The following is a 72,089-nucleotide window of genomic DNA, read 5'->3' as shown; positions in this document are numbered from 1 at the left end:
GTTAGGTAAATGCTCGTTAATTAATCTAGAGACCATTATGGAAGTGATGCACAATTTTCACAATAGTTTTAGTGGCATTTGTGGATCATCCGTATGGATTTCAAAGACAAAACGTTTGTAAGTTTCACTTCCATGTTTCAAGGGCAGAACATATGCAAACCAAGGTGCCTTGCTTTAATCCTGCAATTCTCGACAACTTGGGTAAATGATCCCGAGTGATGCTAAATGTTCTCAAATTATGCCTTTCTCTTAACAATAAATCCTTGCTTATCCTTTTCATTTTGATGTTTCTTTCCACAGTGACACAATTTATCTTTCATTCCTCGGACAACTTGCATAAATGAGCCTAGAGATGCTACATTCTCAAAATACACTTTTATTCTCGTTGTTTCTTTACTCGATAACATGCACAAAGCAACTATGCAGTGATGCATACCGTTCTCTAATTATGCTTCTATCCTTACCCTTTCGTTCCATTATTATTATTCTATCATTACCTTTTTCTTGTAACTCACACAAATAAACCTACAGTGATGTACGTTGTATACCATTATCTAATTTTTCTTCTATGCTTAGATTTCCCTTTTGTACATTTCGTTTACTTTTATCTTTCTGTTGGTGTTGAATCTTGATACTTTTATTTACTTCTAGAATATCCTTATTTCTTTTCTAGTTTCACTTGAAAGTTGGCAATATCCACTTCCTTTTCCTAACCATACATGTCATCACGTCATGACTATGGTGGCCTCAACATAATGATCTAACATGTATTCTTAGAATGATACTCGAACATGCAAAGAACTTAATTGTTAGTGTAAACATGATAGGTAACACACCACATTAATGTTGCAATTAAAAAACAAGGGATTTTGTTTGACTCCGAAGTTTTTATTGCAAAGTAGTAATCCCTTTTCTTAGGAAGAACTCACATACAAAGTGATATGTGGATTTGGTCTCATGGGCTAAATTTGGCCTCCCTCATGGATGGTTAAAAAATCTAATCTTCCTCTAATAATTGATAGCGTTCCTCTCGGCTCCACGTGTCATCTACCTAGCTTCTCCTATTGTCACATAAATAGTGTGGATACGTGCATGCCAAAGTAGAGCCACTAGGGTTTTGAACTTGGGAGGGGGAGGGGGGTAGATTGTAGAGCATGGATGGAGTGATTAGCGAAATAGAGATTAATGGAGAACTAATTAGAGGAGCACAAAACTTAACAATAAGTATTGCTTGACTATATTGTAGAAAATTGATAGTTGAGATATCACTCCCTTAGAAAGTTTGTCTCTCACTTCTTTTCGTAATCCCCTTCAAACAACCTAGTAACCACTCCTTTAGAAAGTCTAAAAAATGGAACCTTAGGGGTACTTTAGAGGCAAAGGACTCTTATAAGTGGAACTTGGCGCACATAGAAGATTGAAAGTATTTGGAAGAAGTGTAGTTGTATTTGAAAAAGAAGGATGCTTCAATACATTAATGGTAATAGAATCACTTTTATCTATGATGAATTGGGACGATGAAAAGGAGGGCCTAAATATCATAGATGATTGAACACAAAACCTATATTCCCAAAGTCTAGGGGGTGGATAGAGAAGTGAGTCCTCCTAACCCTAGGTTGTGGAGCTTTTCTACGAGTGCTAGAAATTTGATGATTTGAAAATTGATTACTAGGGGAAAATTTTTATATTACCCTTGGAGTCTAAAGATACAAAGGGGTATTTTTTATATCATTATTTGTCTACTATTGTCTCTTAACAACTACCTTGCAAAATCCAGGATTTATTCTAAGTCAACATCTTTTGTCCTATCCTTCTTCACACTCATTTTGGGTCACCACACTGTTTGGATCGCGCACACACACACACGCACTTGCATATACATAAGTATTCTATTTTGCATATTTGTTCTCATCAGAGTATATATATGTATGCATGTATTTTCTAATATATACTACGTTTTGAATATAATCTACATTACATAGGGCGTTTTTCTAAGTTCTATGAATTGTTTGATGTGTACTTAGGTTGAACGTCATATGCATTATTTAGGGTGGTTGTTTTTCTAGATGATATGGTTTTCTAGGGCTTACGATTGAATAGAACATGTGTTCTAGGGTATTTGAGTTTTATTAAAAAGTTTCTCTATGTTTTCTATAGGTGGTTGGTGGTTTTCTAGGTTGTGTGATTTCTAGGGCTCAATTCTTCTAATCATATGAATGAATTCTAGCACATGTCTTTTGATATTTTATTTCTCATTTCCTTTGTACATTACGATATCGATTTCCATCTGACAACAAAAAAGGTTACTTCCCCCTACCTTTTACTTGTTTGGGGGGAGGGGGGGCGAGGAACCAATGCTATTTGGGCAAGTAATGACATATTAGTGCATTTGCATAAATAAAGAAAATAAGCGAGAGGCATTTCACACGTTTTCCCTAACTTGAACTTTTTTGAATTCCCACATGGTATTTGTTATGTGGTCAATTCATGAGAGAAAAACAATATCTTTCAAGGTCAGTGAAGGACATTGAGTGAAGTAATGAAAACTTGGGAAGCTAGAGTCTTCCACTATTCTAAAGTATTTTATGCATTTAAAATTATTTCTCAAGCAGGACTTGTGAAATTCTCATATGGTTGCTTTCTTTCTCGGGTGACAACTAACCCATCTTCTTTTTCAATATAAATGCTAGTAGAAATTTTCCTTCCTCTAAATAATCTTATATGAACTCGTCTCTTGTTGAGTGATACCATCATGCATTAGAAGATATTCAAGTGCTTCTAGAGATGGTTTATTGGGTTCACATTTTCTTTATTTGATGGTTTTTTATGAAAAATTGTTTTTATAATGTTTTACAAAAAACTAGAGTGTCTTTATTGAAAGCAAAAGGGAAGAGTTCATTTTTATTTATAGCCTATCGGTTATTTTACTTATTGTTTGGGTTATTTACAAATGTGGCCTATGGTTCTTAGTACTAAGGAGGAAAATGCTATATACATATGACGAGGGAATCCTTGGGCATGACCAACCAATTTGGTTCATGTGAGAGAACAAGGGTGTTGTTGGGTGGTAGGACAATGGATTCAACATTAATAAATGTTTCATGAAGGTTGGGTGCCCATAATCAGTTACTTGGTGTAAAGTGTTGCTCGTGATGAGGTCGAGGGCCAAAACTTGGTATCAAACCATCCTTGACATTCGGTGACATTTTTGGATACTTGCCACAATGTGTGTGTAGGCACTCCGAGGGATAGGATTGACAATTTTTTGCCTCAGTTGGGTTTGTGTGTTCTTACAAAGCCAAGTTTTCATATTGCCCTCATGCCATCCTTGGGTAGTTGTCAATTTTTTAAGATATGGCCATGTGACTAGTCTTCATGTGTGTGGGTCTTGTTAACCATTTTGGAGGAAACACCTTCGATGAGCCCACAGGCTATCAGTATCAAGGGGTCGTGTTACGTGAAGGCTTCTTCTACACCGAGAAGACGTTAGGGGAACGGGGAGCGTACACTGGCTACAACCCGGTAGACGTAGACGTAGCTAGGTTTACGAGTACGGGGAGAACACACAAATGAAGGAACAATAAGAGCAAGATTTATATTAAATGAGAAAGCTCACAATGAATACAATACATGGCTCTCGGCCGAAAACATTCTGGTGTAGAGCTGAGCGCTACTATACTAATCCTGATAATAATCTGGTGCCCACAGGCTATCGGTATCAAGGGGTCGTGTTACGTGAAGGCTTCTTCTACACCGAGAAGACGTTAGGGGAACGGGGAGCGTACACTGGCTACAACTCGGTAGACATAGACGTAGCTAGGATTACGAGTACGGGGAGAACACATAGATGAAGGAACAATAAGAGCAAGATTTATATTAAATGAGAAAGCTCACAATGAATACAGTACATGGCTCTCAGCTGGAAACAGTCTTGTGCAGAGCTAAGCGCTACTATACTAATCCTGCTAATAATCTAGGAATATCTCCCTCTCTGTCGAGGTATGTAGGTCTCAACTTATATAGTTTTCTTCTTTACACAGAGTCGAGCCGTCGGCTGATTGTGAGGGGCTCAAAACTCGACTATTTTAGTTCTACCTATTTCCTCACCTACTTTTCTACCTACCGGCGAGTTTACATATTTTGTAATTACATTTCTGGCCTATGGACAACAGGTCTTTGGTCACAAACCACTGTACTTTGATCCATGTGTGACAAGGAGATATTTTAGGAGTTATACTTGGACCTTGTCTACATTGCAATGTTACATTTGATGGACTGAGACTTACCACGGTAACTAATGTAACTGTGACATCGAGGGGTCAAGAAAGAGACGTTTGAACTAAGAGGTGTACTATTTGGCATGTCTTGAGGGTGATCACCGAATGAAGTGGATGGCTTGAGGTCACACCCACTCTAAGAGTTTTGTTTGAAGACCAAACATTGGTCAACAAATAACAAATCCTCTAAACCAACCATGACCATGCATGTGTTAGAGTCTGACAACAATGATCCACCCCCAAGTGATAACAAAACATTGTTGGACATTGTCTTCACCGCCTCACTTGGCAACTTATGTGAATACCCACATTGAGGTAAAAAAGATTCATACGTTTGCGCACATTATCCGAATGGAGAAAGAGACACATGAATGGGTGCAAAAAAGCAAATTACTATGACCACGATTGCAATAAGAGCTAGGAATAATGCCATGTCTAAACCTTCACTGAATTCAGCAAATACAAGCGCATGGCCAATGTTACGGGCATGACCATTTAATATCCCGTGGTGAGAATTTACCGTAGTATTCTATACACGTGGATAAGTGTGAGGATTGTCTCAATCCCGAGGATTAAAAGTAATCCTCCCCTTCTTTACACTCTCGTTTAACCCTCACACTTATCCACGTGTATAGAATACTACGGTAAATTCTCACCACGGGATATTAAATGGTCATGCCCGTAACAGCCAACAAGTAGACAAGGAAGAGAAACAAAAATAAAAACATCTATTAGGGACTAAAGTTGTAATATAAGACAAATCATGGTTACAACTTTACAAGTATGGGTGGATTCATGCTATCCAAATGTGTGTGACAGAAAGGGAGATTTTTTTTTGTCCTGAAAGGTCAAATATGACCTATGGAACCAAATCTAAAACGTTTTTACATAATATGTGTGGATTTGAGTAATGCCTCTCCATATTCAAGAATTTTATTGATGAACACATGGTGATTGTGAGAAGTATGTGTGTAGGCAATCAACCAGATCGATGATGTGTGGAAAGCAAACTCAAATGTGGTAGAATGTAATGCATTACGTCAAAGTATGATACTTTGACTCTCATGCTTGTTTGTGATAAAATATGCATTGTGAAATGTTAAGAATCAAGCTCAACATGGTGCAATGTGTGAACACACCTTTTGAGAATCTATGATTACTCAAAGGTCAAGAGTCAACCCACTACTCTCTACACATTAACTATGTGTCATAGAATCATTTTCTATGACACATAACTAATGAGTTACATATTCCCCATGATAATGAGTCTTCACGTTCCCCAAGAGGGAGTGGTTGTTGTAGTTAGTTAATGAATAGAGAGGGTGACTATATATAAAGCACCCTCCTTATACCTCATACCAAGTCGATTGTGACTCCTTGTAATGCTACATTTTTGTATCTCTTACTTTACTTGTGAATATACATCTTCTTCTTGAGTACTTCATTGTGTTCCCATTCTATCTAATCTATCTTGTGTTTCTCTTCTCTTCTCTCTTTCCTCTCACACATACGCATAACACACATATCTTCCGCTACACAAGAATCATACCCGATTCTTTACATGAAAAAATCTTCTCCCCTTTGGCCCAACAACCCTTCTTACATAGAGAGAATGTGAGTTGAGTCGTATTGAAGCTATGATGTGAATCGGAGACCAAGGAATGGGGGATCTAGCATGTATCGATGAGTGCAGTTTCCTCGTTCCTAAAAGAGATGGTTTTGTAGTTTGGTGAAACATATGATCTTCCCCGTATTTCCCAAGTTGTGATGATATATTGGCATCGCAAAAAAAGCCTCATTCACAAAGGAATCTATAGATCATCGTGATGCAAATGCGGTGCATCCGACTTTTCAAGCCATCGCATCAAATGTCTTCGATACATCTAGAACTCAAAAATTACTTTCATCTATATTGAATCTTTTGACTTGCTTCCCATGCCATCCTCACAAGTCGATGTGACGAGTTTTTAACCTTTTTCTTTAAATCATCAAATCAAAGTTAGAAATTAGACAGTGAGAAGTTAGAAGTTAGAATTAGGAAGTTGAGAGAGAGACTGATAGGAAGCCATAGGCTATAGACTGTTGAGTGACGAGAGAGGGAGGGACAAAGATGAAGAGGGAGCTTGCATAGTGTACCTCTTCCTTGCTATTATATACATTCTTTCTATACATATAGGTGAAATTTTAGTTCCAAATTCTCTCTCCAGTTTGACCTAGGACCTAGGACGCGGCGAGCTCGACTGGAAGGTGGTCGAGGGATGGGCAATAGCAATCGAGAATGGACATATTGAGATCCGGAAAGGGTCGGCCGGTAGCAAGCTACAAAGGAAGATGAGGAGGATGGGGGTGGGGGCGCATGTCAAATTTGGAGAAGGATGGGGATGGGAGATATGCCAAGGGGATGGGAGTTACGAGGAGAAGAAGAAGAGTAGAAGTGTTGGTGATGTTTTTTGGGTTTCTTCACACCTCTAAAGCTTTTTCGTCCCAAACCGGTTCCTAAGGATGGGAATGGGGGATATGCCAAGGGGGTGGGTGTTACGAGGAGAAGAAGAAGAGTAGAAGTGTTAATGGTGTTTTTTGGGTTTCTTCACACCTCTAAAGCTTTTTCGTCCCAAACCGGTTCCTAAGGATGGGAATGGGGGACATGCCAAGGGGGTAGGAGTTATGAGGAGGAGAAGAAGAGTAGAAGTGGTATTGGTGTTTTTGGGTTTCTTCACACCTCTGAAGCTTTTTTGTCCCAAACCAGTTCTTAATTAGGCCAAACCGGTTTTAGCCTAAACCAATTTAGGGATTGGTTTGGTTTGGTTTGGTTCAGGTTTGAGAACCCCAAAATGGTTTAGGCTTAACTGGTTTGGCTTGGATAAGGCCAAACTAGTTAAACCTAAACCGAACCGTTGCCGATTCCTATTGTCCCCTATGGCATGAAACTCTAATCGTTGGCGTTGTGTATGACCTTTTAAGTTTTATGTTATCCAAAGAACCTTCGAGATTATGCACAACCTTGGTTCAAATCCCAAGAAGTATCTTGCAAGGTATTTCAATCACATTTTAGAATATCTTCAAATATCTAGCCTTCCAAATATATCAAATTATGATACTACTTACCAATTGCCATATTTCAAATTTATCAATTTCTATTTGTGGATTCACATATATAATTGTTTTTTTCATCAGACCATGTTTCATAGTAAGTGCATTTGCAATATCCTCTTTTTCATATCCATTGATTTATCTTGTACCACCGCCCTTAATACCGACCCCCATGTATACATCACTTGAGGATATATTGGTATCAACAATGTTACGATTCCTTTCCATATTTCCATAGCAAAGTCACAGCTCCACAGACAATATCAATAGTCTCCACTAAATTTGTACATAAAGGGCACACATTGGTTGCATCACCCCTTTTTGCTAAATATGAATTGGTGTAGCTATATGAACCAAGAACCATCGAAAGCAAACAATTTTCCTACTCATTTTTATATTGCACAACCATTGTTAAAATTGCTTGAGTTGTTGTGGAGAAAGTCTATTCCGTCTCCAAAAAACATGTGTGGCCGTTTCCTTCCATGATCTATCACCTAATATTTTCTCATCAATCTTCATAGAATACTGAAAAAAAGGCACTTGTTTTATATGAGCATGAACCGACACTTTTTAATACGATTATCCAAGATCCCAAGTTAATTGAGATATTTTTCTCATTTCCATAATCCAACTCCAAAAAATATTCATCTTTTGTGGATCCGTATCTAAGTCCCAATTTGGTCCATCATTTGCTTTCACCCTCGCTTCTTTATGCAAACAAAAACTAAACAAATTTGTTTTTGTATGTATGAAAGTTACCCTACCATCATTATGTACATCAAATATCATAAAAGCATTCCCCAATACAAGCCTTTACTCCAATCAAAACATCCAATGGAGTAAATAAACCTATCAACTTATTTGTAGAAAGTCCAAATTGCATTTGAATATTAGAAAGGTGAATTTTATTGCAAAATACATTATCTTTGCGCCCATTATATTATTATGCATTAACATTCTTTGGTATTCTTGATAGTTCAAGCATTTAACCTTTCTATGTAGAGTAGACAACGCCTTTTAAGTATGTATGTGAATTGTGTCCTGTGCAACAAATAACTAAATGCTTTGATGTTGTAAAACTAAAATTGCTTTGTTGGATAAAAGTTATGATTCAATTTTGGACTCGTATTCATGGCCTCGAACCCCTCTCTTTTAAATAAAACAATGTGACATGGCTTGGAACTTCTTGTTATAAAAATGTGATAGTTTTACATGTGCGCTAATTGGAAATGGCTTTAAAATGTTGAGGCCAACACATTTTCACCTTGGCAATGAGTATAAATGGCAACAATGCCTCAAAGGCAATATTTAAATATAAAAACATACATGTGTGATAAAAATAACATAAGATCAATCACATCTCACTATAGTGGGCAACTCTCAAATAGTTATAGTCTCCTAGACCAACCTTCACTGGCAAAATTTGTACCGGAGGGAATGCAACCAAGAATTTCAGAGGTTGCACAAGTTAAGTTGTCAAGGCCACTCTTGGAAGAGGTGTCAGACGATCTAGCAAGTATATGTAATACGTCTTGCCCAAGCGTCGATGGATTATCAAAAGATTTTTTTGAAAATTTTTGGGAAGTAATTAAGGTTGACCTAGTTGCTGGACTAAATGAGGCATGGGATGATGGGTACCTTCCTGAGCATTTTAAAGAGGGACTAATATTTCTAATTCCTAAGGTAAAGGGTATAGTAACGGATGTGAGGCAATGGAGACCGATTACGTTGCTCAACACAATCTATAAGATTTTTGCTAATATTCTAGCAAAGAGGGTCAAACCCCACCTGCATGCGCTAATTAATGTTGGACGAACAAGATTCATGGAAAATAGATGTATAATTGATAATGTATTGACCTTTTGGGAGGTGATTGCCCTGGCAAAGAAAACCAATCAACATATTGCATGTCTCATGCTTGACTTCGAGAAGGCATATGACAGAGTATAGTGGCCTTTTTTAGACAAAGTCATGGAGCGGCTGGAACTACCCTCAAAATGGATATCAACTGTGTTGGCCCTTTACAAAGGAAGTTGGAGTAGGGTGTTGGTATTAGGGCAACGGAGCCCATCAATTCCATTATGCAAGTCTATCAGGTAGGGGTGCCCGTTGGCCCCCTATCTTTATTTATTTATTTCAGAGGCATTCTCTTTCTTTTTAAATAGACCGGATGCAGGAATTCGGGGATTGGTTGTCCCACATGCTTGCAAGGACTTGTTGGACTCCATGTATGCAGATGACACTATGCTCTATCTACAAGGCAATGATGTTAATTTACAACAGGCTGAAAAACAGATTGAGTTGTTTTGTAAAGCATCAGGTGGGAAAATTAATTGGAACAAAAGTAGAGGGTTTTGGGTAAGTCCAAACTCATGGCCGCTGTGGCAACCTAATGTTGATTTTCAATGGGTCCCTAATGGAAGGATTGTTAAATATTTGGGCTTTTTGGTGGGAGTAGAGATTTAGAAAAATCAGCAGCTTGAGCAAGTGAAAGACAAAATCAGAAAAAAGCTTTGGTTATGGGCATCAATAAAGCTTTCCCTTGCAGGTAGAGTGGTTGTGGTAAACCACATTTTGTTGGCCACCATGTGGCACTCGTTGGCATGTTGGATGTTAGATAAAGATTGCATCAAAAATATTACGACAATGGTGAGAGGGTTCCTTTGGTTGGGTAGAGACCATGAGACAGCGTCAGCTAAAGTGGCATGGAGTTGTTTGATCAAGGCAAAAAATCAAGGTGGACTAGGGATGGTGGATTCGGTTCACCAAAGGCTTTACTCGGTAAGCTCCTGGTGTGAAGTCTCCAACTTGGACTAGAATTGTGGAAATAGCTTCTTAGAGACAGAACTGAACTCTAGTGTCCGAGGAATGGCGGCCCTTGGAAGGCAAAGAAGTGGTGGTTGTTCAAGCCAGGCCTAAAGTTAAAAGAACCTACTAGCATGGAGGATAGGGTGGCCCGCACCATAAGAGGGCCTGGTCAAGTTTAAGAGAGGGGTTGGTCTTAATGCAACCAAAAACGATGGAGGAACAACTCCGTCAACCATTGTATTGGAACCCCAGGATTAGAAATGATGACAGTATGATGCTTGGCCAGAAAAAATACTTGCCATGGGGGCAAATGGTAGGGTACAATGTTACTTCAGTAAGAGACTGTGAGGATTTCAAAAGGAAAAGAAGGGAGGTCTGGTTGGTAGTCCTAGGTTTACTAGCAGGCTGGAAAAGGTGACCTGTTTGATAGATAAGGCTATTGATGGTCTAGCTAGGTTGAATGGAGAAGAGGGGGTCTGGTTTGGGTGGTTTGTAGGTGAGGGCGATGCACAAATTATCCGAGGCAGGTGCCCATCTAATGAGTATCGTTTGTGGGGCAACCTAAGCGCTGTGGTAGACAATGGCCAGTGGTTGGCAGTGCAAGTGGTAGTGTTGGAAGGTAAGAAGTGGCAAGTAAACCCGGACCCAGGGAAGCTGGAACCTTATTGTAAGCTTTGGATAGTTGACAACAAGTCCATATGTGATTTGGATTGGGATCCACTAGAGGTGTGGTGGCAAAAACCAGGAACGGACAAACTGGAATGGTTTTTCGAGTACACTACTAATCTAGGAAGGCAAATCATTGGCTCCAAATCGATGGGTGCTGCTCTAACTCGCAATAGTTGGAAGGATAAAGGCATTTATGATGACTTGTTGAAGTCGTTTTGGAGGAGGCTATGGGCGTTCGATATGCTAGAAAAAATAAAGCTTTGGTTGTGGCTTCTTAGTCACAAAGCGGTATCGGTGGGGGAGTGGCTTAGGTGTCGTGGTGGTTAGGTTGGTTGCAAGATTTGTGGACACCCTTTGGAATCAATTCCTCATTGTTTTTGGAATTGCAAAGAGGCTATTAACATTTGGGGTAGAAGTCTTAGGATAGTGGCAGCATGTGGCATGAATGGGAGAGTTGTATGGGGGTCCATACAGGGGCTGAAGTTGTAACAGGGGAAGGTTGGGCTAAACAGTTAAACCCCCACGATCATGGATTTATAGTGCAAGGTGGCAAGGTGTTTCAACGGGTTGGAGTTCGACCTGGCACTAACTCAGAATTTTTTGAAGAGATATGGATGATGGTGGCTTGTTTATTGGTCTGGCACATTTGGACCAGGCGTTGTAAGTTTGTTTTTCAACAACAAAAGATCCCTAGTGGTGAGGTGTTATTAAATATCTGGTTTGAGTTGGTATCTTGCCTGCGGGTACGATACGACTCGATTAAGGGGGAATCCGATGCAACTGAAAGAACTCGATCAAAGTTCTTGCTGAAATGGGGTAGTTCTCCTATGGTGGGTAGATCATCATCAGGGCCTCAATGGAACTACCAAGCACCCCGATGGTTGTTTCCCCCAATGGTTTCCATCAGTGACTAGGTGTTGTAAATATGTATAGATATGGTACAAATTACTAGGTTATAGGAGTTAAAATGAGGTGGGGACTATGTCCACTTTGGTGGGAAGGCCAGAGTGAGGGTTGATGAGAGGAATTTTTGGTGATCTATGATGTGATTTGTTTGCTAACTAATGCGAAGTAGTGTTTTTTTGGGAAAAAAAACATAAGATGGAACTATTGAGTCCCTTCTGAGATTTGTATATAAAATTCTCAACAGTAAAAAATTTATAACTAATGGAAGGAGTTTTGTTATTGGAAAAAAAAAAAAACTTAGGAGACACCATTGATGCCATTTGGAGTATTTCTCATTTACAACATGTGAAATATTCTACATAACTTTGGAATTTACTTTATTGAGCTAACTTAAACAAAACCTTAGGTTTACAACTTTTTGTCCCATAGGCCATCATGATTCAATATAAGGATTGGTTTCTATGAGTCCATGCTTATGTGGCACACAAACTACAAGTCATAAATAAATTTGGCACAAGTTTACAAAATTATTAGTAAACAATGTCAAACAAGTTATATCCAGAAAATCAGGCCCAACCAATAGCAAAAAATGTCTTAAATTTGGCACTAGCAAGTATGCCTTAAAATTGAAGCCAATAGATAGATTTGGATTCCACCAAACATTCTCAATGCTGACTTTTCTACTTTGAATCCAAGTCTTAAATATTTTCTATGGTATTGCCATCAAATTTATAGACCGAACTACTAATTATAGTGTTTACATAACATTGGGAATTTTATACTAACCTCACATTTTTGCAACCGTCACAAAAAACATGAGCAATGTATTTCGAATTTAAGCATTGTTGCACAAAAACAAGTTACATAAAGCGCAAAAAAAGCGGAAACCACACTTATATATTTTAAACTTGAAGCTAAATAGGTGTGAGCAAATGAGAAATTGTCGGAAGGAAACCTCAAGGATGGGAATGCATTAGAAGCTTGACAACATAAAAAGGATGGGTACCAACTATATATGTAAATAGTTTCTGAGGCGACATCCAAGGATTTGGAGGCGGCCATGTCTTAAAGAAAAGGTGCAAAGTGGGCTGTACTCTTTCTCTGGGATAACCTCTTGAAAGAGTGTTTTGTCTTATACTATCCATTGTCCCATCATGAATCCATTCCTCCTGTTTCCCAACTTAATACCCTTTCCCACTCTTATTTTCCTTCATTCTTGAGAGACACTTTGGCTTTTGGTTTCCGCCCCATGGAAAAGGCCATCCATGTGCTGGCGTGAAGCATGGCCTAAACCTAGGCATCCGAAAAAGCTTGCTCATGTGCAAACGAGTGCATTGGCCTATTTGAAGTGCATGCGTGCTTTGGCAAAAAGCTAATCTCGCACATCATTTCATGAGATTTGCGGGTGATGTGGAAGGCTCCCGGGGGGCGATGCGTGTGCCGTGGCTGACATGGCAACATTTCATTGGTCCAAGGAAATGCAAGCAGCCTCATCCGAATCAATAAATTTTTCATACGTTTCTGACGTGGCAAGGCAACCCCCAAAGTCATGTTTGGGTGGGGCGATTTTAATGCCACGTCAGGTGGGGCCCGCTGTGCTCCACAAATTGGGGGGTCGATGAGCTTGACGTGGCAAGCATTCATTGGCAGGGCCCCGCTCCGACGGGGCCACGTCAGCGCTACGTCGCAAGACAAATCTATATTTTGTCCGACCCGCATATTTCTCTTCGGCTCTTTCTCTCTCTCGCCTTCGAAAAAGTCACCTACTTCTTTTTCTTCTTCTTCTTCTTCTTCTTCTTCTTGAACATCGAAGCTCGCCATTGCTTTCTCTCCATCTACATCTTCTTCTCCTGTCAGTAACAAACCTCGCCATTGCTTCCTCTCCTTGAATTAGATTTACTTCTCTCTGATAATCTTCTTCTGTCAACAACAAAGCTCGCCATTGTTCCCTTTCCTGGATCAGATTTATTCCTGTGATCGTCTTCTTCTTCTTCTTCTTCTTCTTCTTCTTCTTCTTCTGTCAACAACAGAACACGCCATTGCTCTCTTTTCTGGATCAGAATTACTTCTCTCGGACTCTCAAATCAGATCTGTTAACGCATGGCGCCAAGATATGGATCTGAACATATACATCTGAGACACCCTCCAAAAGTAAGATATCTAACAACTTTCTTCAATACTATCCTCTTTCTTTCAAATATTCTTTCTTGAGATTTTCTTTCGTATTAGCTTGATGAAGGCCCGGAATATGAAGTGAAATCCATTTTGAACTCCAAAGTTGTGAAGAACAAATTGTATTATTTCGTTCAAATTTTCTTTCTTTATTATTAGCTTCCTTGTAATTTCTTTTCCTATATCATTAACTTTCTTCTCGTTCTTCTGTTGTGGACTTTCTTGCAATTTCTTTCTCCCATTCTTGGTTTGTTTGCAAATTATCTTTCTTAAGAAATATACCTTTCTTCATTGAATTTATCTTCCTTGCAAATTCCTCTCTTCAGTATTATAGTCTTTCTATTTTATTTCTTCAGTATTAACCTTCTTTGCATTATTCTTCTTCATCTATTAGATTTCTTCCAAATTTCTTTCTTCTATATTAGCATTCCTTTTCCATTTCTATTTCTTACGCATTAGCCTTCTTGCAATTTTCTTTTTTCACTCATTAGCTTCTTGCAAAATCCTTTGTTACTTCTCTACATGTATTTGCTCTAGTACCTTTCACTCCTGTTGCGTTATAATAAACACCTTTTCATTAAACGTTTCTGACAGGTTGTGCTGCTGGAGACGAAGAAGGTTCTTGAAAAGCATGCTGCTAGAATGGTGAAGCAAGCAGATGAACATGAACAATTCATTAACAAGGTAAATACTCTGAATTTCTCTAGTATTCGTATTCTGTGTGTTGTCTGCATTGTTTAAGATGGTCTAAAAGTTTAGTGCTTTTTAATCTATTATCTAGATAAACTTGCCAGTTTGGCTGGATTTCTGCACAATTTCTTAAGAACATTATTCGTTTGCTCATGATGCACCTGTTGGTTTTAGATAATCTTAGAGTGTCAAGCTCTGGATATTTTCTTTTCAAAGCTCTAAAATAAACTGAAACGTATGCTTATTGTAATTGTCTTTTAGTTATACTTCTTGAAAAACTATTCTCGTCAGCTCACTAGTTTTGCCTGATGATTTTTAGATGATGTATTCTCTTGGAGTGTTGAGCTTTGGAATGTTCTGTTTCCTGCTTGGATCTAGTAAGCAATTATCTAGTCTGTTATAGTATGTATTTATTCCTTGGAAAATTTCAGTATTCTAACACAGCCTCCACCTACAGGGCCTCAAGACATTCCCTCTCTCTATTGCCTTTTTTTCATAGTCATGGTTCCTTTGCGATGGATCTATTACAGATCCAAGAAATGGCACTATTACCTACTGGTATGTAAACTTTAATTAATAAATGATTCATCTCTATTCTTCTACATAATGTCGATGTACGTAATGCAGAACAAAATTTTCATCTTATTTCTAAAGGATTTCATTAAAAGCTGAAATAACTTGTCACGCAATTTCTACGTGCATCTGATCTTTAGATCCAAACCGAATTCAATACAGGAAGCATTTAGTAAGGCTAATATCGAAGGTCTTTAAGGATTTTCATATTACGAGATTAGTGCACTATGAGCATGTTCATGTCATGTCACTTAATTATCCTGGACTATTTATATAAAATGCTAAATTATTGTGAACAACAAAAACAGGATAAGCAAAAAACCACATATGTACATGGTATCATGTCACGAAATTATCCTGTACTGTGCCAGGATGTTGCAGAATGGGACAAATAGTTAGAACTATTTAAGTAAAACAAAAATTTTAAGAAAAATTGAAACACAAACTGAAACGGGAAAAAAGGGACAGGAAATTTGTACAAGGTTTGAACTTTGAACTATATTGAAATTGATGCAACAATTTCTCTCTAAAAAGCAGAAAACACAGGATGTGTTCCCTCTCTCTTCATGATGAGATGATCAAAACAAGAGATTATCCTAAAGGAGGATGTAGAAGCCTCTATTTAGAGTCCTAGTTTTTTTTAAATTTTATATAGCTGGTTTTTTCGTTTTCGAAAACAGTACTTAATCAAGAAGCAATTTTGCTTCTTAGCCAAAAAGCTGCTTTATAATCTATATTTGCATTTTGGAGAGACATTTTGGCAAAACTTCTTTTCATTTAGTTTTTTGAATGTATCTGATAATGGGCTGCAGTATGTACATATGTTTTTTTTTTCAATAAAAGACACTACATTAGTATCAGAAAACGTCATAAGGCTATACATACAAGATATACCACAGATCCCCGTTTTTTCCTAAATTCTAACCATCGGCTTAAATAATTACTTTGGTGCAGAGTAAAACCACTCCAACTTATCAGAAAGCTGTCTATAAAATATACCTATGTCCCAAATAGCATGAAACTCCAATTTCTTAAGCTCCACTTGGTGCGTATTACCATTTATATGATCCAACAAACCTCTGAGATTATGGTCAATCTCTGTCCAAATCCTAGAAATTATTTGGACATGTCTTTTGGTCACATTTGAAATACCTTCAAACATCGGGCCTCCCAAATATACCAAATTCTAATATTACTTACCAATTGCCATATCAGTCTCTATTTGTGGATTCAAAGGTATGAATTTTTTTTCCATCAAACCATGTGTCATCACTATAGCATCTACAACCTCCTCTTGTTCATATACCATAGGTTTATCTTGTACCATTGCCCATAATACCACTCCTCATGTATACACTGCTTGAGGATATACTGGTATTAATAATGTTATGATTCGTTTCCATATGGCAATAGCAAAACCCCAACTCCACAAACAATGTTTAGCAATCTCTACTAGATCCGTAAAGAAAGGACACATCTTGTCTACATTCCCTTTTTGCCACCCATTAACTGGTATAGATAGCTTTATGAACCAACAATTTTTCTACTTATTTTTATACCCCACAACCATTTCCAAAATTGTTTGAGGTGTTGTGGAGAAAGTCCATTTCGTCTCCAAAAGAGTTGGTTCTTTCCATGATCTAGCACCTAATTTTTCTTACCAATCTTTATAGAATATTGAAAAAAAGGCACTTATTTTATCTAATCTTGAACCCACACCTTCAATACAGTTCTCCAAGATCCCAAGATAATCTAGATATTGGTCTCCTTTCTATAATCCAAATCCTCCAAAAAGAATTCACACTTTGTGGATTCGGATCTAAGACCCAATTTGATCCAATTCATTTGCAGTCACCCTCACTTCTTTATGCACACAAAAACTAAACAAATTAGTTTCCTCAGGTGTGAAGATTAACCTGCCATCATCCTGTACATAAAAAATCATACACTCTTGTTCCCAATATAAGCGTTTACTCCAATCAAAACATCCAATAGAGTAAATAAACCCATCCACTTCTGTGTGGCAGATCCAATTTGTATCTGAATATTAGAAAGTGCATTAAATATGGCAGAATACATTATCTTTCCACCCCTTATATTACTAATCAGTAACATTCGTACATATGTTTGTTTGTGGTGCCACATTTTATGATTTAATCCTATATATCAAGTCTACAAATGTACATATGTCTTTAGGTTTAGAAATGTAGATCTACAGCTCTGATTTAGACACATCAATATGATTGAATCAAGTTCACAATGTAAATCTACCCATCTCACAAGACACTTCACCTTTAATTACTTCTCGTGGACTTCCATTATATTTTGAGTGATCTGCTTTAGAAATTGAAATGGTAGTATCTACAATGCAACAATTATAGATGTTTAAAATAGAGATTACATGCTAAAGCATTGTAAGAACATTATCCGTATACACCATATAAACCACAAGCAAATTATTGTTTATAAATTCATAACATTGCCTCGTTAAAGTCCAGATTATTGAACGCATAACATCTAGATCATCAGTGTGCAATGTAACAACAGTAAACCAATAAATTACATATTAAAGCTCAATGTAAAAGCATTATCTCTCTACATCATGTAAGCATTATTACATTAGAAACTTAAACCAAGAAATTACATATTAAAGCTCAATGTAAAAGCATTATCTTTCTGCATCATGTAAACCACAGACAAATTATTCTTTATGGATAAAAATGCTTAAACTTACATTCATAAACATAATTGTGAAGTGGTGAAGCTTGTCCTGTGCAGCCCCGATGTTGAGACTTAAATGTTGATCAATGGGGGTTTGACGTTAGCTCAATTTCTTTTAATTTTACTTCAAGAATTTTATGCTAGGTTTCTTAATAACATTTGCATATTTTTAGTTTGTATTACAAGACAAAATGCATGCGGATAATTGAAGAGAGGACTCCAATATGATTGATACTTTGTTCTCAGTATTATTAGGTTATTCTCTCACTCAGTAGACAGAGTACCCAATATGTTTAACCTATTCCAGAATGTATCTCATTATTAATACAACTCAAGCAGGGTGACATGTGGAGGCCGTGCCCATAGTAATTGTATATGCTTCTTTTTCAGGATTTTTGCTACTACGCAAATGCAATATTTATGGTGATGCTGCTGTACTTTCCAAATAATGAGAAATTGTTCATGGTTTGCTTTTCATTTGCTGAGGTAAGATTCTAATAATGTTTAGAACTGGAAAAAACATATTGAGACGTTTTGCCAAATAAGCTTAGAACTTGTTTTACAGGGTCCTCTTGCATGGGCATTAATAATTTGGAGATGCAGCCTTGTTTTCAGCTCCATTGACAAAATAGTAAGCGTGTTGATCCACCTGCTTCCAGGTATTTTTAAGGATGCGTTATCAATTGTTCTGCTAATGATCTAGCATGAAACTGAATCCAAATATCTGTTTTCTTAATCAATGTTCCAGTGTTATTTATTAGTTTATTTGTACATCTACGAGTAATAAATATTTTTAATTAGGTATATCCAATCATTGCATCATAACCCAGTTCTCAGATTCTGCCATTTTGTTAGTTGGCACATCTGAGTAAGTTTGCAAGTTTGTGTTTCAATAGAAGAATCTACATCAAAACGTGATACACAAGACCTGTTCCCCTTACCAAAAAAATTTATTTGCTGGCATTCCGCATCAATATTTTATTAGAGTATGTGAAAACACCTCTAGAAGCCATAACACGCCAGATCAAAACACTTCTAGAAGCCTAAAATGTTTTCCAAGTGTCAACGAGTGAAATGAAATATTGCATGAGCAGAATGTAGTTCATTTGGAAATTGCTAGTTTCATTGTATGGCTATACCAGTTTATGTGAAGTCTTCACCCCTCCGTTAAGTTTTGCAAGTTTATGTATCACCATTCAATTCTTAGCCAAGGGAAAAAATACTGAAATTATGCATCATATATTTCCTTTATGCTTCCAGGGATCGTCTTCTTTATCATTCGTTGGTGGGATCCTGCCACATTTGCACATCATGTGATAGATGACACTGGGCCTTGGCCTGCGTGGCCCTCAGTGAATGATACTGTTGCGGAATGGACATGGCTATTTTTTGTACCATTGCTAGCATACTGTGTATGGCAAGCACTATATTTCCTCATTGTTGAAGGTTTGCGAAGACAAAGGCTGCTTAATGATCCTGAAGTCATGACATCATACAGGTAAAGTTTTCTCTAGCATTCAATGAAAATCCTCGGAGGGGGTTTTTGCGTTTATATAAATATCTCATGATACATATATATAGATAAATTACAATAGGGTTTTAAATAATTTGGTAGAATTCACTGATTGGGAAATAGGAATTGATGTTATTGCCTCTTATATACATTGACTTTTACGTTCTCCAAATTAGGTAATCTATGGGTAAAAAACTTTCTAATGACGTGTATAATTGGATAGAGTTCCAAACTAATTTATGTCATGCATTTTTTTCACAAGCAGAAAATTGGGAAGGATTCCCGAATCAATATCTAAAACAATGTAATTTATGAGTGGCAGGGAACTGAAAAGGAAAGCAGAGAGAGCGAACAATATATGGTGGCGTTTGAGTGGTTTACTGGGCGCCGAGCGGCGTGTGATAATGTATGCGGTAATTCAAGCTGCTTTCACTGTGGCGACAATGGCATTGACGTTTGTGTTGTTCAAATCATATCATTTACATGCATTCTTTGAAGTCTTCAAGCTGATGGCAACAGTATGGAATGGAGGGAACTACATATTTGAAGTGATGCCTAGGCAAGTGGCCAACAAGACGAAGAAGAAGAAACTCGCAGTAGATAATGATACACGTGGGAATGGAGATGTGGTTATAACACATTCCAAGGGTGATGCCGAAGAAGAAGAGAATGTGAATGTCCGTGCTTCTCTGGCAGTAGAAGAAGACCAGAAACAAACCTGAGGATATACGTAGGTCCAACCAAATTTTGTAAAGTGGTTGAAGAAATCTATACTTCAAACCAAAAAGATCTATATTTTGAAGACCTCTAAGTTAGATCTTTTTTACATTCATCATGACAAACCCCATTATAAATGTCGCCATTGTTTTGACATTTACTCTAGTTATTCACGGGATCACTCAATCAAAATACTTGCCCAAATTGAGATCTTCCGCCACTATTATTTAACATGAAGACCCGGTATTTTTTATTATTGGCAACCGGTTTTTATGTATGTAAAAAATCCACAAATATCTAGTTCTCTGTAACAGACAAAACATATAAAGTTAGCATGAAATGATGGGAAAACTTAAGAAATTTTGGCGACAATATGCTCAGCACAAGCTTTGCCCAATCATAAGTTTAAACAAAGTGGCAACTTTTAGGGGCTGTCATCTCAAGTTTCATATGTTTTGCTCGTGCTTTACAGTTTGAGATCTAGATTATTATGGCTTCTTATATAATTTAGTATGAAGTTTGAGGTTTCTTACAGTTCAAGGGTTATGAAGTTCTGGATCTAAGGTTTTTCAGGTATGACTTCAATGTAACTTTAGTAGTATTTAGCATGCCAAACCCATGTAGACGTGAAGTATGGAATGGTAAAGGGATATTAGTAGCTTCAAAGAAGGCAAATTATAGACATTGCAAGGCATTCCTGACACAACTCAAATCATCAAGTTATCACATTTTATCCCTTCCTGAGTTCCGTGAATTGAATTTTTCAACCACTAATCTTGATGTCATAACATACAATGCAACTCTTCCCCGTCCACAATTATCATGTTGCTTTCATCTTAAACATGGTTCCCCTCCCACATTAACGTGGTTTAGTGAATCTGCTTTGCAATTCTATTTATGGCTGATACCCTTAAAAGGAAATAATAAACTGCATTCCTTCATATTCTGCAATATAGTTTGGCTTAGATCTAGAAAAAAGGAAAACTGAAGCACCTGCTTCATTTACCTATCTTATACATCATACACCTTGTCTGTAAAAAACTTCTTCATTACTTCTCCCAAGTTTCCTTTTCATGGGTTTGAAATAACAGGAACTTATGAGAAAATGCCGACATGACTTACATATTTCCTAACCGGCAATAGGAGAAACTTTGGACGGCCTTCTCATGGACAAGGGCTGCGCATCTTTCCCAAAAAGTACTAGAAGTAGAGTTGGGTTCAGTTTTCATCACTTTCACTTTCACTAGGATCATCATCGACCATTTCTTTGTTGCTAAGTTTAGCTGTGACTAGACTCTCACTTTTATCATTGACACCATGACTCACGAGTTGTATACCCATGGATTGATTAACTGGATTAGCTTGCATGTCCAATCCTACTTGCTCGTGCCCACTACCATCTAAATTCTTTGATGAGTATCTTGCACTTGTATTAGAAATGGATGTTGCCAAAGATATGGGCATCAAGCAAAGGCCTTTGCTTTGAAGGTATTGCATGGCAGCACTCATGTCTTCATCCATAAGCTGAGCCACTTGGCGCTCGGCAAATGCTAAGCCATCATGCGACATGCCCACATTGCCTTGGGCAAGAGTAGCTGTAATGAAATTAGCACCGCCCTACAAGAATAACAATTGAAACTTTTAGTTGCTAAAAGTAGATCAAAGCTAGAAGTTTGATAGTACATTTTTTTCCTTTTACTTCATGCCTTGAGTGCCACGAAAGCATATGCAATGTTAGGAGGTTTGGAGAGAATACATCACAAATGAATCATTTTCAAGAGACAACACAAAAGTTATGGGAAGTTGGCACTTTGTTCACATTAGGAAATTATAATTAATTCATATTTATTTGATTACTACTCATTGAATACACCATCCCTTCCTTACATTGACTCGCTAAAAGATTTTACAGAAAATTATAAAGCTGGGACAAGCCATTGTACTACTTAGGATTCAACGGCAGAGACGTATTTGACTTGTAACCTATTGGTAAGCCATGAATGCACTCCAGTTCAATTCTCCTATATGTAGTAGCTGTCTAGATGCCACTGCTGACTGCATACTTTTTGAGCAACATCGGGGTCAAACAAAGGTGTCCATTCTGTCCCACACTCTTTGATCTATGCATTGATAAACTTAAGGATATTGTAACCAAGACACTACCTAGCTTTTACATACAAGGGAGAACAATTATAAGTTGTGCAAACCTTTGATTGTCTTGGTATTAATGGGTGGATTAGTCATGATATGTTTGAGAATGGGAAGTTATTATAGGTTTTCATTGCATGCGTTGCAGATCTTCATATTTGGGTGAGAATGAGAAGTTATTATTTGTGTGAGCGAGTTTGAAGCAGTTTTAAGGTTATTAAAGAGCCAAAGGTCATGGGGGTAGTGTGATGCGATTGGATACATTATCGTATTTTCATCTTGTATTGAGGGTGAATATTTGCTGTGATCTATGCTCAACTATCACATACTTCTCACTCACTGAAATAGGACTTTTACTCTTCATCTCTTAAACCATTTCATAATGGCAAGCACCCAACCAAATGAGAGGATTTTCCTTTTATTAATGTTTTGTACCTTGCATCCTATGTTCCAAGCAATCTATGATCGGGCATATTCTTGACTTTCATGATATACTTGTATGTTCTTAACATGGCTAGAACATCTATGGGCCACGCAGGTGTCTATTTCTAATAGCAATGAAAACCTAGTGGAAGATGAATTTCACTTACTTATCATCTGCTTACATATAAGGTCATTCGCAAGAAATATTACAACTTCTTAGATGGGCATGATAATTTAAGTGTCATACTCAAATGTCCACCAAGAAGGGTGGGCACATATGTAACCACATATGTAACTCCATGAATCTTGGCTCTCCTACACTTTTTGAATTTGGTCACACAATTAAGTTCTGATGTAGCAGCATCATGGCATGATATCCAATGGATGTGCAGCATATAATGTAAGTATGATGACATGTCAGACGGACGTGATGGTTTAAGTGTCATACACATATCTCCACCAAGAAGGGTGACCACATATGTGTGTGCATTGTTCACATACAGCATTGAAGTCCCTGTTCTTATTAATTAGTCACATACAAGACAATATGTTTATTTGGTCCCATAGGTCTAAATTTGCCATCCTTGTTGGAAGACAATATTTTCTCTGCCAAGTTCAATCTTCACAATGGGCTAAGCCCCATCTCATAGATCACAATCGGTCTACATGGACATTAAAAAGATATCTATCTATCTCTCGGCTTGGTGATTTACATGGTATGTCAAAGTCATAAATTGAGAGAACCCAGGTTCGATCCTCACCACGGACTAGGCCCTTCCCATATATTGCAATCGGTCTCCCATGGACAGTATAAAGATGTTTCACTCTCTCACAAGACGACTTAGCTCACATTCTCTTCAATGTGGACAAGACGCTGGGGTGAATGCATTATCTTGAACAAGTACAGGAATCAGAGTATCACACTCCAACACAATGCAATGCATTCGACTACACATTGTCAATCTGGTCCACTCCCTACACACATTTCTCTCACAATCAGAACATGCACTCATGATTGCAATATTTATCATTAAAATTCTTGAACATCAAAAGTTTCCACACCCATTATGCAAAAAATGTTTCAGTTTTCGTCCTGTAAGTCATATTTGACCTCCATGGATGATAATAAAATCTAACTATTATCTCCTCAAGAATGGTATAAACGATGGGGAGTGGAAGATCTCTTGGTACTCCCGACTGATGCTATGAAATATGTGATTATCAAAGAAAGGCTAATGCAAGCATTGAGGACGAAATGACAGGATACTAAAATGTCAAAAGTGTAATATAATATTGCAAACATCAACCTCGAATTTTGGATCTAATACAGGCCAAGAAAGCTAATACATACCCAACCACATCTTGCAGAGTTCGGCACTAAGGAGGCATCATGGCGTCAAAAAACAGAAAGCATGTAGGTATGCAAGATACGCAATGAGGACTTAGTGGACGACAGATCTCAGTTCTCATATGATCAACATATAAATGTGATACACAAAAATTATGAAAACTTGTTAAGTGGGTGCCATACTCAAAACATTACCTAGAAGGGTGAGCACAAATGTGTACAATATTTTTTGAGGGAGTTTCTTTTACTAAGTAGCAATCCCCCTTCTTCGGATGGGACATGCACATACAAGATGCATATGTCTAATTCTCATTCCATGGGTCAAATTTGCTCTCCTCGTGAACAAAAATACTATATTAGATAAAATACATAATACTATATTAGATAAAAATACTTAGTACACAATAGTTATGTATATATTAGATAAAATACAGAAGAAAGCATTCACAAAATCGACATTTTATATGTATATTGTAGACAAAATATGTAAGCGAGCATCGACAACATTACATATATGCAATGTGTGTGTGTATGTGTATGTATCAACATTACATATATGCAATATGTGTGTGTGTGTGTATGTGTATGCGTATGTATATGTACATACATATTTTAGATAATAGAATTTTTGCTCACACAAAAAAGTTTGATATTTATTTACCTCAGCAGGTAGATCAGCAAGAAGAGGAGCACTAGCACCAGCACCACCAAGTCTACACATGCTCAAGCACTGAATGATAAAACACATGCTTAAAAACATTAGAATAAAACTACGTACATTTGAAGTACCAGATATATAACCCATGCTAAAATCCATTAGAGTTGCTATACATAATGTTAAAACACCAACATTGATTACCAAATAAGATGGGATGTATAAACTACCTTGACTTGCATCTGCAAGAACTTCACATAACCAATAATCTCATCCAACATTGATGCTTTATCCGTCTGTACATATCAAGAAAAAACATCAGAACTGACAACTAGATTGCATTGCAAGTTTCTAGTCCAGTCACTAATGAAACAATTCATAGTAATACCACCTTATTCGAATCAGGCACCAGCTCTTGAAGTGCTTTCATCCTCTCAGTGATTCTCTCCCTACGTTTCTGCCAAAGTAAGCATACATAATATATACAAAGACATTTAGGAAAGATGCATTGTTATGGATTCATCAACATTAAGACTTTCCCATTATGATTCCCACATTGCCTTGAGAAACTAGAATTTAAGCATGTAACACTGTTAAAATAAGAGTAATAATATAAGATCAATAACTCAAGATTATAAATACTTAGAAAAGAGTTACTTAAGGAACTGAGAGAGTTGATAATGAGCGGCTAATATTGAACTTAAAATTAACTGGAGAGAGTGAGAGAGAATCTTGCATAAGATAGCTAAATAGCTAGTGTGTGACCTATGTGGTGGTTCAATTGCAGAAGCTCATAATGTCTACATTGTATGGAAAAATGAGGAAAGTGAACTCTTTCCCACATGGAAAAATGGACAAAACTTCTTATATATACAATTTGCTGATAGACATACACACATGCAATACACGCACATATACTTACACACAATCACTTGTTCTTAGCAATGCATTATAGTACATGTGGGAACACATGGATACATATACATGCATACACATACAGACAGACACACAGACACGCACCCTCTCGGCAATGCTATGTGGATCTGTGGCTTGGCCTCGGCGAGCTCTCACTCTGGGCCTACCAGCCCCATTTCCAGCTGAAGCTGTACCATTCTTACCAAAAAGGGCTTGATCACTATGCGTTGGTGACGGTATCATACCATGAATCTGTATCAATACATGAGCCACATCCCAGTTAGACTTAAAAACTCATAAGGAATGGTAACAATAGAAGCCAACCAGGACTCATTCACTCACCATATCCAATGCCTTCATAGCATCTTCGCCCTCCCTAGTCCTTTTACCCAAATGCACATTGTGAAGGATTGCATCATTGGGGAAAGGAAAAGCACTTGAATTTGCAAATACTCCAATGCTGGAAGCCAATGGTGGCATACTGTCTACAGTAGGCTCTTTCCAAGAGGTTGAGATTTGTGGCTTGGAAGGAGGTCTTATTATACCAAGTTCATTCTTGAAACTTATATCAAGTTCTTCTTGAGAAGTGATATATAGAGACGACCTTTGATTGTCCATGACACCCCCCATTCCAGGGGTGGGCTGAATTCTATGAATTGAATCCATTCTCTGAAGTGTTCCTATGGAATCCATAGCCATGCTTCCACTAGTATCTCCCCATGATGGGTTTGAAAGCATTTGCTCAAATATATCATCCATGGGGTGTAAGTTTTGTCACTAGAAATTAAAGATATCATGCATTTCCATTTCTCCTCCATCTCGAGGCCATATCACATTGATGGTGATTCTGTTCAAGTCTTATATACTCTAGGATTATATCCTAGAAAATGCAGATTCCAAACCCTCGAAATGAAGACCTTATTAAACGATAGATGTTCTTATACACTAGAAAAACCCTAGAAAATGGAGGTTCTAACCCTAGAAAATGAAGATTCTCTCCCTGAGTTTTTTTAAAACCCTAGAAAATGAGGAGTCTCATCACGCATTGTATACCCTAGAAAACGGATTTTCTTCGAGATTTATACCCTAAAAATGCAAAACCTTATACCAGGCCGAATCTATTTCAAATCTTAGGCCTAGAATTTATACTCTGTTCAAGACTCCTTAAATCCTAGAAAACGTATATTTGCTCAAAAATAGACTAACAATTTTAACCAAGACAAACTCAAGAAACGAAAGACCATGGTCTGCCCAGCCTTATTAAACCTTAGAAAACCCTGAAAAAACTGAGCTTTTTTTTTTCCAGGAATATCTTTACATACGGAAACCCTACATATGAAGACTCTGCTGGATCGCCAACTTACCTGGAGAGAGAAGAAGCCATGGATTTGCAGAGGATGCCAAGCTCTCTCAGTTTAGAGACATTTATGTATAAGTGGAGAAGAAAAAGTGACGAAGAAATCCGTTGACTTTTGAAACCTGGGAGCTCGTCGGTACCCTCCCAGCTTCTATGAATTGCAGGAAATACCCCTGGGCCCTCACCTCTCCTTTTTCGTGAATAATGGCTTTCATTACAAAAGAAAATACACCACCATGACTAACTTACTTACTACAAACAAACTATAGAACCCCCTTCTATCTATCTATCTATGGGGATCTAAAGTCTTCCACGACTCCAAACTCAATGCCACAAAAGAAGTCCTTTTAACTTTAGTACATATTCTCTCTCCCTCTCTTTCTTTCTTGTTTTTTTGTAAGTACCTTACCCTAGTGGTAAGTTGTTACACTATATAAGCACTATGTCTTGGGTTCGAAACTCCAAAATTATTTGAGATGGAGCCTCAACTATATCTCCCCACCCCTTTGACCCCCAAACGAAACAAACGATTAAATTGAGATCGCAATCTCTCATTTCCTGGCCAACATAATAACCGGGAAGACACAAGCAACACTTTTTGCAAAGAATTACAATGCTCTCTACTAGATTATGGTTTCCATACACATAACAAGAGTGCTTCTTGCCATGATATAACCAAGTGTTGAACACGTGTAGAGCCCGGAACCCTAATTGAAATACATCCATTCAATAATTGCCACCATGAAGCCTTAATCATTGTCCTCCCATGTGTTAAACCCTTGTTCACTATGAAATATTGAACAATAGATATCCATGAATGTGAGTTTGAACTCATGTCTTGTAATAATGAAAATCTATGAGTCATCATATGATTAGATAAGTTAAATATTCCAGTTTCCCCCAAGTGCTTAGGGGTTGCTAGATGATTCCACACAACCCAAGTGATTCCCGTCTTATCCCTCTTCTTTCACAACAAATATTGAAGAGGTTGCAAAATAGAATGCAAAGCCTTCTTTGCCCATGGCAACAATGGCAAGTAATATAATATCATGGGTTCTATAATACATTGTACAACCTTCGAGCGTACATGAAATGGCCGAGATTGTGACTTCTAATGCATGAACTTATCCCTCAACTTACTAGACATCCATTCAATAAATTGACCATTTGTAACATTCATTCCTAATAGATAGCCCAACTGTCGAAAAATAGAGTCTTTCTTCACCACGGATCCTTGCCATCCTAAACATTCCAAATCCCTTTCAGTACATGATATGAGACTAGACTTCCTCCAATTAATATGTAATCTAGAAGCCAATGCAAATCGGTTCCATACAAGCATCCCCTTCTCAAGATTCTCTCATGAGGCTTGTAGAAACATGAAAGAATCATTAACCAAAGCTTGTGATACGAGTTGCCCTCTAGACAGAACGTGTAGACCCACAATGTCACCATTTGTTGCAAGCCTTGATAACATTACTAACAAGGGATGAGTAACAATAGCAAACAACAGTGGGCTAAGAGGGCATCCTACAAATCTCTCTCTCTCTCTAGAGTTGGTGTTAATTTTTTCGTTTTCTCTTCTTCCATTGCCCCTCCCGATCACTTCACTTGTATATCGTGGAATGGCCCTGAGAGAGAGAGATAGATAGATCTCTTTAAACGTCAACGGGAAACATATTGGCATCTATGAGAGAGAGAGAGAGAGAGAGAGAGAGAGATTTCGGATGAATGTAGCTCAATTCAATTGATGGGGTTGTCCAACAAAGACCAGGAAGTCTTGCATTCAACCCCTTGATTCCACAATGTCACCTAAAAAATTAGGGAAAAAAAAGAGATATGATAGTTGAGCCTTCGACACAAAGCCTTAGAGTTGGTTAATCTCACAATTTACCATTATAGGTTAAGATACAAAGGGAGAGAAGGGAGGGGGATTTCCCCTTTTACATGTCCATGCTAACTGCATGACATGGTTTGATTGGACTTTTGTTTGTTCAACTTTTGCATTATCCTCAACAACATCCATGCCCATGCATTGGTTTATTGATGGTGCCACTTCCCATTTCACTAATTTCACATTCATTTATAAACATGAAAATCCCACTAACTAAAAAATGACATCCAATCCCAAGCAAATTAGTCGGTGTTCGGCATCACCTATGCAAGTCATCCCAATTATGGTCGAAGTATCTCTTTCGGTAACATCGCCCGTGAGGTTGTCCTATAGACCTTCTATGGGCACCCACATCAATGCTATAGTTCTCAACAACATGATCTCGCCTCATTATCCTTAAATTGACTTCCATGGCTCCTCAAACAGGCCCAATGTGGATAGACAAACCCACGCCCGCATCTTACCTAATGAACCATGTCTCCTCTTATACATCACATTGTCTTGTTTGAGCTTGCTCAATGATAAAAACCAAAGATGATTCAAAGTCTTATAGTCAAACCATGTGACCCTAACAAGTATCACCTTGTCTACAGTTTCCTTTGGTTCTCGTTGGTGATTTCAAAGAGGCAATGGGTATTGGTTCTCGTTAGTGATGTAGTCAAGGCCTCGGTAATTGACATATTGATGCAAAGATCCATCATTTCCTTTCATAAATAGTATCAATGCATTGCTGAGGAACTTGAAGTTATAACAATTGATTTAGTCCTCTCCCATTAGTTGAAAGAGAGGCGTGAACAATATGTCATGCGGGATATTGAATGTGGGTGATGTGTAGGAAAGGATGGCTAGACACACGTGTGAAAGTGTAAGATAAATAAGTGAGATCGCTTATGAAGGATTGGATAGTCTAGGCAAGGCCTACCCGAGAAAGGGATCGAAGTTGGGTATACTTTAACTAATGGAGTATATTCTTTTTTGGAAAAAAAAACAATTGATTTAGTCCTCGACTTGTTTATTGAAGTGGAAAAGGGTTTTTTTTTTTTGTTACCTTATATTTCATTATCATCAACAATAATCTTTTATCTAATTTGGCACATGGGACTTCAAGCCACAAGTTACCTAGCAAACTCATTATTGACTAGAAATAGAGGATACTAACTAAGAAGTTATTAAATTTAATGATGAACTTAACCAATAATAAAGCCTAATAATAATAATCAGCCTAACTGTCTCTTAACATACTTGGGTGACCTAAGTGCTTTGATATCAATGCGATAGCTTTGGATAACATCACAAACTAATGATAAAAAATAGTAAACATGTATGTTGTAAAGCGAGAACTTGTAATATACACAAGTTACTAGAAAAGCGTAGAGAACTAAGATATCAATGATATGGCATATTTAGATACAAGGGACTCCAATATGTTAGAATAGATTTCGTATCATTCCCAAAGAGGCCGAATAAATATATCATCTTGTATGTGACTCCTTCCTAAGAAGGGGTTTACTACTCCATGGTAAAGAGTCAAGACTATCCAAAGGAGGATGTATTGGTGTGACTTTTGTTGCCTCTTCCACACATTGGTATTCATACTAGGGTCTACCAATCAAGGAGATTTCACATTTGAATATATGCAACATTGAATTCAATAGTGCAAATATCACTAATTTCACTTGGCATAGTTTTATTCCTTATTCTAAACTCCTCGTGAGAGTTGATAATTATCCAACTAACTCCTATGTGTTGTCTACACTTGGGTTGTCACACACTAGGACCTACTAATCTAGGGGGGTATTTACATGTTGGACATATGCTAATGCAACTCTAAACTAGGCAGTGTGTGCATGCCAATAATTCCACCACTAACTCACATGTGATGTCAATGATCTAAATTCATAGTTTATTCCTAAAAATATTACATCCTAGTATCCTTACCCCCCCCCCCCCTCCCCCCCAACACCCCTCGAGAGGAAATTTGACCAACTCCTTTGGAATGAAACCTTGATAAATACGTGTATATCATTATGGGCATTGGAAGTAAATAACTATTTCCTCAACATGTTGTGAATTACTATTCGTCCGCTTTCAATCTATCATTTTGCTAACATTGCTTTGGTTGAACTTGATGCCTATGATAGTTAACTCTCCCTTTGGTTGTGGTGGTGTGCATGAAATCATCTCTTTGTGGGAGAGACTGTGCATATGCAATATGCTCTGGATAGATCTCTCCAAGCTCCATTTATATCAATGACCACATTTCATCACATATCATTCTCAATTTAAAGTGAACTACACTAAATTTGGTGACTATTTGACATTTTTCATGGCTTGTGCCTCATGATTATTTGATATCAACTAATGCCTATACTTGCTTTATCATACGGTTATTTGATATGGCCAAAGGTAATTCTTCCCTCGCAATTTATCGTGTGCTTACATGTGAGGCATGTTCTGCACATGCATATATTATGTAACTATTTATAGAGCAACATCAAGAGTTATCTTAAATTTTAAGCAAATGTTGATGCTCATTTTCAAGATGTTGAAGTTGGGCAAGTTTGGACTCTGGAGATTTTCATGAGTGATTCATGATCTTGTGTGAGAGTTATTCATCATTTTAGAGATAATATGCTGAAGTTGGGCAAGTTTGGACTCTGGAGATTTTCATGAGTGATTCATGATATTGTGTGAGAGTTATTCATCATTTTAGAGATGATCTCCATGTAGATATTCTAGCATTTTATATGCTCGCATGTGAGTGTCTATTAATAATAACTTGCTAGCAAGTGAAACTTAAGTGATAAGTTAGGATTATACATATTGTACAAGAGGATTGTTTGGCAAGGAATCCCTTATTAATTAATGTAATGATTAGTTGATAAGGGACGATTGCCTTAAAACTCAAAATTTGGGCTCGACCTCAAGTATACACTTGATTGATAGAGGACACAATAATATTTGTATATATTCAATACCACTAGCCTCGATAAGAATGGTTCAAGGTAGGAATTAGCAACGGTTCGGTTTGGGCTTAACTGATTTGGCATCGTTCAAACCAAACTGGTTAAGCCTTAACTGGTGTTGGAGTTTCACACTTGAATAGAACCGGTTCCTAAATCGGTTAAGGCTAACTGGTTTAGCCAAGTTGGTTAAGCATTAACCAGTTTGGAAACCGGTTTGGTTCGGCTGGAGCCATCCCAAACCGGATTAGGAAGCTCAAGCCTAAACCGAACCGAATTGGGCCAAACTGTTTAAAAACGATTTGATAGTAGGATTTTATAGCACGAAACTTCTCAAAATGCACATTGTTGAATTTTCCCACAATCACTAGAAGAAAGAAACATGGTTCTACCTAGAAGAACGTTCAAGGAGATTTCCTAAATATTCTACAATGGTATCAATAAGGAAGAGAAAATCTCACACATTTAGGCGTTGATCCAAAATGGCGAACCAATACAAATTTGTCGTTTCTTTTCTAGATATGCCATATTCCATGGCATAATCCACATACATATAACATCTTCCACATAAATTCTTAATTCTTTTGTAAGTACTTCATATGCTATTGATCCATCCTTTACTTTCACATAAATTCTTAATTATTTTCTATGTACTTCATATGCTATTGATCCATCCTTTACGACAATGCAGATTCTATTTGTTTCGGGGTGAAGTATTGTTTGTTTTCTTTGAATAGGAGAGCATTGTCTTGCGCCAATGAAGTCATGTGAGTGTTGTGTTGGAAAGTTAGATCAACTTGATTAGTTAGGCCAACAATTGCAACTCGAAGACCAATGCAGTTTGGGAGGATGGGAGATAAGGAGATGGTTCGGTCCCACATGATTTGTATAAGTTACAAGGCTATGTCCATCCATCGATTCAACAATGTGAGTTGTGAGCCTCTCTCGTCAACTACATATATATACCTCGTTTCTATTGCGCAGGTTTGTGGCATTGAACAATCGGTAGCTAGAGAGCAGAGACAGGAGATGCAATAAGCTTATATACCTCATAGTACAAAGAACTAGGTATATGCTTCTGTTCTGCAACAATTAATGCGATAAGGGTGTTTGATTTCATATAAAAGGTCCCCAAGAATGTGTGAAATGAAGAAAAGGTATGTAGAATTGATACCAGAGCCATCGTCGTATCATGTATGTATGTATGTGTGCAGTGTTATGTATGTATGTATGTATGTATGCATGCATGTATGTAATGTTATGTGTGCAGCGTTATGTATGTATGTACATAGCTAAAATGTGTTGTGCGTGTGAAGCTAATTCTTTCTGCCTATTTGTGGTCAGTCTCTTCCCTCAAAATTAAACTCCCCCCCCCCCCCAAAAAAAAAAAAAGAGTATTTGTTTTCTCCGGTTTTTTCTGCTCTTAAATTTTTTTTAAAAACAAAATATAGAATAGGAAATCAGATGAGAAATTGAACCCGAGAGAGAAAGGATTTCTAATAAAATAATCAATCACCACAATTACAAAAAAGAAAAAAACAGGACCCCCCCAAAAAACACATACATACAAGTTGAATACAACATTCTATCCATATAATAAAAACACACATATATATATGATGTATGTACATATGTATATATATATATACACATACATACATATTATGTACATATACACACAGAAGACATAAGGGATCCGTATGTACATACACACACAGAGACATGCATACATGCATACATACGTACATACCACATACATACATATATTTATATATAATACATAACGTATAATACATATAATATATGTATATAATTACATAATATTATTTACATAATTACACACACACACACACACAAAAGAGAGTGTAGAGATGGAGAGAGAGAGCGCGCCTAGAGAGAGAGAGAGAGAGAGAGAGAGTGTGTGTGTGAGTATTCGCAGTTTAACGAAGCCGCCAAATCCCACACACACACACACACACACACACACACACACACACACACACACTCTCTCTCTCTCTTTCTCTCTCTCTTTCTCTCTCTCTGATTCTTCTTCTTCTTCTTCTTCTTCTTCTCATTTCCTGTATATGTGTGTGTGTGTGTAATGATTTTTGATTAGATTGGTTATGGTTGCCTTCCCTTCCCATTCTTTCTTGCATTAACTCCCCCACCCCCCCTCCCTCCATATCTCATCTCATCTCATCTAATCAATCAATCAGCTCCATCAGTCAAATGGCTGCACCTCCCAACTCACTAATTACTTCCTTAATTACTTCATTAATTTAGTTTAATCATCATAACTTCGCCACATTTACTGTACCCCCCCCCCCCCCCCCCCTCTCTCTCACATTGACTGTTTGTATGACCTGCTTCGCTGCTCGATGCGTCCCAAACTCCTGTCAATCTCTCTCTAAGAAGACTTTAATAATACATCTTTCTTTCTTTCTTTCTTTCTAATGTGATCCATCCGCCACGCACCTTCCCCAAAATCGGCAATCGGATTATCAGTAAACAAATCCTGCATCGACAGCTTCATCCTTTTGGTCGATGCAAATTAATTCCTACATACAAAAACAAAAAAAAACAGGAAGTAGAAGACCTAAAAGAAATTAAGACTGCATAAAGGAGGCCATCATCATGGGATCCTTCGTCCTCTTAGCATCCCTTAAGCTTCCGCTTCTGTCATCATCTCTAATCATGCAAACCATTATTCTCCTTCATTTTCTCCTCCTCTTATTCCTCCCTAATCTCTCCGCTCGCCATCAGATCCAAGCTCTAACCGTCCCCGACAATTACAGTAAGTATGTGGCCAGCAATGTGGATAGGTCGGATGGGCTCTGCGCTTGCCTTGTTCACCCCATCGCTGGCTACACTTGCCGCGAATACGTGGTATACTTAATTAACTAAACCTAAAACCCCGCTAATTAACATATTGTGTAGGGCGTGCTAATGCCAATGCTATTCGATCGAGAGAAACGCATGCTGAGTGAGAGGGAAACCTAATTATTAATTACTAATTAAACCTAAAACCCCATTAATTAAACATCTTGTGTGGGACGTAGTAGTAATGCTATCAATCGACAGAAAACTCATGATGCTGAGTTGAGTGAGAGCATCCTTGCATTGACCCCCCCACACACATCTATCTATCTCATCAAGTCAGTCCCATGAATCTGATTTTAAGTGCTATGCTCATCAATCTGCAGTCATTTCTCCCCCTCCGTAATGAGCTTTAATCTTTCTACACGATTCCTCTTTTCTTAATACCATTTCCATGAATCCGATTTTAAGTGCCATGCTCATCAATCTGCAGTCATTTCTCCCCCTCCGTAATGAGCTTTAATCTTTCTAAACGAATCCTCTCTTCTTAAGACCATTTCATGCATGCGTACAGTCCATTCCTTCATACTCAATGTGCAGAATGGTTACGTGCTCTCTTTTACGCCCACTACCATGCCAACTGAAACTCACTGCCCACCAAAAGTTCTGTCACCCGCTTATGGTTAGCTTAATAATTAAAGCTTCATGATCATACCATCTTCTGTTCTATCCTACGGTAGCTTTTCCTTAATCTCAATGGTTACAGTTTTTTTTTACTAATCGACCCAATGCTAACTAACTTTTAGAATGATCAATTATCATAATTGGTTTTCTGTTTTAAGATTCATTGCTCGGTTACATTTTTTATACTGCGGCATCTAGGTCGTTTTGTTAAATCTAACCAGAGCTTAATATATAGATATGCACACAAAATCACGGCTTAATTAATCTGCAAATATGGCTCGGAAATGTATTGCGACTAAAGTAAAACTTTATCTAAATGATGTGTTTTAATGGTGGGTTATGTTTGAGGTGCAAACGGAGGATGGATTCCTGCTCGGATTGCAACGGATAATTTCGACCACAGCAAATGAGAGGGAGACGAAAGACACGGAATCATTAGGCCCGCCTGTTCTGCTCCTCCATGGCATCCTTTTGGTACGTTCCTCTCCATTCCATCATTCCATTGTTAACAGTAACAGAAAAGAAGAAAAGAGAGACAGAGAGAGAGAGAGTTAGGCATGGCGGCACTCCCTCAATCAGCCATTATTACATCACGACTTTAGATTTTCCTTTTCATCCCGACTTTAGTACGAACCTTAATTGAATGTGGAGGACTCATTAAAATGTAAATGCTCTCTTAATTAGCGTTAGTTATCATAGATACTGAATATGGAATTTCATAATGGCGTCTGCATAGGCTCCCTTAATTTAAAAAATAAATAAATCTTTTCTTAAGGTTAATGCCGAAAGAACCTGTATTTTTTTTCATTGGTGAACTACTTATCATTTACTTGAGGAAGAAATAACTTTGAATGTGAGTCAAGGAATGGATTGTTTATGTGTATGTATAAGAAGTTGAAGGGTTTGTGCACAGTAATGTGAAGAAAGCGTTGATTGAAATATTGGATCGAAAATCAGGGAAAGATAAAGGGAAACTGATGATTGAATTTTTTTTAACGAAATGGGCGCAGGGTGGAGATGTGTGGCTGCTTAATCCTCCCACGACTTCGCTGGGCTTCCTATTGGCTCAACAAGGCTTTGATGTGTGGATTGCAAACACCAGAACCACAAGGTTCAGCTATGGCCATGCCACCTTCACACGCAAAGACAAGGTTACTCTCTCTTCTATCACTATTATTATTAGTATTATTGTCGATTCCTCCTATTGTTTTCTCTCACAATTATAAATCTTGGCTACTTGCTATTATCTATAGATTGAGAGATAGACTTTGCTGTATTTTTGCTCCTCTTGATCAATTAAAAGTTTTACCACAACCCTGTTCTCACAAGTCCCAAGTTCCAACCAATTTTATATGATGTTTGCAGAATTATTAAGTAAGACAAATGTTTGCTTAATTGATTTGGTCCAAAATCTGCATAGAAATTCGATTGGTTTTTGTGGGTTTTCCTTAACTTCGATTTATTTTTGAAGTGCTTGATTTTACCTTGCTTTTGAATGATTTTGAACCCAATGCTTAATCATTATCATCATCATCATCATCATCAAGTTACGCCCAATTAAAAATTGGGCCCACCCATACTGATTTAGATTCTGTGAGAAGGTTATTATGTACACCTTTCACGATGTGAAGAAGTGGCCGAATTTTAGCTTCCTTTTTATCTTTTTCTTTTTTTAAAACATCTAATCAATGAAATGGAGATTCATGATAAGCATTTGTGTTTCTCACAGCCTGCCATGTAAAAAAAAAGAAAGAAAAAAGAAAGAATACAGACTGCAACCATTTATTTGCAATGCAAAACATTGGCCCATGATGTGTAGGTAGGATGTAATGAATCCATTTTTTTTCAGTCATTTTGTATCCAAATGATTTGCAGTGAATACTGTTTGAAGCAAACACTGTACTGATTTTGTAATGAATTTGTGTTTTTTTGTCCTGCTTTTGGTACAATCAAAACGTTTTGGAATGATATAAATTTAATTGACTTACTAGGGTTTCTGGGATTGGAGCCTGGATGAGCTTGCAGAGTATGACCTCTCAGCAATGTTGGGGGCAGTTAAGAGTGAAACCAAGAAGACTCCCCACTTTATAGGCTACTCACAGGTTTTTTTCCATTGTTTTTTTATTTATTTTTACAAATGTAAAAACAATGGCAGCTTTTCTAACATTAAAGTGACTTTTCGTACTCTGTTTTAACATTTTTAGCCTTTTCTACTGTTGTTTTCTCCCCCCCCCCCCACTCCTACTGTTCCTTGGTTTACAATCACATGAAAATTGTTTGAGAAAAAGGTTCTTTGAACTCCGATATTCCTTCCCTCTCTCTCTCTCTCACACACACACACACACTTGGCCTTTAACTTTAGAAAAAGGTTTATTCTTTCTCATGTACATCCATTTTTTGACAGACAGAACACAGTCACCATTCATGTGCACAGTTATGCAAGAATCACAACCTCATTTTTCTTTCCAGGATTTTCCATTAAATTCTTTCATACGATATGAATGTGATGTGATTGTGTTTCTTTCTCGTCCCTAGTACAAATTTAGGTTTTCCCGAGCACCGAATTCTGGTTATGATGCACATCACGCGATGCCACTTTACAAAAACTACTATCTAAATTTCAACAAAGTTTTTTTACACAGACATTATGAATGTTGGATTGAATATAGATAAAAACAAGTATCTTTTGTCGATTGACATGGATGCAATGTCAACTGGCCCACTACCCCCTTCACTAGATATCATTACCTTGACTTGTAGTTATAAGAAATTTGATTCTTTCCCGATTTCTTATGGTTAATATTAATTACTATTTACGTACTATGATGTGATAGGATCACCTCTAGCTAATTTCACTACTAAGATGTGAATGATGCTAATCATGCTGGTTTCCTCCTATTGATGAATTCAGGGCACTCAACAGTTGTTTGCGGCATTGTCTCAAGGAGAACTTTTGGATATGGTGGACAAAATTGTGATGATAGCTCCAGTCGCATATGTGAAGCATGTGAACTCGCCCTTAGCTGAACTTGCTGCCTCTATGTACCTAGACAAAGTAAAGTTTGCAGGACCAATGATCATAACACATATCTCAAATCTTATAGTTTATGTTTTTCCATGTTGTCTGTTTACACTGTAAACCTACCCCATAATTACCTCTTCTAATGACCAATTCATTGGATTGACATATTTCATAATGACCCGTAGATTTGTTTCACACATTTTGAGATGATTAAACGCTTGGATTTGCCTCATATTCTACTCATAAATTGATAGATTGTCACATCTTCTAATGACCAATTTGATTGGATGGACACTTGTTTTTCAACTAACTCATGAGGTGAAACTATCCTTGCAGTTGTACGAGTCTCTTCATATCTACGAATTCAGCACCTCAATGTAAGTTTTCTATTCTTATTGCATTTAAAACAATTACAGAAATAGGTTCCCCGTATGTAATGAATGGATGTATGTTTAAAGCGTGGTTATGGATCAACGCTCTCTCTGATTGCTATATTTTTTTTCTGTATTGATTCGATTCATTTCTAGCCAAAAGAAGCAATTGGTTGACATTATTTGTAAAGCTTCAGCCCTTGGGTGTTTTAAGTCATACCTTGACATATTTACAGGTATTATTACTAACCCAACTAGTCTATCTATCTATCTATCTATCTATCTATATCTATATCTATATCTATATAATTTTAGAATGCAAAAATTTGAATAATAGATTTTATTCATTGTATATAATGGGTTGAAAAAATTGTTTTTTTTTACGGTAGTAAGAAACCCAAAATACCCTTCAAATTTTGTTATTTTCTAACCGATCGTAGAATCGAGAACAGAAATGAACTGTAATGAGAAAAACAGAAACCGAAGGGCATGCATATTTGAGCAAGTAATGAACGAAAAACTTAAGAGAGATGTGGGATTTGGGGCAATGGATGTAATGTAAACTAGTTAAATTGATATATGAGATTTTATGTTGTACTCGATTGCCTCTGGTTCTAATCGTTGTGTATTTTGTTTGTAGGTGACAACTGTTGCCTCAACACATCGAGGAGGGCTCTGTTTGAGACGTACGAGACTCAACCCACTGCAACCAAGAACTTGATGCATCTTGCGCAACGTGAGCTTTCTTTTGTTTTTTCTGTTTGAATACAAATTATGTCCCCCTTCATTTTTTCTCTTTGTTTTTTTTTTCCCATTCGATCTTAATAATGCATTATGGATACATATCTCAATTCAAAAGAAGAAGAAAGAGAGAGAAAGAGAGAGAGAATACACGGAAAACCTTATTCAATTCAATCAGTTAATGATTGAACCAAAAACAAATCACTAGCAGAGGAATAAACTCTGCAATTTTTATTTATTTTTTGTGTTTTCCCCTCAGGTTTTAATAATTAATGGTTCTCGTAAAAATCTGCCTGACTTGTGCAGCCTTTTCTTTAAACTTTATTGCTAGTTTTTGTTGACACAGTCATTTAAACATAAGAACAATTTGACCGATTCCCACTGTTCAAATTGGCTTTATTTGTTTTTATCAAATAACAAAACAAAAGGAGCCTTTCTATCTGATCTAAAATTTCATCTTTTATTCGCCCACATTAAAAGCGATCTGTTTTTCTCTTTTACCTGCCAATTCGTATGTTTTCCTTGTGTCTCTCTTTTTTTACCGCTTAATTCCATAGTACAAACATCAATATTTTGTGGAAGTTCACAAACATTAAATTTCCATTTGGTGCCAAATATTTTGTGTTTGTAATGGAATCTATTGGGCCACGAGTTACAACTTTGACTACAGTTGGATTTCAATGTGAAAGAACACAGTAGAAACTAGAATGGGATCAACATGGGCCTGTTCTACACAACTTGATTACAATTTTAATTTGTATTTGTGATTGCTTGGAACAAGTCGAGTGTTCAGTTAATGCATTCTATAAGAGATTGTGATGTTTATCATCATGTTACGTATGTCAGTTCTGATCATTTCTGATTTACTAACCTGTTCGAGTTTCCATATATTCTATTGTTACTAATCTGGTGGAGTTTTTTTTGTTGTTTGATTAGAGTATAGGCAAGGAACTTTTGCAAAATTCGATTATGGATTTTTCGGTAATCTACAACATTACTGGTGGGTAAGACCACCAATATATGATTTGAGAAAGGTTCCTCCTAACAGGAATATGATGCTTATGTACGGTGCTAAGGATGGCCTCGCAGACCCAATCGATGTTGCATCCATGCTTGCCTTGCTTCCGGATTCTGATTCTTACCCAATCAAGTTTGTTCCTCAGTATGCACATATGGATTTTGTCCTTGGCATGAATGCCAACGAAATTATTTATGACCACATTATTGACTTCCTGACAACTTGATTCATATTTCATTTAGTATGTGATCTTCAAGCTTGGATATGATTTTCTCAATGAGAAATCAGGAGTCAAATGTCGTTTCTTTTTTGCTTCTTTCTTAATAGAACATTTTATGATATAAATGTTTCTGCTTTGCAGATAATAAGATGAGATATGAAAAGAAATTTGTCCAGCAAATGTATATTGCCCTCTTTGTCCAGAGTTTGTCACAACACTATTTTTAAAAATGTATTGCTATACTAGTAAGCATGTATAGTACGTGACAATTGAGTTGATAAAAATAACCAAAGTATGTACAATTTAGAACACAATACTGATGAACAGATTTCTTCAGACAATCAAGACATGACCATTTCAATGACATCTACCACAGATGAATCAAAGAAAGATAAAAAAAGGACAGATTTTATGCAATGAACCTGGACATCTTTTAACAAATCAAGTTACAGCCCTCAAATCTTATTTTGTATTTAAAAATTCCAAGTGCGCCTTTGCACTCTTGATATATTCACGGCATTCATTTACTCTGATGAGTTTAGCCTCTAATTGGTTCCTCATAATATTATATCTGTTCATAGAGTGTCTGAGCATCAGATACTTTAAATTCAGATGGAACCTTCTCAATATTCAGTTGTTTGATAATGCCATTCTCTACATATGCTGCCCACCTGCACAAGAAAGGACGTTTACTCAACAGAGCATTAAGCTAAAGTTATGCAAACCATCACATTGTATGTTAAATACTATGGGAAAACACCAAGGGTACCCCTTTTCACCAGAATACCCATTTGCAATAGAAAAATTTGCGCTTTGCTATTCTTGTATATTTTGAAAATTTAGGTTTGTTAATACATAGCAAGTTGGGGGTATTCTTACTTTTTTTCCCTATATAAAATTCATGTTAAAGTCAAAATGATAAGCATGAAATACTTTGCAAATAAGAATAATGATATACAAACAATAACACTAGATAATAAAGACTTCCTTTAAAACTTGGAATGAAAATTGGAACACAGTGGAAAATTATTAATCCTTGGCAATATATATGTACATTGGAGATGTAAGCAAACAGAAATCTTAAAGTTAAAGTTTTTAGCTACCGTGGAGATAAAGAGATATACCTCTGTGATCGAGGACCAAGCAGTCCACTTGTCAAATCAAGATCAAGCTTCAAATACTTATGAAATTTCCCATCAAAGTCACCATAGAACTCCAACTGTACATGGATAAGTATCAGCTAATAAGTCCTTAGGTTAAAACTACAAACTTAGACGAGATGAAGACATGGGAGAAACTCTGAAATACCAACCGCTCATTACCCCTACAAATGCTGCCTATGTTTTTATTACCTTGATTTTTCATTATTTCCCCAAACGCCCTTGATGAACCCCCAACAAGAGAATCAATCATGTTGTTACTCCTATAGGAGTTGACCGCGGTATTTTTGTGAAATAAAAAAACTCAGGGGCAAATACAGAAATCAAGAAAAATGAAAATAAAGACAAACTCAGGGCATTTGGAAAAATAAAGTAAAAGCTAGGGTATATACCTTATCTTTGCATTGGAGTTTGTCAGCCCACCCATTCATCACATATGGATCATTAACTGCGACACATATGATTGAATCTACACCCTTCTCCTTAAATTTTTCAGCATACTTTGAGAAACTAGGAACATGTTGTGCTGTACACACTCCCGTAAAAGCTCCCTACAACCACAAGAATTGTATCTTGAATTTACTTGAAACCAATCAACCTGGCCAAAATAAACGAAAGGATAATATATGCATTGGCTTCTCACATACCGGAAGACCAAAGATCACAACCTTTTTCCCCTGTCATACACCAGAGTAACAAAAATCAACACATTAAGTAATACAAAGTAATAATACAAATTAGTAGTGTATCATAGAAATAGCTAAAAGCAAACTGAAAATATTTTATCGTGGCCTAAGATCAGAGTGCATATAACTAGGTTAGATGCACTTAATTGTAAAATATCTTCATATTATTTCATCTTAATAGGATGTTGTACATGTGAATGCCACTCAGCAAACATGAATCCCATATCCACTTGGCTAGCATGCATTGCACCACAAAATTAGAAGAAAAAGTCTCTCCCAAACGGAGGGACATTCATTCGTAGTGTTCAGGAATAACATAAAATTAATTTCATAATTTGCTCTATAGTCTTTCTCTCCATCCCCCATACTGACATATAATGGACATTAACATATCATCATTATCATAATCATCTCTCTTTCCGATTCCCACACGCTAACACAAAATGTTGAACTTTGTCCCATAGATTATATTTGATCTCTTATACAGAAAATTTTCCTGATAGGTTATATTCCCATACACTAAGGGTAAAAGGACAATTACATCTATCTCTTTAATGGGGATAAATGCTATCTATCCCCATAGATATATCTTTTGTATGGGATCTGGGCACATGAAATGTGACAGTGGAATAGACAATCAATCCCTTTGTAAGTGAGGAAGTGCAAGTTAGTAACAGGCAAATGAGAGAGACAAAGAAGACTGTTGTAGTGATGCAATGATAAATCCCCCTGTATAAATTTCATATACATTCAATTATGCTTGAACCATGGAAATGGCTGGTATTAAAATAAAAAATGAAAGAAAATAGTGTGGGAAGAGGGGTGAGGAAAAAGATATTTTATGCATACTAGAGTTCAAAACCATTCAATGACACCAAGAATGCCCATATTATGCGCATAAGATCACTAAGAATGCGGCAGCTAAGGACAGCAGAAAGATTTAATGCCTTCTGTCACAGCATTCTCACTACTCAACAGCTTCAGGATTAAGAAGCCCTAGTTGAACAAACCAAAACTTAAAATATGAAACTTGAAATGTAGAAATAAAATAAAACCTTGAAAACATAAAGTATGTTCTCCAATAGCCACAAAAGTTAAAGGAGCAGAATTTGACAGAAATATAGAAATTTTATCAAAACAATTGAGATTTGAATATTTTTCGAGTGGTGATCAAAAAGCTTCTGAAACCGGGGTTTAATGATACCTCTAAAATTTTGAGCAACGCAGATAAAGAATGCATGGCAAAGGTCCTTGACATTGGAAACTGATGAAAACTTGACATGTTTTGGGAAGGATTCAATGACATTGAATTGTTCCAGCACAAATTCATTTAATTTTACATGTTTTTATTGAAATGATTCGTGGAATTTAACTTTTCTAGCAACGATTCATCAAACTTTAATTTTCTATCAGGGATTCATCAAAATTCCAATTTCTTCAGCAACAACTTCACAAGCTTGGTATGTTTCACCAAGAATTCATCAAGCTTTACATGTTTTACCACGGATTCATTAAACGCTCTAAATACCTAGGGCAAAATCCAACCTTAAATAACATGAAGAGTGATCACAAAGAATCCACATGGAGCTCCATATGTTTGAGAACAGATACCTACATGAGCAAGGATTCATGGAGCTCCACATGTTTGAGAAAAGATTAAGTAAATATTTTCATTCAGCAACAAACCGGATTCACAAGGCTGAACATTCTTCGTTTTCCATGCTTCGCATGTTTCATTCCCCAAGGATTCATAAAAAAAACAAAGCTATCAAACAAGCTAGGGCCAATTACAGCCTTAGTACATTTGAATAATGCACATCAAACAATATCCTTAGAAACAATGAGAAAGGTAGAAAAAGACATTCAAATAAGAGAATATTTTGGATTACCATGACACTTGCATGTTACAGTCAAACTTTAAATGTTCGAGTAAGTATTCATCAAAATAGAAGCTTTTGAAACCACCGAACTTAGAAACATAAACAGCACATGTTTGTAGACATGGACCAAACTCCAAACCTTACAAAACTTGAAGAATGAGCATCATCAAGAAACATTCATGGAAACAACAAAAATGAAGAAAAATGACAACTTGAGAAGAAGAAGAAGAAGAAGAAGAAACATTTGGTGTAATTCACCTGAAAATCAATGAATCTTTAATTTTTCAGCAAGGATACATCAAAATTTATATGTTTCGCAGTTGACAAAGCAAACTTTACATATTTCAGCAAGAATTCATCAGATTAGAAGCGTTTGAAACTAGCCTATGAGAAGGTTCAGACCTTGAAAACTGAAGAATGCACTTTTAAAAACTTCAAACCTAGTAACAATCAAGAATGCAGTTTCAAGCACATACAAATAGACAAAAGAAGCACAGCGAATAGAATCAAATATGTGAACGAGAACGAGACGACCAAGAGCAAAGAGAACAACGACAAACAGCAAGGAAAAGAAAGACAGCTAGTTATTCCATGGAAACAAATTAGTGAATATTGACCTGGAAGATCTCTGGGAGAGGCGTGGTGGAGAAGTTACTAGCGACACCCTCATCCCACGAGCGGGCTTTCTGAAGATGCACGGAGGCATCAGCGTCGATCTGGGAGCCGACGGCTGCAGAGAAAGATCGGGCAAAACGGAGGAGGGATGAAGGCAGAGAAGATCGACGAGCGGCGAGCAGAGACGAGGTGGAGGCCATCGCTGAGTGAGACGATATGAAATTGGAAGTGTCGAGATAGACAGATAAATTATGTTCCGTGAAACTTGTTTGTAGCGTGTATGTTGTGTATAATATGTATGGTATATCATGTATGTATGTATGTATGCATGTCCGTATTTCTGTAATGTATGTTTGTATATACATATATGCATGTTCGTATGTCTGTAATGTATGTTTGTGTATATATATATATATATATATATATATATATATATATATATGCATGTTCGTATATCTGTAATGTATGTTTGTATACATATATATGCATGCATGTATGTATTATCTGTGTTTGCATGGTAGCCCTCCCCCCCTCCCCCCCCTTGCCTTCCAAGTTCCGTGAAACTTGTTTGTAGCGTGTATGTTGTGTATAGTATGTATGGTATATCATGTATGTATATATGTATGCATGTCCGTATTTCTGTAATGTATGTTTGTATGTTGCCCCCCGTGGTCCCAATGTGGAAGGTACCCCAACCATAACTTCTAGTCGGCTTAGCTCACGTTCCCTTATCTCCTTAATTGTTTCTATTACATGTCGAGTTGTTTTGAAGCCCAATATCCGAGGGCGTTTGGTTGTTCTTTACATTTCTGCTTCCTCAAGAGAGAGGCCGAGTGGCGTAAGTGTATCCACATTCATTGTCTCCCCTTGTTCCTGAAAAATTACACTACTTACATGTTGATGAATATTAAAAGGGTTATGGTTAACACTTTGTAGCTTGTTCTTCCTATGTTGTTAGCTCTAAGATATACCTATCTAGTCTCTTTATATTCAGGGTATCTAATAGTTTGGAGAGGGTGGGAGAGATTATATTATCGTCTTTGGAGGTCAAATATGATACATGAGACCAAGAATATTACATTTCAGGTGATACTTGTGAAAGTGAGTGGCCACTCTCGATGTTCAAGAACTTTACCAATGAATGTTACAATCGAGAGTGCACATTGTGGTTGTGACAGAAATCCGTGCAAGGATTGGGCTTGGTCAAAGATGTGTGGAAAGCATGGTCGAATGTGTTTAAAGGCAGAGTATTGTATCAAAGTGTGATACTCGGATTCTCAAACTTGTTTAGGGCAAAGCGAGAGAGAGAGAGAGAGAGAGAGAGAGAGAGAGAGAGAGAGAGAGAGAGAGAGAGAGAGACGGATGTAGAGTTGACGGGATATCAAGAGGTATTAAATTTTGTGATGCATGATCTTACGACAAAAAATTATCAACATGCTAAACTACATCGACTAAGACAAGAAGTGAAGGATGCTAATTGTCAATCACATAAGTTTTTTCATGACCTTCATGAATCACATGCATGACATTATGTTGTAAGGTTAGAGGAAAATGGTATCGTGTGTTCCGATCCTCAAGGAATTGTGAAGAAATGCATAGAATATTGTACATAATTGTTAGATGTACAAGACTAGTGTGTTACATTGATGATAATGTTAAAAATGATAGAGATGTATTTTTTAATGGAGTGAAAAATCATGTATTGCATGATGTGGCACAATCATTAGATGTTAATATTTTAGAGGATGAGGTGGAATATGTCATGTCACATCTTGCTAATGATAACTTATAAGAGTCTTGGGTGGGATGGATTAACACATGAACTCTTTAAGAAATAAAGAAATATATGATTAAGTTAAAGGGGTCTTTTATGGTTTTTTTTTTTTTTTTCCAAAAAAACACTACTTCACATTAGTTAGCAAACAAAATTACATCATAGAACACCCAAAGTTCTTCTCACCAGCCCTCACTCTGGCCTTCCCACCAAAGTGGACATAGTCCCCACCTCATTTTCAACAAACGTATCCAAACAACTCCAATAACCTAATAATTTGTACCATATCTATACAGATTTACAGCACCTAGACGCTGTTGGAAACCGGAAACAGCCATCGGGGTGCTTGGTAGTTCCATTGAGGCCCTGATGAGGATCTGCCCACCATAGGAGAATTACCCCATTTCAGCAAGAACTTTGATCGAGATCTTTCAGCTGCATCAGATTCCCCCTTGATTGAGTCGTATCGTCCCCGCAGCCAAGATACCAACTCAAACCAGATATGGTTTTATTTCAGAAGGTGTGGACATAAGGGGAAATGCCTCATTCTTAGAAAATTGGTTTGATAAAGCTTTTGCCGAAGGTCCCTTCTCGATCTTCCTTTGCTCAATGGAGGCTTTTTTCATTGATGGGCGGAATGTACAAGATTTTTGCAAAAGTGATGGCCAATTGGTTGCATAAGGTTTTACCTTCTATTATTCATAAATCTCAATATGGGTTCTTATATGGGTGCTGAATTGTGAAGTGATTGGCGGGTGTCTTTGCTGAATGTGGGTGTGTGATGGGCGTCTATCGAGTAATTATGTGATGAGGCTTAGTTGCTTCATTTATACATGATGTTTTGTTGTAGCCATTGCAAAGTGGCTTGTAACATATGAGTTGTATATTATTCCATGTACTTTTTCTTAACTAATGGAAGTAGAATTTATTTTGGAAAAAAGAAGAAGACATTTTACATAATATTTTAAATGTTCAAATGGCAATTGACTATGCAAAGGAGTCTAAACAAGAATTAGTGTTACAACAATTGGATATCGAGAAAGCCTATGATAATGTGGATTGGTCATTTATAAATCAGTTGATGTCTCATATAGGTTTTGGTGATCGTATGTCTAAGTTGATATACACATTAGGGGAGGGTTCGGTTTCACATGTGATGTTTAATGGAGGAGTAGCACAACCAATTTCTATTCGGAGATCAGTTAGACAAGGATGCCCGGTAAGTCCTTTATTATTCACTATTGTGACACATCCTATTCTTGTTAAGTTACACAATATGGCTATGGGGGAAGAATTGCTTGGACTAAGGTTGCCATCAGGGAAGCCATGTATTGTTCAAGCTCTCGCAGATGACCATATTATGTTTTTGGCACCTAATCGGGAAAATATTAGCAAGACAAGAGATGTGTGGGAATTGTTTTCAAATGCTTCGGGGTTGAGAATTAATATACATAAATATGCCCTCATTTCATGTACAGAACAAGATGTGTTAGGGTTGGGGTGGTCAGGAAGGATAGTACATCGTGGTATGATTTGTTGTCATCTTGGATATCCAATTGGGGTGGAAGTTTCTCATGTGAATCTTATTGAGCAAGTATCCAAAAGGTTGGAGGATAAGTTTATGTATTGGAGGTCTCAAATTTGACCTTTTCATGTACGACTTAAGGTGGTCCAATCGATTATGGTCTCTATGGTATCTTATTATCTTCCTTTGCTCCCATGGTCGAAGGAAGCTCTTGAAATGTTGTCACGATCAATGCGAATGTTGTTATGGAAAAGAAAAGGAAAAAGTGCCTTGTCATGGTTGGCATGGAATCATGTTTGCACTCCGAATTGTCTTGGTGGGGCATCAATATTGAATCTATGTGAGCACATTCAATTTATGTTTGAAGATTTACAACGTTGGACATAAATTATGGCGTACTTTATAGAGAAGAATGGAATTAAACTTGGAAACATGAAGGTTCAAACTAATTGCTGTAATGTAGTTAATTCTGATAGGGATGTCAAATGTGCAGGGTCTATGATAGTTAATCATTTGTTGACATCTTGGCAAAGTATGTTGGATTTTGTGGAATGACATCCTCCACAAGAAAGGGAATTTGTCAATTCATTACAAATGGAGGTTTTGGCAACATCAAGGTTGTTGAGGTGGGAAGGTAAACAAATTCTTAACCTTCAATTTAATCGGATGGCTAGATTGGGTTTGGTAAGAGTTAAGGATGCTATGTTGGTGTCACAAAGAAGATTAATGGCCTTTGAAACAATAAGATCAACATTTCATATTCCAAAAGGTTATATATCTTTATTTGGGATAAGTTGAAAAAAATACTATCTTCGTTTGAGCCAATTCATGATTTAGATGGGTGATCTCAAGAGCTTGATTGGAGGTTTGTTGGAAATAAGAGATTGACTATGGTCTCAACAAATGTTGCTTATCACAAGTAGATTGACAAACATAAGTGGTTGGAAGAAAGTGTTATAAAGATATGGGGTTTTCATAACCCCATTACTTGCTGGCTTCATGTGATAAGGCAGGTTGGCGTTCTCGATTGATGCTACGAGCCAAGGCAGGTTGGCATCTAGTGAAATAAGAGATATATATGGAGTAATAGAGAGGTGCGAAATTTGGGTTTCAAACCCAAGATGTAGTGCTAGTAGTGTAAATGAATTACCACTAGGGAGGGTAAGCTAATCACCACTGGAGAGAGAGAGAGAGAGAGAGAGAGAGAGAGAGAGAGAGAGAGAGAGAGAGAGAGGAAAATGGTATCATGTGTTCCGATCCTCAAGAAATTGTGAAGAAATGCATAGAATATTATACACAATTGTTGGATGTACAAGTGTGTATCGATGATAATGTTAAAAAGGATAGAGATGTATTTTTTAATGGAGTGAAAAATCATGTATCACATGATGTGGCACAATCATTAGATGCTAATATTTCAGAGGATGAGGTGGAACATGTCATGTCACATCTTGCTAATGATAAGAGTCATGGGTGGGATGGATTAACACATGAACTCTTTAAGAAATATGTGATTAAGTTAAAGGGGCCTTTTACGATTTTATTTCAAAAGGTGTGGACATCAAGGGAAATGCCTCATTCTTGGAAGATTGGTTTGATCAAGCTTTTGCTGAAAGTGCCTTCTCCATCTTCCTTTGCTCAATGGAGGCCTATTTCATTGATGGGGGGAATGTACAAGATTTTTGCAAAAGTGATGGCCAATTGGTTGCATAAGGTTTTACCTTCTATTATTCATAATGCTCAATATGGGTTTTTAGCAAAAAGAGACATTTTACATAATATTTTAAATGTTCAAATGGCAATTGACTATGCAAAGGAGTCTAAACAAGAATTAGTGTTGCTACAATTGGATATCGAGAAAGCCTATGATAATGTGGATTGGTCATTTATAAATCAATTGATGTCTCATATAGGTTTTGGTGATCGTATGTCTAAGTTGATATACACATTAGGGGAGGGTTCGGTTTCACATGTGATGTTTAATGGAGGAGTAACCCAACCGATTTCTATTCAGAGGTCAGTTAGACAAGGATGCCCGGTAAGTCCTTTATTATTCACTATTGTGACACATCCTATTCTTGTTAAGTTACACAATATGGCTATGGGGGAAGAATTGCTTGGACTAAGGTTGCCATCAGGGAAGCCATGTATTGTTCAAGCTCTCGCAGATGACCATATTATGTTTTTGGCACCTAATCGGGAAAATATTAGTAAGACAAGAGATGTGTGGGAATTGTTTTCAAATGCTTCGGGGTTGAGAATTAATATACATAAATCTGTCCTCATTTCATGTACAGAACAAGATGTGTTAGGGTTGGGGTGGTCAGGAAGGATAGTACGTCGTGGTATGATTTGTTGTCATCTTGGATATCCAATTGGGGTGGAAGTTTCTCATGTGAAACTTATTGAGTGGGTATCCAAAAGGTTGGAGGATAAGTTTATGTATTGGAGGTCTCAAATTTGGCCTTTTCATGTATGACTTAAGGTGGTCCAATCGATTATGGTCTCTATGGTATCTTATTATCTTCCTTTGCTCCCATGGTCAAAGAAAGCTCTTGAAATGTTGTCACGCTCGATGCGAATGTTGTTATGGAAAAGAAAAGGGAAAAGTGCCTTGTCATGGTTGGCATGGGATCATGTTTGTACTCCAAAGCGTCTTGGTGGGGCATCAATATTGAATCTATATGAGCATATGGTGGCTCGTCGATTTACTTTCATTCGATTCATGTTTGACGGTGTACAACCTTGGATAGAAATGGTGGCATACTTTATAGGGAAGAACAGAATAAAGCTTGGAAACACGAAGGTTGAAGCGAATTGGTGGAATGTAATTAATTCTGACAGGGATGTCAAATGTACAGGGTCTATGATAGTTAATCATTTGTTGACATCTTGGCAAAGTATGTTGGATTTTGTGGAATGGGGATGTGCCAATTCATTACAAATGGAGGTTTTGGCAACATCAAGGTTGTTGAGGTGGGAAGGTAAACAAATTCTTAACCTTCAATTTAATCGGATGGCTAGATTGGGTTTGGTAAGAGTTAAGGATGCTATGTTGGTTTCACAAAAAAGATTAATGGCTTTTTGAACAATAAGATCAACATTTCGTATTCCAAAAGGTTATAACTTTATTTGGGATAAGTTGCAACAAATACTATCTTCGCATGAGCCAATTCCTGATTTAGATGGGCGATCTCAAGAGCTTGATTGGAGGTTTGTTGGAAATAAGAGATTGACTATGATCGCAACAAATGTTGCTTATCACAAGTAGATTGACAAACATAAGTGGTTGGAAGAAAGGGTTATAAAGATATGGGGTTTTCATAAGCCCATTACTTGGTGGTTTCATGTGATCAAGGCAGGTTGGTGTTCTTGATTGATGCTACAAGCCAAGGTATTTATTTGGAGAGTTATGGTTGGAGCTTTACCATTAGGGGATGCATTAAAAAGAAGAAACATTACTAAAGGATTGCGTTTCTTTTGTTCGGTGGAATTGGAACATAGTAGGCATCGATTTATTTCATGCCCGATGGCAAGGATGGTTTGTAGGTGTATCAGTTTAGTGTGGATGTCTCTAACAGGAGTAAGTTTATCTTCCTTCAGTTGGGTTTTTGCACATATGGAGAACAATGAACCGATGCCTCATTTTCAAATTATTTTTGAGTTCTAGAGGTATTGGGGGCTATGGTTCAATTGGAATATGCGGAATGCCTTCATTTTTTATTCGCAAGTTGGGGTGAGAAAATATGTTCTAAAGTTAAAAGGACTTCTTTTGTGGCAATTGACAGTGCTAGAGAAGTCACAAAATCTCAACCAGGAAGAGAGAGAACTCTACAAGGTCACATATCATTATATTCGCCATTTGAATTGGTGTGTAGGGTGGCATTGAGTTTGGTGTCGTAGTTTTCTTTAGATCCCTAGATAGAAGGGGTTCTATAGTTTATTGTAAGTTAGTCATGGTGGTGTTTTTTCTTTCGTAATGAAAGCCATTATTTACGAAGAGAGAGAGAGAGAGAGAGAGAGAAAGAGAGAGAGAAGCACCAACACGATTCGCTCCTAAAGATTACCTAGAAGCACCAACACGATTTACTCCTAAAGACTATGATTCGTTTCCTTTCTGCCACATCCTTGTGACAACAAGTTGTTTACATATTCCTAAGCTTTCATAGAAGCTTAAAACTCACTTGAAGTGTATTCACTCTATTTCTTGATTACAAATCCTGCAAGTTCACTCCTTTCTTTGTTTCGTCAACTGTAAGCCATACCTTGCAATGTGAGAAGAATCCTCCATTTTCTTGAGGGGATACATCAATACTTTTCTGGTAGCAACATGATGAAAGTAATAGAGTATAGTGCTTTGCCAATGGAGTTCATTAACATCAATTTGAATACATCGCAATGTGCTAGGTTCAAGGATTAGTACATAATCCTAAATGTGTATTGTGGACATTCTCACTTTGTTTTTTGAAACAAAATGTTCACATAATTGAATGTTTGGAAAGACAATGTCTACATGTTGCCACAACTAGATAACATGTTTACACGCATTTTAGACCTATGACACAATCAACCATGTTATATTACAATCATAAACTACTACCATATTCTTTTTCTAAGAGAAATATAGATATGATATTATGGAGTGCATTTGTTTCCTTTTGCAACCATAAGTTTTCTTGCAAACATGTTATATTAATTGCTACTAGCATATTCTCTTTCTAAGAGAAACGTAGAGCTGATATTACGAAGTGCATTTGTTTCCTTTGGCAACCATAAGATTTCTTGCAACCATATTGAATATCTTGTTTGCAAGCACAGTCTTGTATACAAGCTTATCCAATCAATGTAGTAACATTAAGCTCTTCATCACCTAATGGATGTGGCAAATTCCTCTACAGTGAAACGTTTATCATCACCAACTATAACATGATAGATCTAATGTTGTCCACCACACATTTATGAGCTATTGAGCTGTTAAACAATTTGAGCTATTGAGCCCCATATAATGTGAATCACTTGTGTTTGAGTCAGGTAACCATGCATATGATATCTCATTTGACATGAGGATGTACCTAGCTATTGAGTTGTTGATTTTGAATCCTTGTTGTATTCAATCTTTGTTGATAGGACACTTACCTCCTATAAATGTCTTACATAAAGTTATGAGTATCTACCTCAATAGTTTAATACCAACAAAAACGTAAAACCTAAATGTCTTCCATGTGAAGAAAACTAGAAAGCTGAAGAAGAATGCTCAAAGACACCAAAAGGGCAACATATTCTTAGTGTGCGAAATACAAATATATATGTAAAGTTCCAAAGATATTTAAGTCAAATGGAATATTGAGTGTTTAATCATAGAAATCTATGTATTGGATGTTTAAACATGTTAACAATCTATGATTTAAATGTTCAAACATGCTAACAATTTATGCATTAAATGTTCAAATACCATTGGAGGATCGACACCCTTCTTTCTTTGTCTTTTCTAATCTATCTTATATATCGTTGTCATATGCTTACATTAGGAATAATCTCTAATAGTAGGTAAAACATTGGCTTGATTAGGTGGCCCAAAACTCATGCATGAGCTTGTTTTTATACCCCCATATGTTGATGATATTGTTTTACTCATAGATTAAATGCATCACTTACTTCATGCATTGGACACATTTGAGATCAATGGAGTAATTGTCAATGTGGACAAAAATATAAATGATGACAATAAAGGCAATACAACCAAGACACTAACCCTTTTTTATATACATGAGAGACCCAATACAAGTGGTACAAAGCTTCGAGTACATTGGTATTAATGTCCTATTGACAAACATGCGAAATGTATGATAGGAGTCTATACTTCAAGCGGGTTTTGGAATATTATTATATGCTTGAGAATCAATGCAACCAAAGTGATACTTGAGAATGGGAAGTGTGATTGATGTTATCCAATGTTATGGGGATCACAATGTAGCTTTATGGAGTGGAAGTGTGGGGTCACACTACCTCACTACCTCAAAGAACAAAGATACCCACGTTGATATATCAACAATAAATAGTAATGTTTTAAATTTGAAAGTTGAATTACAATGTATGGAATAGAATTTCCTATCAACTAGCAACAAAATCAATGAAGGTTCCCATGATATCCCTCATCCCTAGGTACATTGTTATGGACCTATAAAGTCTCGTGTCATAAAGGCCAATGCAAGTGACTGACACAATGTTTGGTTAACTCACAAATCCCTAATTCCTCATGTGTCAAACTCCTCGAAGTCTCAGACAAGGAGAATTGTCATACATAATCTATCTTTAAACCGTATATTTGAGCAATGGGGTATTCTCAACATGACATCCTATACATGAACCAAGCTCTAGTGCACCATATGATTAAACTAGGTTAGGGAATCAAGTTTTCCGAAAGGGCTAACACGACTTGTGCCTTGTGTTGCACTTCCAAAGGTCACCTTCCTCTCAGTGGACTAATCAAGGTAACGGGGGCCATCAATTCCCGATGGCAAAGAGCATGTCATATTTCAGCACATAAAAGCACTTACCTCACCACTACATGGAACCATGGAAGCCTGGAAGGATTCCTAAGACTAAATTTAACACACACGTAATCACAACATCAATTAAGAAATATTTTTGGCTTACTTAAATAAATACTTATTACATACATAGAAGATAATTAGTAAGTAAACCTGCGTGAGTGTGTGTGTGTGTGCGCTTGTATTTATGTATGTATCTCAAATAATTAGTGTGGAAAACCTACATAAAGGAAAGTGGCCCTTAGTAGATGCAAATGGGAGAGAATGAGAACCAAAAAGTAGCCTCAAAGTTGGTAGTCGGGATGCCAAAAGGCATCTTTTAGGTGAGGGCTCTTGCCTTTTTCTACAAGTTGGTAACTCTAAGGTTCCCTTTCACATTATGAGCCCATTAGACATTAGTCATTTCTACATTATAAAGGGTGGTTTACCACAAAACAATATGTCCATGTTGCTTACATACATTTGGGTATGATTAATATTTTATATAAAAAATAACATTATTTTCCTTAGCACAACAACTTTGCATCATGGAAATAGAAGGCGAAAGACTATTGGGATCCATTAAGGGCGATCTGGAAAATATGTTCAGGATCCACAATCCCGAATAACAACAAAGAGAGAAACATGTAATGTATTACAACACAACTTGTGTTCTATGGGGGAAGTGTCCAATATACAAAAGGACGCATTAAAGAAGTTGAAGAAATTTACGCCGACAACACAACACATAAAAGCTTCAACCTCACGAAGAGTTGAACTCCATCTAACTATGATATATGTTTTCAATGCCCATAGCAAAGAGAACATAGAAGAGAAAACTTTCAAAGTAGCACTAGGAGCTTCAATGTTGGAGGAAACCACCCAACACAAACTAGAATATTGGTATTATTGGATTAAGTCGGGTGCATCAAGGTGTATTGCCACAAAAGGATCAAATGTGATGTCAACAATGACTGTAATGAACTTACTAATTACATTGTCAACTCCAAATATTATTGCACGTATATATTAGTAATGAATCATAAGCATGCAAACTCCATTTTGCCAAGCATGAGCCAGGTTCCTTATTTGTGCTTCATGGATTTAGGTGCTCTCAATCACATAATAAATCATGGAGAATAAGTGAAAGGATTTTGTAATCACTCATGCAAGTACACACCACAACAAGATGGTGCAACACAACAAAAGAATCATCAAATCACGAAGGTAGTTTGAGCCATTGTCAATGAGAAGAACATGCCACAAAGCAATTGCTTTATCAATCTTCTTGATAAATTGGTTCCTTGCAACGACAATATATTGTGTGAACCCGTATTAGCATCATTATAAGAGGAAGCTGGATATGTCACATTACACAGTTTTTGGATGCATTTTGCGTTTCCTAGATGAGGGTGTGAACAAAGCTCAAACCAAGTTTCAGAAGTGCATTTTCAAAAGTTACTTGCTTGGGCAAAAGGAGTATGTTTGCTTCAATATGTCTACATGCATGGTTCGTAGGCCACAATGTAATACTTCATAAAATGAAATCATGGTGTTCTCCAAATTTGACCACATTCACAATAGTTGAAGATTTTGACATTGTCGTGGATGTTGCACCATGCAATTCAACTTTAAGCTTATGAGTAGTCTAGTTGAACCCTCCAACCTTGACTATTGTACTTTGCAATGTGGTACTTCCATAGCTTGATTTGGCTAAGGTAGATCAAAGCTACATGAGTATGAAGACAATTGTGAGGGTTCCAACCATGAGCAAGTGCAATCCATCAATTGATTATTTGTTCAATTTACTTACCTTAAGGACATTTGAAATACCTACATGAGGAACAAGAGTGATCATGACGTTACACTCATGAGAAGAATTTGGTTGCAAAATATAGCCACAGTAAATACGTGCAACTTACGCTTGTAGTCGTATTTGGGTAAAAGGGATGGTTGAAGAGACACAAGTTGTTTATGACAATGAGATGTGGGACCTTGTCTCACCTCCACCACACATGAAGGCCATCAATTTTTCAATGTAGTGTCTACAAGGTATAATACAACTAGGATGGAATTGTCGATAAATACAAAGCTCAACTCATTGTCAAGTGTTATGCACAAACTCACAACATTGACTATGACGAGACATTTGCTTTTGTGGCAAAATTGACAATTGTCAAATAAAAAAAGCTCAAGTTTTTGAATCCCAACAAAGGGGTATCAAATGAATGTTAAGAGTGTCATCCTCTAAGTAGATCTCGAGAAAGAATCGTGCATGGAATTGGCCCCTAGATGTAAGTTGGAATCCCATTCAACACAATACGTTAGCTCAAATTAGCAGTATACCATCTCAAGCAAGCACCAAGGATATTTTGCTCAAAGATTAGGAAATACCTCCATAACATTTCTTTTGCATGTTCAAAATGAAGAACCCCCTTTAGATGCAAGGCGACCCTATGTATGATGCAAGCCCAATGCACATGTACTCATAAGCAAGCAAATATAGACACAACTTAGAGGCTTACAATGAAGACTAATCGTATCACTCTCAATAAGGTTCTTGTAATGCATTAGGTTGCTGGCTCATCTACTGTTGTATTAAATACTCAACCAATAGGAACCATACTCTTCTTATTTTTGTGCAATTATCTTGTAAACGAGAAAATGAATTGTGTATTTAGGGGAACCTCCCCTAATAAAAAATGAAATTACAATATATATTGATTTCTTTTAATACAATATTGTATTTTTTTTTCCATTCCAAAAAGAAGCTACTTTCCCATTAGTTACGAAGGATTATTACAAAGAGAATGTACAAGGGGGCTTATACATAGATCAGGGAATCTCCCTCTGATCAAGTTCAAGAAAATGAGACTAGTTACATCGCCTTTCAGACTGACTACTTAATGTAAGTACCTATAGCTAAAAACGGTGCCCTTCAGTGATGGCCAGTACGAGACAACTCTTGGGGGTCAACAACGAAGGGAGGGTGGTAAGTGAGACGGAAATAGCCAGCGTGGGGGCTGGTAGTTCCCCCTCGGGCCACTTCCTCCTTGTGTCACCATAGGCGTGTTCCGCCATTTCTACCAAAAGCGCAAACGGGCAATAACCACGTCATTGGAATGGCTGCAAACCTTGTCCAATTGTCCTCGTAGGCAGTTGATAAGCACAAACCATATGTCCATGATCACTTCCTCCGGGGGCTGCACCAGATCCTGAAAGACCTTTAGGCATGGCGCTTTCCATACATACCACAGGGTGAAGCCTGCGAATAGCATCCAAATGTCCGGGAACCTAGGGGACGCAGACGACAAGCTTCTCTCAAATCGAATCTTGGTGATTTTGCCTCTCATGCATACGTAGCACCAACTATCCGCATTGAAGGCATCCGTCCACCTATCAACGGAGTGATCAAGCCATGCCACAACACTCCACAATGTTGTTCCTTCCACTTCACATGCCGCAAGGAGGCGAGTCACTCTATCCCATACCTTTTGAGCTTGAGGGCAATCCCACAGAAAATGCCTCAGAGTCTCGATAGGTGAATGGAAAAGTCGGTAGCCTAACGGGCCGCCATGTTTACCTAGCCATTTGCCAACGAGAACCACATTATGACCGATTTGCCACCAAAAAAACTTTATCTTTTTTGGCATGTTGAGACACCAGAGACCCTTCCAAAAGGTAATGAGCACCTCATCAGGGATGCCCAATGTACGCTAGCCATTGCGTAAGGGGCTGTCTAGCTGCAGTTGAAAAGCCTGGGCCAGTTTAGTGTTGTACTCGAAGAAATGGCGAAATCTGCCATCATGTTTCCACCTGAAATCCCCTGGGTCCCATTGTTTATGGGTGGGGGGTGGAGCCAAGATCGGTTCCACCCCCCTCCCAAGGGGGTTCGAGTGTGAGAGGAGAGATGAGATGCACAGAGAGAACGAATGAGAGAGAGAGAGAGAGAGAGAGAGAGAGAGAGAGAGAGAGAGAGAGAGAGAGAGAGAGAGAGAGAGAGAGAGAGAGAGAGAATCAAGACAGACACAGTTTGTGGGTAACTTCAATATTCCCTATTTTCATGCCCCATGAGTGAGAATTTATATAAGATCTTTACAAAAAGCCGAATGGATGTAGGTACACCTACTTACCTCACCTAACACTCACACACTCACACATTCACATTTCATATTCCACATTACACCTTTCACGTTACACTTAACCCTCCCGTATACCTATACGGGTAACACCCATTCTAGTTCGACAAGGGGATGACAACCATATACCCATAACTTCCAATGGGTTCCACCTTAGCAACATTTGGGTCTGTCTTTCAGATGTTACCAACCTGTGCCACCACGCGGATTGGGTGCCAAGAGCCCATACTCTGACTCTCCCCAAAAATTGTATCTCTTCCCAATCCACTAACGCACTTCAACAATTGAACCCTTCCAGCCTCATCAAAGAGACCGAACCAAGCATCTTCTCTCACCTCCCCCATCGGAACCCTATCAATTGCCTCAGCTAATCAATCTCCGCATTTTCATGGCGCCCTTGAGGGGAGGGAATGGGACCTCCTGGGATCCTCCTAAAGCCATTGTGCGTCTCCAATCATGTATAGAGTGGAGCCCTATTTGCGCCAGCTTTCCCCATGCTAGGCCCTTAAGTTTCCCTAACATCATGTTGTCACTTGTTCGCACATGAGGGTTCCAAAATAAAGGTTTTCTAGACCACTCGATTAGTGTCTCCGGCGTGTGCTTGACCAAATGATGTCGTATGTGACACCATGCACGTAAGATGGAGTTCGTGACCCTCTCCTCCGGAAGACAAGCCATCTTGGGTGGGACTCTGCTCATGCAACACCAATTCAAGGAGTCGGGCCAAGGTCTACCATACTTGGGAGTCCCTGCCTGCAACCTATTGCGAAGTAGAACCTTCCAACACCCCTTACATGGTAGGAGGCATCGAACCACCATTTTGGCTAGCAATGCTCGGCTCTGCATTAAGGGGTCTATGAGGCCAAGCCCATCTTTGGCCCATGGTTGTGTTAACCAATGCCATGACACTCTGGCGGCAGACATCGGGTTGTCCTTTCTTGACCATATAAACCCCCTGATGGAAGCCTTAATCGCGTGCAAACCTTAAGGGTCCATAATCCAACGGGAGATTTAGTGCCACATGGTGGCGAGCATCACTTGGTTCGCAATAAGAACCCTACCAGTGAAAGATACTTTAGACCTGCTCCATTGGTTCAACTTCTTGCTTAGTTTGGCTTGCACATGGGACAATTGCGCTCCCTTGGGGATTGCCCTCCCCATCGTAAATCCGAGGTACTTGAATGTCGTCCCATCAGGGACCCATGCAAAATCAGCATGGGCATGCCACCTTAGCTTCTATTGTTTGTTGAACCAGAGGCCTTGGGTTTTATCCCAATTGACCTTGGCACCAGCAGCCTGACAAAAGTCTTCAACAAGATGTTCAGCTCGTTGCAAATTTGCATCATCACCCTACGAGAAAAGGACCGTATCGTCGGCATATTCAAATAACAAAAGATCCTTAGTCACATTGGGAATGGGCAATCCCCTCAGTCCAATGTTTGGTGCTTGTAAGTAGGTAGAGAAAGTCTCGGTTACAAGTAGATAGAGATATGGGGCTAGGGGACAACCTTGCCTCACTGAGCGATGTAGTTGGAAGGCGGGGCCCCTAGCACCTGATACCAACACGCTACTGGTAGCAGTCCGATAGAGTGCAGAAGTGCAATTCCTCCATTGTTGGGGAAGGCTCATAGCTCTTATCACTCTTTTCCAATTAGGAAAGCCCATGAGTCCAACTCTGCACCATGAAGCGGTATTTGGGTCCCCCATTTCCTATCTCCCAGATGCTCAGTCATGTTGAAATCTCCGGCCATTACCCACGCCTTTGCATCAAGCAATGTTGTCACTAACATCCTCCAAAAGATTGCTCTCTAGGGGAAGATTTAGGGGCATAAATGTTTAGCACCCCAATCTGAAGGCGATTCCACTTCAAAAGCACATATAAGGCTCTACCCGCCACCAGCGTGCCATGTGATGTTACTTCGTAACGGGCCTGATCGCTAATCGAGATGCAGACCCCTCCTCTTAAGTGGAGGTCACCCTGTGCAGCCGAGGCCGACTCCTGTCATGATATGGCAAGACTCGAACCCATGACCTTATGTTATATGGGTCGAGCTCTTGACCATTACACTATCTATTATAATACGTAGGATATTATTTTCATTTAAGTTTTACTATAGAAAATTAATGTATATTCAAGAGTTCTCTAGAACATTCTAGAAGCTTCAAGACTACTCTTGCGAACACTATAAAAGGAGGCACAAGGTATTATTTCAAACCAAATTGGTTCAACACCAGTCTTAAGCCTCATAGCTATTTTGTACTTACTCTTCATATAATATATCATTTGTTATCATCTCTCTCTCTCTCTCTCTCTCTCTCTTTCTCTCTCTCTCCTTTTCTCTCTTCCTCTTTCGAGAGTCTTACGTAGTCTTGTCCTCTTAGTACTAATAGTATTTCCCTTCTCCAGTACTAATTCTCTCTCTGTTTTAGTACTATTCCTGACAGTTTGAACCAATTTTCCAATACTATGGCTACTGTTAGCGCTGTCACGAAGATTCGCGCGTGCGTGTGCTACTCGAGCGACCATCGGGGTCTTGGACAGGGGAGGACGTTCACAGAATTATCGAAGAGATGACGATCAATGTAAGATTAGATGAAATTTGTTCACTTGAGAAGAAGAAAGATTGTACACTTGAGAAGTAAAAAAATATAAAGAAGATAAAGACAAATATAATTATATTGATGATAATGGTGTTGGTGATATCACATATTGAGCCCCCCTTACACAAGCTCCACTAGGGTTTTTATAGCTCTCTTCATGCACAAAACCATGGGTTTAGAACCACGGTTTTGGGGACACGATTTTGCTTATGACATGCACAATCCATGGGTTTAGAACCACGGTTTTGGGGACACGATTTTGCTTATGACATGCACAATCCATGGGTTTAGAACCATGGTTTTGTGCACATGGTTTTCTATGGTTGTTTCGTCTATAATTCGTATATGAAAAGGAAATATATAAAATCTACACTATATGATAGTTGTCCTAGTGGTAAGGCAAACATCTTGTATCTTAGAGGTGCAAGGTTCAAACCTTGCTTGCACCCCTCTGTATGAACTCAAGTGCCACTAGGCCTTAGGAGGCTTATTTGCTAAGTGTATGTGCAATGTTGCACATCCTTGGTTTATTTGTCTCACTCGGTTTCACACTGTAGCCGAAAATCGTCACGACATCGCCCAAGAATATCATTTCGTTTTTTCTGAGCTACAGTGTCTAAAAGAAAATTCCATTGCATTGGAACAAGAAAACCAACAATTTTTAGGGATCTTCAACAAATCGCTCTAGAAAAATAACAAATGTAGCAACAACATGGGGAGTTAGCGTTACATTCGAAGCAACCATCGTAGCGTTGTAACAACAAGGATGAAGTCCCCAAGGATTTCATAAAGAGCCCAAGATTGGAATTCCTGTGAAATTCGATGGAACGCGATCTCAATTTAGGGGATTCCTTAATCAGGTACGCCTAGTCATTCAAATGCATCCTTCCCGATACCCCATTGATGCATCCCGAGTAGGCCTAATAGGCACGCTGCTTAGTGGCTCAGCCTTGGCATGGTTCGCTCCGCTTCTAGAAAAACAATCGCCCTTGCTTAATAACTTTGAAGACTTTATTAGCAAGTTTAAAGCCTGCTTTGGAGATACCGACAACATCAGGATCGCGATCAACAAAATCCGACGATTACGTCAAGGCAATCGTCCAGCCTCTGCCTACACGGCGGATTTCCGTCTACTTGCCTCAAATATCCCCTGGGATGATCAGGCACTAATGGAGCAGTTTCGCTACGGCTTGCGAAACGATGTCAAAGATTTTCTTTTTAACCTTCCCCGAATAACCAAAGTCTCTTACAGAGGCAATCAGTCGAGCGGTCCAATGCGACAACCGCCTTTTCGAACGACGTTCGAAACGTCAATTGCAAATACCACACCCTAGGACGGAGCCCACCTATGCCTCAATCGCAACTAAACCGTTTGCACAAGATGTATCTCAGGCAAATACTCTGACACCGATGGAGATCGACACCATGCGTCGATGTGGCCTGTTATCGGAAGAAGAAAAGCAATGACGACGTGCAAACCGATTATTTCTTTATTGCGGCAGACCAAGGCATATTGCAATCAATTGTTCCCATACGCCAAGAAGACAGGTAAATCAAATCGTAGCATGTACTAAACCCGAGTCAATTCCCTTAGGAGTGTTTGAAAGTATTAATAGTACTGATAGCCCAGGAATCTCAAACAAATTTGAAATCTTTAGTTAATTAGACGAAGAGTTAAACGACTGAGTCCAGCCAAAATAGGAGTCGTTTGGTGGGACAACCCTAGATCTGTGCAACCAGTGGTTCCATTCCCTCTAAGTTAGCAATGTGTTCTTAACCCAAGTCATGGTTAGTACTAAAAGTACCCCTCCAATACACGTCTTAGCACTTTTAGATTCCGGAGCCAATTCCTATTTCATGGATCAGAATTTTGCCCAAGCTTCTCAGATATCCTTAAGAAAACTTCCTTGCCCTGCATCTATAGTAGTCATTGATGGTCGTCTCATTGCTTCAGGGAATATTATAGAAGAGTCAGAACCCATTCAGGTTGTTCTAGGTAGTTTTGTGTGTGTGGTATCATTTAATATAATTAGTAGTCCAGAGCATCCCATTGTCCTAGGATTACCTTGGTTTGAATTACATAATCTAGACATAGATTGGAGAACAAGAGAAGTCTGGTATCGACAACCCCGAGAATCTACTCATCGAGTTTCGACCATTTCACTCCATCAATTACGCGAAGAAGGATGCAAGGAGGCAATGTTTCTGTTTGCAATATCAGTACATCCTTCCAGCAATACTAAGAAGGAATCCTTAGTTCAACTTCCGGCGAAATATCATCCTTATGCCAATGTATTTGACAAGGTAAAAGCCAGTACTCTTCCTCATCATCATCCCTATGATTGTCCCATCGATTTACAACCAAGAACAGAGCTACCCTGGGGACCAATTTACAACTTGTCACCAACCGAGTTAGAAGTTCTTCGAGCCTACATAGAAGAGAATTTGGCAAGCAGGTTTATTCGTCACTCAAAATCTCTGGCCGGTGCACCCATTTTCTTTGTTAAGAAGAAAGATGGATCACTTCGTCTCGTCATTGATTATCGCGGCTTGAATAACGTCACCATCAGGAATAGGTATGCACTTCCCCTTATGTCAAGTCTTTTAGAGCGAGTAAATGGTGCCAAGTTTTTTACAAAAATCAACCTACAAGGAGCGTATAACCTCATGCAGATCCGACCGGGAGACAAATGGAAGACCGCTTTTCGCACCCAATATGGGCACTTCAAGTATACCGTTATGTCGTTCGGTCTAACCAATGTGCCCACAGTCTTCCAACACATGGAAAATGATATATTCAGAGACCTCTTGGATATCTATTTGATCATCTATCTGGATGATCTATTGATTTATTCAAAGACCAGGAAGAGCATGATTCTCATGTACTATTAGTACTAAAATGACTCCGAGAGAATGGTCTTTATGCCAAACTGGAAAAATGTAGCTTTGACTGCAAGCAAGTGGAATTTCTAGGCTACGTTGTCGTAGTGTATTTTGTACACTACGTGAAAAACGTATATAGTATTAGATTCAATAAAAAATGAAGAAATAGAAGAAAATAGCAAAATAAATGGAACATGCATAGGGCAAGATTCGAACCTTGCACCTCCATGTTAATAATGTAATGTCTTACCATTACACTAGCATTTCATTAGTGTTAAAGTATAGATGTCCCACATAGAAAGGTAAATTCACGCTAGGATAAACATTAGAAAAACGCATAACAAAAGAAAAAGCTACACATACACATCTAGCGTGCATGATAAAAAACGCACAAGTTAGAAAAAAGCATGATCACTTTAGATAAAGCATATAGTCTATCTATAGGAAAAGCATGGGGTCTATAGTTAGAGAAAAAGCATGGATTACTAAGACTTCCTCATCACTACATAAGGATGGGGAGCACAATGTAATTGTGTGTGAAAAATATTTGGAAACTGGATATGTTTCTAAAAAACACCAATTAATAAACTATACTCGTGGGATTCACGAGGATTCTATATCATTCTCTTTCAACCGAAGTTTATATTCTTATATTCATATTGATTAATCTAATACAATACACTCGTGGGATTCACGAGTTTGCTATAACTCTTTCTTACAACATATTTATATTCTTATTAGCCTTAAAACTCTCCTCTTCCTAGTCCAAAACCCCAGCGGTTCCCACCCGACTCACGCAAACGATCCGGAGCCGAAAGGCACGACACAGTTGGTGAACCCGACGTGAAGGCGGGTGGCAAGGAGATGGAGAATCAACAAGAGGCGATGAACATGATGATGATGATGTTCGAGAGAATGCTACAAGAACAACGCGAGATGTCGGAGATCACGACAGTAGTACAACGGCTCGTGCAACAGAACGGGCAATTCGATGGAAAGGACGTGTCACGCTATCTACGTGACTACAAAATGGAGATGTTGCGATATGGTATCTCAGAAAGATTGCAAGTGTTATCTTTCAACCGGGTGGCTACGGATGAGCTTCAAGAGAGAATCCACGAGATACGACAACAAAGCCCGATGTGGGAGTCCTTTGAAGAAGCTATACGAGACACATATGACTATCTAAGACCGAAGCGGACGAGGACATGGTCCACGAACGGCGGTCAACAGTGGGTGAAAAGCGGCCACCGACTACCACCGAAGGAGAGCTTGATGCGGAAGGGTTCGGAGATGCATGAAAAGTCGCAAGTCGACATTGAAGGGGAGCTTAAAACCGAACCAAAGTCGAGGCCAACAAAGGACGAGGAGGAGGAAGATCGAGGACGAAAGGGTATCCCCACACCGGTTCCAGAGACTTCGGCGGCTGTGCCCGTGCACCGACGTGAAACCGGAGAGACGGAATGTGTCGGTGGAAAAGTGGAGGACCGGAAGGGCAACGAGGAAGACAAAGTAAATGAGCACGAACGAAGGGATTCCTTCACCATTGTTTCGGAGACTTCGGTACTGGAGCCCGGGTGTCGACATAACACCGAAGATAAGGAAAGTGGCGGCAACGAAACGAAGGTCGAAGCCGATGCATACGAAGGAGAGATAGCCAAGGAGAACATGGCTATGGGTGAAACAACGGAAGATGATAATACCGAGGATTCCTACCCACTAATTCTAGAGACTTCGGCGGTTGTGTCCGAGAACCAACGTGAGACCGGAGAGACGGGAGGTGGCAACAAGGAAGGTAAAGTCGGAAGTCGGTTCGGATGGAAAATGATCCATCCGAAATTCCAATCTAAAAGAAAGTGCGACAATGCGGAGGTCGGCTCTACGACGGGAGAAGCGCGTAATACAGAGCACGCTCTACGGCGAATAAAGAAACGCGTGTTATGGCGAATAAAGAAGCACGCGCTACGGCGAGAAAAGAAGCATGCATTACAACCACACGAGGACCGAACAACGAGCACATATCGGAGGACCTACGTGGCGAACAACGGAAAGAAGTGCCGAAAGTCGAACCGGACAAGGCAGGTGAAAACGAAGAAAAGAAAGCAAATCCGGACGAAAAGAAAAGAAAAGAAACCGACCCGAAAGAGCACTGAATCGGTAAAAACCGATCAACCGAGTCCGGATCGATCGAATACAAATCGGAAAGGAAGCCGAACTAAACGAAAGACGATCCGACGAGACCGAATCGGAAGTAAGCTAATCCGACTAAACCGAAAATCCGAAAAGAAGTCGAGATTAATGAAGAAAAGAAAGAGGGCAAGAAAAGATACTACCGCGGATGACAAGGACCAAGCGGGCCATGCAAAAAGCGAACGAAGACTATGGTGGATCGGATGTCGACAATGGTTCGGGTGGAAAGAATGGATGTGCTCCAAATGGAGAGACAAAGTCAACATAACAAGAGAAGTCGAGGGTACTACGAGCCAGCAACGAAACCAATCGGGTAGAGACCGGACGGAGGAGACTAACAAACACCAACAACTTCGGCACATACCGGAGGATGTGCGGGTTTGGAGGGGGTGAGTGTCGTAGTGTATTTTGTACACTACGTGAAAAACGTATATAGTATTAGATTCAATAAAAAATGAAGAAATAGAAGAAAATAGCAAAATAAATGGAACATGCATAGGGCAAGATTCGAACCTTGCACCTCCATGTTAATAATGTAATGTCTTACCATTACACTAGCATTTCATTAGTGTTAAAGTATAGATGTCCCACATAGAAAGGTAAATTCACGCTAGGATAAACATTAGAAAAACGCATAACAAAAGAAAAAGCTACACATACACATCTAGCGTGCATGATAAAAAACGCACAAGTTAGAAAAAAGCATGATCACTTTAGATAAAGCATATAGTCTATCTATAGGAAAAGCATGGGGTCTATAGTTAGAGAAAAAGCATGGATTACTAAGACTTCCTCATCACTACATAAGGATGGGGAGCACAATGTAATTGTGTGTGAAAAATATTTGGAAACTGGATATGTTTCTAAAAAACACCAATTAATAAACTATACTCGTGGGATTCACGAGGATTCTATATCATTCTCTTTCAACCGAAGTTTATATTCTTATATTCATATTGATTAATCTAATACAATACACTCGTGGGATTCACGAGTTTGCTATAACTCTTTCTTACAACATATTTATATTCTTATTAGCCTTAAAACTCTCCTCTTCCTAGTCCAAAACCCCAGCGGTTCCCACCCGACTCACGCAAACGATCCGGAGCCGAAAGGCACGACAACGTCATCTCCTCAAAGGGCATCTCCATGGATCTAGCTAAAGTCAAAACTGTGTTAGAGTGGCAAACTCCATGTTCGTTACGAGATGTACAATGTTTCCTAGGCTTTGCTAACTTCTACCGCAAGTTTATACAAGATTACTCGAAGATTATTTTGCCTCTCACACAGCTTACCAAGAAGGAACATGCATTTCTTTGGTCCAATGAAGCGGACATGACTTTTATGCATCTTAAGACAGCCTTTACATCAGCTCCTATTCTAGCTCATGTGGATACAAAAAAACCATTCATCATGGAGGCCGACGCATCGGATTTCACCCTTGGTAGCATCCTTTCACAACCAGGAGATAAAGAAAAGTTACATCTTGTGGAACTACGAAATACATGACAAGGAGTTATTAGAAGGACTTCAGGTCATTTGTGCAATGGTGGCACTTCTTAGAGGGCTCTCCACATCATGTCATCGTCTTCAGTGATCATAAAAAACTTGCTTATTTCTAGAACGCTCGTGTACTAAATCGACGGCAAGCTCGGTGGGCCCAATTCCTCACGCTTTTTTACTTCAAAATCACATATCGGCTGGGGAAGCAACAAGGAATAACAGATGCACTATCACGACGTTCATATCTTGCACCTCGTCTTGGTGATCCAACATTTGATAATCAAAAGCAGGTAATCTTGGGACCAACACGTTTGCACACAACACGGATTTTTCACACTCCACTGGATTCCCGGATTATCAATGCCATACGTGCCAACTTGAAGACGGACAGTTTTGCTCAAGCCATTCTAGCGCAAATTGATACCTCTCGGGCATCCTATTCCCAGTCTCAACAACCAGGTATGGACTACCGACAATTCGAATATCATGATGGTTTATTATTCTTTAAAAAGCTTGTATATGTTCTCGATTGCTCTTGTCGCCTTCAAATCGTCCAAAATTGTCATGACACCCATACAATGGGATATTTCGGTAGTACTAAGACGTTGGATCTAGTTCAACGATCTTTTTGGTGGTCCCATATGCGACGTTTTGTTGACGACTATGTTCGGACCTGTGATGCTTGTTGCCGAGCAAAGATGCCACGACATCATCCATATGACTTGTTGGAATCCTTACCAATTCCAAGTAAGCCATGGCAGTCCATTTGTCTTGATTTTATCACAGATCTTCCAGTCTTAAAGGGTTTCGATGCTATCTTAACCGTCGTCGATCAATATATTAAGATGACACATTTTGTGCCTTGTACTAAGGCCATCACAAGTGAAGAAACCGCCACCCTTGTCATGCGTGAGGTATTTCGGCATCATGGCCTCCCAGACAGTATCATTAGTGACCGAGGACCTCAATTTGTCTCCAAATTTTGGAAGCATCTCTTTAAGATGCTCAAGGTCTCTTGCAACCCCTCCTCCGGTTACTATCCCCAAACTAAAGGGCAGGCGGAACGAACAAATCAAATGCTCGCACAATACCTCTAGTGTTTTCTGAGTTACCAACAAGACGATTGGGCTAATATTCTCCACTTTGCGGAGTTTGCTTATAATAATGCTATTCACTCCTCGACCTGATCAGAAGACTTATGTGGATCGTCATCGGCTTCCCTCCTCTTTTGCCATCGGAGATCGAGTATGGCTCTTACGTCGTCACATCAAGACTACTTGACCGTGTGACAAATTGGATTATCGACGACTCGGTCATTTCCATATTACCGGTAAGATTAATGATGTCACATTCCGCCTTGATCTTCATTCACACCTTCAGATACATCCGGTCTTCCATAGTTCTCTTCTTGAACCTTATAAGGCCAACACTATTCCAGATCGTGTTACACCACCGCCGCCCCCGCTTGAGTTGGACGTCGGCCCGAAGTATGAAGTTGTTGCCATCCTCGACTCCAAGTTCGTTCGCAACAAACTTTATTATTTGGTCGTTTGGCTCGGGAACCCGTCGAGCATGTCGCCAATGCTCTGGATCTTCTTGCTGATTTCCACCGACAGTATCCGGACAAACCCGATCCTCAATCAATGCCGACTCGTTACACTCGTCGTAAGGGAAGGATAGCGTCATGATATGGCAAGACTCGAAGCCATGACCTTATGTTATATGGGTCGAGCTCTTGACCATTACATTATCTATTGTAATACTTAAGATATTATTTTCATTTAAGTTTTACTATAGAAAATTAATGTATATTCCAGATTTCTTTGGAACATTCTAGAAGCTTTAGGACTACTGCTGAGAACACTATAAAAGGATGCACAAGGTATTATTTCGAACCCAATTGGTTCAACACCAGTCTTAAGCCTCATAGCTATTTTGTACTTACTCTTCATATAATATATCATTTGTTATCATCTCTCTCTCTCTCTCTCGTCCTCGCTCTCTCTCTCTCTCTCTCTCTCTGTCTAGTCAACCATGCCATCACACCACAATACATTTCACACATGAGCTCTCTGACATATACTCTCAACATGTTCAGGCCCATCTCCCCTCCATTGATCCCTCCCTACCGTTAGAAAGCCTTAGTACAAAACTCACACATATCCTTCACTCCACAGCAGCTAGCAGTTTCCCATATACAAAACACTCAAATCAAGGTAGATCAAGACCAATGCCACAAAATAAATGGTATGACGAGGATTGTAGGGACCTACATAGACAACTTACAGTATTGCAACTCAATGGTAGTATTACCTCCATACAAGCTCGCAAAGAAATGCGTAAGATGACACGTCGTAAGAGACGAGCGTGGGAGGCATCCCAATACTGGGAACTCTACCATATGCTCATGAGTAGCGATTGCGCCACGGCATGGAAGAGACTACGGGAGCCAAGACCACAAACACCCATCGAAGATCTCGAAACTTGGCACACATATACAAAGAGACTTTACCAAATCCCAAACCAACCACCCTTTCCAATGCCTTCCACACCCCGGCCTACCACGGGGACACTTTTCACGACCTCTAGGGTCATGAAGGTCATACAGAAATTACAACATAGGAAGTCCATGGACCACACAGGATTGCGAGCAGAACACATTATATATGCGAGAGAGTGCCTAGCTCCCTTGCTAACTCTAATCTTCAATCGTGCCCTTGCAGAGGGTTTTCCACCACAGTGGACTATGAATACAGTGGCCCCCATACATAAAGGGGGGTCCCCATGGACCCAAATACATATAGGACCATTATGATAGGCCATACCCTTGCTAAGTTATATGGTGCAGTAATGGAAGCAGAGCTTAGCGACTACATGGAGACCCTAAACCTTCGTGCACCTGAACAAGCTGGCTTTAGACGAGCCTTCTCCACTATTGATCATATCTTCACACTTAAATGCCTAATTGACCAAACTAAGGCTCGCAAGAAGAAATTATATTGCTGTTTTGTGGACTTCCGCAAAGCCTTTGACACAGTCCCTAGAGAGCGGTTGTTTGATAGACTTAAAAGCTTGAGGATACCAGATGATATGGTATGGGCCATCTACGCACTATATGAACAAGTGTCCGGGTGTGTCCGATGCCCAGGTGGCCTATCCAATCATTTCACTAGAACTATTGGTGTAAAACAAGGTTGCCCCCTATCACCGACGTTTTTTGGGATCTACATTGATGAGATCACAGATTTTATTGCTCGTGAGGGAGGCACCGGAGTGGTCCTTGGGGATACGCAGGTTCGTATCTTGCTCTATGCGGATGACATAGTTTTGCTCTCTGAATCCGAACACGACCTACAGAGGCACCTTAATGCCTTAGATGACTTTTGTGTACAACGAGGTTTGGTAGTGAATCTAGGGAAAACGAAAGTCCTTATCTTCCACACATCGGCCCAAGTTAGAGCTAAGTGTCACCTAACTATCTCCCATAGCCTAGTCGAGGTGGTTGAATCGTACGTCTATCTCGGAGTCACTTTTAGTGCCCGCTCAGGTAAATTTTCGATGACACAGGCAGCGAAGGATAGACTCACGAGAGGACATGCATCCCTCTCACTCCTAGAGAGACAATGCCACCAAGCACACTTTCAAGAGCCACGGACTAAAGGGTGGCTCTTTGACTCATTAGTGACCCCCTCCCTCATGTATGCATCAGCGGTTTGGGCTCCAGGATTACCATCCTTCATGTGGACGCAATTAGAGAGACCATTGCTGATGATGCTATCACGCCAACTCCGAAGCAAATCGACTGTACCACATGACATTATTAGGGCCGAGTTCACGTTACCCCCAATGCTAGTAGAGGCACTTTTTCAACTTGTAGTCTTCATTGATAGG

The 72,089-nt window shown here is 38.5% G+C and overlaps 4 protein-coding genes across 4 annotated transcripts; 2 read left to right on the top strand and 2 right to left on the bottom strand.

Annotated features, from left to right (window-relative positions):
* The first annotated feature begins 14,447 nt into the window (after positions 1-14,447).
* On the top strand, positions 14,448-20,496 carry LOC147868677 (glycerophosphocholine acyltransferase 1-like). The gene is made up of 7 exons (XM_087322258.1): positions 14,448-14,606; positions 14,932-14,989; positions 15,070-15,170; positions 18,297-18,392; positions 18,472-18,565; positions 19,167-19,404; positions 19,742-20,496. Exons 1-7 carry the CDS (start codon positions 14,565-14,567, stop codon positions 20,139-20,141), a joined length of 1,029 nt encoding a protein of 342 aa, XP_087178384.1. The 5' UTR covers positions 14,448-14,564; the 3' UTR covers positions 20,142-20,496.
* Positions 20,497-21,163: 667 nt separating this feature from the next.
* Positions 21,164-27,058, bottom strand: LOC147868676 (uncharacterized). Its single transcript, XM_087322244.1, has 6 exons — positions 25,968-27,058; positions 25,731-25,877; positions 25,102-25,167; positions 24,941-25,006; positions 24,717-24,785; positions 21,164-21,753 (listed from the first exon to the last, which is right to left on the bottom strand). Exons 1-6 carry the CDS (start codon positions 26,382-26,384, stop codon positions 21,355-21,357), a joined length of 1,164 nt encoding a protein of 387 aa, XP_087178370.1. The 5' UTR covers positions 26,385-27,058; the 3' UTR covers positions 21,164-21,354.
* Positions 27,059-34,396: 7,338 nt separating this feature from the next.
* On the top strand, positions 34,397-40,803 carry LOC147868675 (triacylglycerol lipase 1-like). The gene is made up of 9 exons (XM_087322231.1): positions 34,397-34,725; positions 35,689-35,814; positions 36,351-36,491; positions 37,332-37,442; positions 38,252-38,395; positions 38,699-38,739; positions 38,890-38,969; positions 39,374-39,469; positions 40,411-40,803. The coding sequence occupies exons 1-9, from the start codon at positions 34,474-34,476 to the stop codon at positions 40,716-40,718; spliced, it is 1,299 nt and encodes a 432-aa protein (XP_087178357.1). The 5' UTR covers positions 34,397-34,473; the 3' UTR covers positions 40,719-40,803.
* A 355-nt stretch (positions 40,804-41,158) lies between these two features.
* Positions 41,159-45,328, bottom strand: PRXIIF (peroxiredoxin IIF). Its single transcript, XM_087322219.1, has 5 exons — positions 45,056-45,328; positions 42,520-42,549; positions 42,265-42,423; positions 41,837-41,931; positions 41,159-41,383 (listed from the first exon to the last, which is right to left on the bottom strand). Exons 1-5 carry the CDS (start codon positions 45,251-45,253, stop codon positions 41,278-41,280), a joined length of 588 nt encoding a protein of 195 aa, XP_087178345.1. The 5' UTR covers positions 45,254-45,328; the 3' UTR covers positions 41,159-41,277.
* Between the last annotated feature and the right edge of the window lie 26,761 nt (positions 45,329-72,089).

Source organism: Azolla caroliniana, unplaced genomic scaffold, assembly GCF_043228905.1.
Source record: "Azolla caroliniana isolate FFs.n. ecotype wild unplaced genomic scaffold, voAzoCaro1.0.p SCAF_1, whole genome shotgun sequence".
NCBI classification, from domain to species: Eukaryota; Viridiplantae; Streptophyta; class Polypodiopsida; order Salviniales; family Salviniaceae; genus Azolla; species Azolla caroliniana.
The sequence above is the reverse complement of the archived record's forward strand: the minus strand, read 5'-3'. Positions and strand labels throughout refer to the sequence as shown.

Coding starts and splice junctions, on each gene's coding strand:
- LOC147868675 (XM_087322231.1), top strand. CDS start 34,474: ATGGGATCCTTCGTCCTCTTAGCATCCCTTAAGCTTCCGCTTCTGTCA. Junction 35,815..36,350: donor TCCTCCATGGCATCCTTTTG/GTACGTTCCTCT, acceptor AAATGGGCGCAG/GGTGGAGATGTGTGGCTGCT. Junction 39,470..40,410: donor CTTGATGCATCTTGCGCAAC/GTGAGCTTTCTT, acceptor TTGTTTGATTAG/AGTATAGGCAAGGAACTTTT.
- PRXIIF (XM_087322219.1), bottom strand. CDS start 45,253: ATGGCCTCCACCTCGTCTCTGCTCGCCGCTCGTCGATCTTCTCTGCCT. Junction 42,550..45,055: donor CTCTCCCAGAGATCTTCCAG/GTCAATATTCAC, acceptor GGTGTATGACAG/GGGAAAAAGGTTGTGATCTT. Junction 42,424..42,519: donor TTGTGATCTTTGGTCTTCCG/GTATGTGAGAAG, acceptor TTGTGGTTGTAG/GGAGCTTTTACGGGAGTGTG.
- LOC147868677 (XM_087322258.1), top strand. CDS start 14,565: ATGGTGAAGCAAGCAGATGAACATGAACAATTCATTAACAAG. Junction 18,393..18,471: donor TTTGCTTTTCATTTGCTGAG/GTAAGATTCTAA, acceptor CTTGTTTTACAG/GGTCCTCTTGCATGGGCATT. Junction 18,566..19,166: donor GTTGATCCACCTGCTTCCAG/GTATTTTTAAGG, acceptor TTATGCTTCCAG/GGATCGTCTTCTTTATCATT.
- LOC147868676 (XM_087322244.1), bottom strand. CDS start 26,384: ATGGATGATATATTTGAGCAAATGCTTTCAAACCCATCATGGGGAGAT. Junction 25,878..25,967: donor CTATGAAGGCATTGGATATG/GTGAGTGAATGA, acceptor GTATTGATACAG/ATTCATGGTATGATACCGTC. Junction 25,007..25,101: donor TGGTGCCTGATTCGAATAAG/GTGGTATTACTA, acceptor TGATATGTACAG/ACGGATAAAGCATCAATGTT.